Genomic DNA, 72,089 nt, shown 5'->3' with positions numbered 1-72,089 from the left:
GAAGTACCTAACAATCAATACACACAAGGGTCTGGACCAGTGTTTGAGGCTTCATCAGCCCCTGTAGTGTGGCAACGTACCATGGATCGGGTATTGGCAGGAATACCAAAAGTACAATGTCTTATCGACGATATAATCATCACCGGGAATTCAGACAGAGAACATTTGCAAGTTTTGGGACTGATTTTGCAGAGGCTAAAACAGCACAACCTTCGGGTAAACCCAGACAAATGTCTGTTTCTCAAAGAAAAGTTAACCTATTGCGCGCATCCAATCACTGCGGAAGGGTTACGTAAGACATCCGACAAAGTAAAGTTGATGGCCGAAGCAGATGTCCCACAACTTAGCTCCTTTCTCGTGTTGGTAAACTAGTATATTTTCCTTCCAAATTTGTCAACTCTTCTCCATCCGTTGCACCAGCTACTACAGAAAGGACACACATGGAATTGGACAAAGGCTTGCCAGAAGGCATTTACGTAGGTAAAAACATTGATTGCATTATGATGCCAACAGACCTCGATGACTTGCCAGTGATGCATCACCATATGGTCTAGGGAGTGTACTCTCTCATGTCATGGAAGATGGTGAGGAACGACCAATAGCCTTTGTGTCCAGTTCATTAACCTCATCAGAGAAAAATTACTCGCAGATAGATAAGGAGGCATTGGCTCTTATCTGGGGAGTAAAATAATTTCACCATTATGTTTTTGGCAGGACGTTTACCCCAGTCACGGACCACAAATCCCTGCAATCCATCCTCCACCTTCACAAAAGCATACCAGTGATGACAGCCACATGTCTGCAATGACATGCATTGTTTTTAGCTGGACATGACTATAACATTGAATACAAGAGTACGACTGATCACGGTAATGCGGATGCCCTGTCACGACTTCCACTTGAGATCATCCAGCCATCTGCAGAGGAGGATATCGATGCAGTTGATGTGTTTCACACGTCACAGACTAAATTACTTCCAGTCACAAGTGATGAGATCAGACGGGAAATGCAACATGACCTGGAGTTGTCTCAAGTGTTCGAGACTGTCACTCAGGGTTGGTCTCCAGAAGTGAAACAGATTCAACCTTTCTGCAACCGGAAGGATGAACTGTCAGCCGATTGTGGCTGTCTGTTGTGGGGCACACGCGTAATTGTACACCAATCATTGTGCAGTCGTGTGCTGGGACAGCGACATGAAGGATACATTGGGGTAGTAAAGATGAAGGCATTACCGTGTCGCTACATATGGTGGCCCTCAATTGAAAGGACATCGAACATATAGCTCAGTGCTGTGATGGGTGTCACAGCACCCATCAGAACATGCCACAGGTGTCACCTTTGCATTCAGGGGAGTGGCCCTCGGCCCCATGGCAGACGATACACGTGGATTATGCCAGGCCGTTTCTTGACACTGTTTCTGGTGGTGGTTGATGCACATTACAAATGGCCAGAAATTTATGTCATAAAGTCAACTGTCAACTTCATCACAACAGACCATCACCAAGCTGTGTGAGATTTTTTGCCAGAAGTGGCCCACCTGAACAGCTAGTATCTGATAATGGTCCTCAGTTGACATCGGATGAATTTATTCTCTTCATGAAACGAAATTGAATGAAACACATTTGGTCTGCTCCTTACCATCCAGCCACAAATGAGTTGGCTGAACATTTTGTCCAAACTTTCAAACAGGCTTTTCGATCTGCAAGGGAAGAAGAGGGCACCATTGAAGCAAAGTTAACCCATTTCCTGATATCCCACCGGAACGCTCCTCATGCAACAACCGGAGAGAGTCCTGCAAAGATGTTTCTTGGCAAAGCACTGTGTACTAGATTGGATGCGGTTAAACCTGATATCAGAAAAAGGTCAACGATGGACTTTTTCAATGGGCCGTTAGTGGAGGTAAAGGCAACATGCGTGAATTTCTTGTGGGACAGCCTGTTCTTGTGAGCGACCGTCAGGACCACAAGTGGGTAACTGGTGCTGTCAAGTCGAGATGGAGTCCCTGAAATTATGATGTTGCAGTTGGACCCTGCGTTTGGAAACGGCATGTGGACCAAATGCTGAATACCGGGCTGAGCTGTGAAACTCAACTTTTGCAATCAGCAGACCCTCCTGTAACAATTGAATTAGAGGTGGTCGGGGTCAAATGAGAGGATACCTGCATCAGCGGAAGCAGTTCCCACTGAGACCGATGCTGTTCCGGCATCAACAGATGCTGCATCTCAACCAACCGAGGTAGCTCTGGAGACAAGGCAGTGTCCGCAGAGACACCATAAGGCCCCAGAGAGATTGGATCTGTGAAGTGATTCAGTTTTGGGGCAGAATAATCCCCTCATAATCTCGAGCCAGGGTATGTTTCACCCCTGTGCTCAATCCACAAGATGGTACATTTCAGTTACCTGCCGTAAGGTGATGGATTGCAGTGTTCTGTTGTTTTGATGCTCTTGTAATGTCTTTGATTATTCTATTTTCTAGGGTTCATCAAATGAGTAAAATGTTCATTTATTGTCATGTGGGTTGACTTGTTGGTGTGGGATTAGATCTGGAAGGGAGTAAATGTGGTGTATTTACAGCCTTGCATGTTGATATGCAGTGTGGAATAAAGTAGTTTCTGGCCCGCCATTTCCCGTACCTGTCATGATAACGTCAAGCTCCACTTAATCCTATTGCATCCTTAATAATAACTGCACATTTATAAAACGTACTCCACACCACAAAATGCTCCACCTCACATGGTTGGAAAGCAGGACCAAAGATGTGGTTGGAATTTTGATGGTGTGGTGCCAACTTTTTCGTACTTTCACCTTTTACATCGTGAACTTCGTTCCATTTACTTGTCCAACCAATGGCAGTAGTGTTGGTGTGGTTTTTATCTGGTTTCTCATTTTGCCCGACACTGCTCTGGCTCTCGAGGACCTCCCCTCATGGGACAAGAGGACCATGGTGCATCAGCAGTGTGAGATATTGTAATAAGTTTCATGGATTAGTGTTGTCTTGTTTACCCTTGGAATCTCACCAGTCATAAATCCTTTTATTGTGCTATTTGAAGCTTTTTAACGATATACATCCAGATCCGGGAGGTCGGAACGTGGGAGAAGTGCGCCACGACCAGGAATGGCGATGCCTGCTCTGATCGTTGCTCATACTGAATGATTTCGCCTTTTGTAATAAACCTTGTTAATGGACTTCAAGGAGTGAGACTGATTTCTGGGAACGTTAGAACCAGTGTGCCAATTTTACGTCATGTCGGCGACATATGATTCACTTGACGATGCGGGTGTCATAAATGTCCAGTGCCCATGGGAATAAACTGCTCCCAAAAAGGGGTACGATGTTGAAAGTCCCGCAGTTAAAAGGAGTGAAAACCCACTGGAGATGGTGCTGTGACGCGGCACGTGGTACAGAGAGCAAAGTACTACTGGAGGAAAGGGCCATGAACAAGGTTTAACTCCAGTCCATGAGTTAGCAGCTTCTTCCCATGGGCACTGGACGTTTATGACCACCCATGTCATCAAGTGAGCCATATTACTTTGTGAGCGCAACGACATATTGGCCCACTGGTGATAGGTCGTCATAGTTATTCTTGCTTCTTATTGAACTCGTGACTGTATTTACGTGCACTCAAGCTGTACAGTTTATGAGACACTGCTCAGACTGGATGAAGCCATCAATCTTTAGTGGTGAGTAGAAGTCAATAACTGCTATTTCCTATTTTGGTGACCCCGACGTAATCTCTTATCATGTCTGTCGAAGCTATGTCTGACGACGATGTCCACCATGGTGCATCTGCTGAGTTACCAGCGCAGCAACCGTGCAGCAATCAGTATGGCAACCTGCGCATCACCCAGCATGGCAACCAGTACCCGCAGCTGTTCCTCATGTGCCGGCACATGCGTCACCTACAACCCCTCACTTGCAACCAGCACCAGCACCGACAGCTGTTGCTCAGGTGCCGGTGGCCAGGAAGATGCGGTCTGGCAGTCATGTCCATTAGCCAGCTCGTTTTTTTTTACAGTTGTTTGGGGACTGTTCATTCCTTTACACATTTCTGATCGATCACTTTCTTCTCTGTTGACAAATACTGGTTACCAGCGATCGAGGAGGGGCTACTTGTCATGCACTTTTCATCGGTGCCAACTTGTTCTTACTTTTACATCATGAACTTCGTGCCATTTACCTGTCCAACCAATGGCAGTAGTGCAGGCATGGTTGTTGTTTTTTTAGCTCACCTGGAACATAGTTCTGCGGAGTTTACGGGATGGTGCGTCTGTCTGTCCACCCGTTCACAAATACTTTCAACAACTTCTCTGAAACGACATGTACGATTTCGATGAAACTTTACCACAATCTTCATCACCATATATGTACCAAAGTTTGTTCATGGCATTAAAAAAATCGGGCATGAAGGGGGTCTATGGAGGTTGCCCCCCAATATCGGTACTTGCTTTCTTATCAGAAACCTGTGCAATTCTGCTGAAACTTGACCACCACCTTCATCTCCCGTGATGTACTAAAAATTGTTTCTCGACATTAAAAAACAACTTGGGGTCTAAAAGATTCTTCGGGGGGGGGGGGTAACCCCCGGGGGTAACCCCCCCCCACCCCGCCAAAATATGAACTTGCTTTCCTTTCTGAAACCACACACACAATTTCTATGAAACCTGACGACAACCTTTACCCGTGCTTCCCTGGTTATCTTTACCCGTGCTTCCCTGGTTATCTTATTCAGCCACGACCAGGTGAGCACCCAGGGGTATTGCCCCTATGTTTTTATTTTGTTTCCAACCAATCATTTTGCCCCACACCACTATCGAGCTCTTGGACCTCCCCCTCAGGGAACCGACATTGAGGAAGGCTTGAACGGAAGTGTGATGACGCTTCCCTGCCGAGCAGCTCGTGATTAACACCGTCGTCGTATCAATGAGTCAAGGACTTGAGTAAAACAAAAGTTATTGGGAGTTCACTGGAGTCAAACTGTATTTGCAGCCCTATCTTCAGTTTCCTCTCTTGACTCACGGAGCTTCGCACCATGTGTCGCGACGTGGCCCTATCTGTCACTCCTTTCAACCGTGGAACTGCGAGCGATAAACCCCTTTTGGTGAGCAGCTTCTTCCCAGGGGCACTGGCCATTTATGACACCAGAGTCACCGAGTGAATCATGTTTAGTGGACATGACGTCAAATTGGCCCACTGGTGATGCACCATTTCTTGCTTCTGGTTGAACCCGTGACTGTGTTCACCCGCACTCAAGCTCAACAGCTTACGGGACACTGCTCAGACTGGACGAAGTGATCAACCTTGAGCGGTGAGTAGAAGTCGATAACTCGATTTTCTGTGCACTTGTCGGCCAGTATAGAGAAGCATTGATACATGGATTCCAGAAGATATTCCATTCCAGCAGGTCCCTTTCACACCTGTCATGTTATGATCGATTCATCACCGGAATAGCCCTCACCTCATCAATCTTCCTTCATACACCTAATTAAAAGCTGGATCGTTGGAATATGTGTGATTAACTCCACATCAGAAGAAAACGATGTTGATCGCCCGGTGGACAACGCGTTCCATCGGTTTACCTGTTAAAGTGCCAAATGGGCAATTCAGCGACGGTGTTAGGTTTATTTATTACGAACAAATACAACCCGTCCCTCACTGGTGGGGATATATAGGGGGTGGGCAAGGAGGAGGAAGAGAGGAGAAGGATAAAGGAGGGAGAGAGAGGAGGAAGGGAAGGGGGAGAGGGGAAGGATGGAGGAGGTAGAGAGGAGGAAAGGGAGGGGGAAGTGAGAGATGGGAGGGAGGAGGGGTGGGGAGCAAAGAAGGGTGAGGAAGGGGGAGCTATGAAGGACAGAAGACCAAGGAAGGGGGTGGGGGTGGGAGCGAGCAGGACAGGTGAGGGAGGAGTGGGGATGGGGAGGGGTTTGGGAGGAGGGAAGTATGAGGGGAGCAGTTCTCAACTGGTGTTTGGTGGTGGGACTAGTGGAGAAGGGGTAGGGGGGGAGGGTATGAGATTGAACAAAATGGGGTATGTTAAAACAGCATATTAATGCAGCATGTGGAGAATGCTGGGAGATCTCCATGGGGAATGGAGAGGTGAGGGGGTTTCGGAGGAGGTACGCCTGTGGGGAGGTGGAGGGAAGGCAGTGTGATGGGAAGTGAAGGGAAGGCAGCACAAGGCCAAGGGAAGGGAAGGCAGCACAAGGCCAAGGGAAGGGAAGGCACACGATGGCAAGGGAAGGTAAGGCAGCATGAAAGGAAGAGAATGCGGTGTGAGGAGAAGGTAAGGGAAGGCAGTGTGAGGGGAAGGGAAGGCTGTGTGAGGGGTGGGGAAGGGAAGGCAGCATGAGGGGAGTGAAATGCAGCGCGAGGGGAAGGTAAGGCGGCGTGAAGGGGAAGGTAAGGCGGCGTGAAGGGGAAGGTAAGGCGGCGTGAGGGGAAGATAAGGCGGCGTGAGGGGAAGGTAAGGCGGTGTGAGGGGAAGGTAAGGCGGTGTGAGGGGAAGGGAAGGCAGTGAGGAGTGGGGAAGGCAGCATGAGGGGAGGGGGAAAGGCGATAAAATGTGTCCAAATAGCAACATTTTCTTTTTGACTACAGGGTTCTATATAAAACCAGCGGGAGCATTTAAAATCCATGCTATCAACCTGACAAAGGCCTGCATGCATGCAGCGACCTTTGCACCCCTCTGGTAGGCTCACTCCAAATCCGATTCGTACATGCTACCCCATGCGGAAGCAGTTTTAAATTTAAAGCTAAACCATCAGTCCCTAAGTGTCCCCTCAACAGAGGGGAAGGGGTGGGGGAACAGGAGTAGCGTAGAGGGGTGGGGCAGCAGGGGCGGGAGAGAGAGGGAAAGAGAGAGAGGGCGAGGGGTAAGGAAAGAGGGGGAGGGGAGACAAAAGAGGGGAGGGGGAAGGAAAGAGGGGGAGGGGAGAGGAAACGGGGTGAGAGGGGAGGGTTCGGAGAGATAGAGATAGAGATAGAGATAGAGATAGAGATAGAGATAGAGATAGAGATAGAGATAGAGATAGAGATAGAGATAGAGATAGAGATAGAGATAGAGATAGAGATAGAGATAGAGATAGAGATAGAGATAGAGAGAGAGAGAGAGAGAGAGAGAGGATTGGGCGATAGAGAGATGGGGTGGGAAGGAGAGGGGGGAGAGTGTGGAGGGGAAAATGAGCAGATTCCGGCAGATGTGACGCCCAGTTTAACGTCCATCCGAGAGATGGCACACACATTAATGAATCTCCCTGCCTGTCAAACACCGGGATGATAGTTTATAGCTGGATGAGGATTCAAACCCCGGCTAGACAGCTGAGAGCGAGCGTGTGTACCTCTCGGCGATCTTGCCGTGATGTTGTGATTCATTGCTTTGTAACTAAAAACATTTGTATTTACTCATTCTCATTGCAATCACCGAATTTATTTTGCCTTCCTTTCTCCGGAAATCTCCCCATGAGAGAACCGAGCTGCCATGTCGCCATCGAAGCTTGAAGAGCACTCGCCAATTGCCTTAACCACTCAAGCAAGCACTCAAACATAACGGTTGAATAAACTTTTAAAAACCAACCGTTTAATTCCTAAATGGATTTATCTATGCCGAAGTGATGGGTCATGTAATGAAAGTAGATCATACAAAAAGGGGAAACGTGGTGTAAAATAAAATTGTATATCTTCAGCGAGCGAACCACCGACCAACTCACTGCACGAGGCACCGCACAACCAATCACAGGTGAATGGACCCTGAACTGTGTTCAAGTCGATGGATATATTCAGACAGTGTGAATATTGTAGAGCGCTTGACTGGTGGCTAAAGCACTCAAGCAAGAACTCCAATGAAACGGTTAAGAAACGACTGGCTTGGCAAGCGATTCGCGATCACCTGTCGGTCATATAAACACCACGCACTTGTTGACTCCCAGAATGTCAAGCAATGTGCCCATTGGTCATGTGAACACTTTTTTTTAGTAGTCCGAAATACTGCTGAAGTCGAGAAAGAAGTTTAAATTTTGAAATCTGGCTCAGACTCAGAGATTCTGGAGGTTATGGAATGTGCGGAAATTAAATGAAGCCACAAACGCCAGCGTCTGGGCGTTTATAAGCATTGCAATGTTTCTGGCGATTCGTCATTATGACGATCAGGCAATCGATGATTTGTGAGGAAAGTGGGGAAAAAAAAACAACAACTTTATTGTTATGAAACCATTGCAGCCTGTGACAAGTTCAGGAATTGTTAACAGACCCAAAAAAATGGCAGCTTCAGACTCTTGTGAAATTATCTTCAAAAGAGGTGTTTAAATTAATCCAAACACCAAGTTTCCATTCATGCACCACCTTGGAGTTCCCTTAGTTGGCATGCAAAGGTTGAGGCCGCTCGGTTATATGGTTTTGGAGTTATGAAGGAGACGAATGGACTGACATTTATTATTATTATGATTATAGACTAGCAGGGGTAACCGAGCAGTGCCCGATGCTGTCTTAATCCTGGCATGAAACACTTCCCAACACCCACATAGGAATGGGGTTGGGGGATCATTTATTGCCTTTTACATTGGCTATGACAGCTTAGGGATTATAGAGAGGTTTTAACCCCCCCCCCCAAAAAAAAAAAATCAAAAAAACTTTTCCTTTAGAATTTTCAATTTTTTCTGGGGCCAAAAACGCTCCTCGGCATTCGTTGATGAACCTTTGAAAGTTTGACGAAGATCCGTTCAACCATTTCTGTTAAAAAAAAAATGGCGACACACACATTCCTCCCCTCCCCCCACCACCAGTAAAAAAAAAACCCATCGATTGGCATTGTTGACGGACGACGTATTCTTCGTGATGCCACCACCTCTCCTCTCACATTAAAGAAATGCTTCCTTGAAAGTTGCTTGTGGATTTATCGTCGGAACGTGCAAATGCTGCACATCACTTGATTTTACAAAAAGGGATCTCAATGTGTGGCAAAGCCTGTCGCAGATGGATCGAGTGGATTGTTCCGCAGCATTCGTGTCGCGGGTACGTACACTCGTATCATGGGGGACTTACGTTCGTGTGACGGAGACGTACGCTCATGTCTCCGTGACGTTTGAAGGACAATACAACCTGTTGATCATCAATAGGTTATCAGGCAGGTGAAGCATCTGAGCATGCTTTCTTACTCCTTTCGATAATCCATACTTTCCAAATTTCAGAATGCAACACCTTTCAGAAGATTTGTAAGTGCAGTATATTGGTTGGTCTGTTATGATGACGAAAATTGAAATTTCTCGTCATACGTCGTCGGTCTGTCTCGTTTGTTTGTAGCCCGACACGGCCCAGCACAGCTCGGCTCGGTATTTACTGAGTGCGATACTCGTAAAACGTTTCATATTTCATGGTCAAACTTTACCAGGGGATTCCGAAGGTCAAAAGTGAGGTCGTCAATGTTTTTTGAGTATATATGTCAAAGGTCAAGGTGACAGTGACGTCATTTTGCATAAAACAGATCCAACCAAAAGTGTTTGCACGATGTGACATCAAACTTCACACAAATGAGTTGGAAAACATCACATACAAATTCTGAGCAGATTTGATTATCTGATCGTTCTTAAAACGCAAGATTTCTGTAGGGGCTGGTAGATAGATGACGCATTTCCAAAATGGTTGCAACCTGTTGACCAAAACGTCATTTCCATGGCAGCGAAGTTGCCCATGTTAAAGTATAGGGTTTGTTTTTGTTTGTTTGCTGGTTTTTTTTGGGGTGGGGGGGGGGGACAAAAAGATGATAACTCGGAAATGATTCAAGATACAGGTATTAATTGCAACCATGTTAAAAAGTCAAGGTGACAGTGACGTCATTCGCATGGTTTTCACCAGCGCTGTGAGCCTGACGCATTCTTGTCCTGTCAATCGTCTACAGATCGCATTTTTATTCCGATATTTATAAAACTTAACCAACTGGTAGAGGTAGACGCAAACCTATTATTTTCATCCAATTTACTTGATATCGATGTATGTATGTATGTATGTATATAAACGGTGGATGGTGAACCCTCATCGAGGTGAAACCTTGGTCGACCCATGTATACCTAATTATGGATTACTTGAACGTGAGTACGTCTATTAATTACAGACTATTGCAACATCGCTTTTTAGACATGCAGACCTTTAGAGCCCTTACCTTTTTTGACATATTTAAAGGGTTTATACTCTCTTTCGACCCCCTGACCCAATTTAGATCATTTATACCTTTGAAGACTTTCATAGCCCTTGACTGTTTAGAGCAGGGTTTCTTAACCTTTTTAGTATTGTTTCCCCCTTTGAAATTGCCGAATAATGATATTTCCCCCCACCACATTATCAACATTAAATTAACTAGTATGTGCCCGTAAAAAAAAATAATAATAAATAATAATAATAATAAATAAATATTCAATCCGCGAGCAAGAAACAACAACCACACAGGCAGTTTCTTCGCTCTCGCGTGCCCGTACGTGCGTTGCCCGGAAGTTCGCATATCGCAGTTATGATTATTCGCAATTTAGTTTTAATGGCCAATTATTCAATTAGCTCCAACGTATTTTGCCTTTTCGCAATGTCGTCGCAAGGAAAAACAAAAAGAGAAAAGAAGAGAAAAAAAATTACTTCCTGGTTCGGAGCACACCAGCTCACTCTGATGTTACCGAAATTTATGCACCGTCTAATATGAAAACGATCATAACTTGGGGCATTGTGTTTATCTATAAATGTGCATAAGAAATCGAGAAATTATTAGAATACACGAAGTCATCACTCTCCGGAAGCCCGTACGTTGTAACCCGTAATGGGGAGCGCTGCTGAGGTTCCCTTCCCCCATCGGCCATGCCCACGCAACAACGTGTCTTGTCATTGGTTGGTAAATAAATGGCCATAACTTGGGAGGCACTTGTCCGATTAATATCAAACCTTGAAAAGGCACATCCTCAGGTCCCCAGCAATATATCTGGCAAGTTTCAATTAGATCGGACCAGTGGTTGTCGAGAAACAGCAGTCACAGACACACAGACAGACACAGACACAGACACAGACACACACACACACACAGATTGCTGGAATTATAGATAGATAAAAAAAACTAAAATTAATTTAAAAAAATTATTCCAATAAATATTTTCATAAAAATATTGATACACAATTTATTGCAAACTTTAACAGTTATATTATTTTAACATCAGCATTCCTAAAATCAGCATTAATTTTTATTCCGCTAATTTTTCAGCGCTTGGGAAGCATATTCGGACGACGTATTCAAAGCAATAAATAGTTTGAAAATTATTCAACCTGAAAAATAATCTCTCCCCCGAAATCCGAAATTTCCCCCAGGTTAAGAAGTACTGGTTTAGACCATTTGGACCCTTTAGACTCCCTCGACCCCTTACATTCATGACCTTAGGGACCACTTAGACCTCTAAGACCTTCGAGACCCGATTGATCCCTTGAGCCTTATAAGACCCCTTAGATATTTACGTCCTTTAGACTGCTTCAACCCCAACTACTATTGGAAAATATCATTGAGGTCTTTAGATTCCAAGGACCACTTCCACTCTTCAGACCTTTATATCACTTGGACACGTAGACCCCTTTAGACACATGCCACACAAACATCTATAGTCTTCTTGCAATGTAGACTATAGTAACTGTACTTTTTTCAGTAAGTAATGTGCAATGCAATCTCTCCCCACCTGGAGGCTGGGTAACTCCACAAGTTGGAACATAATTTGCATATTGGGTCACTGAATTGGTTAACCAATCAAAACCTGGAAGCGTATTGTTTATTTGGATTTTGCAAGTGTCAAAGCAATGCACAATATCTTACTTGTTTGTTAGTTGTGAAAATCGAAGATTTTTCAACGATATCGGTTAGTTGTGTGTGATATTCTGTCTGTTTGTATGTCAATCGCCGACAGGTCACAATTTTATACCAATCTTCACAAAATGTTAGAGCTGGTCATACGCTCGAAGCTTAATGATTTTGAGGTCAAAGGTCAGCAGGGGCCAAAGGTCAACAGGTACATTTTGGAAATCCTCAATTTTCATCAGATCGATTTGAAATTTGAATATTTTCATATTTGGTCATTCAATTAAACCAACAATTAATTTTAGGAAAGAGAGTGAGTGAGTGAGAGAGCACGAGCGCAGGTGGTACAGACGCATTCTCTTGGCAAGGGTTATGCTCGGTGGTTTGCAGTTGCCTTCCCAGCAAAAGTCAGGACAAGCAGGTGATAATCATCATAGCAGAGGAAAATTATTTTAAATGTTTTGAAACAATTACAAAAGATCCCAATAAAAGAACTTTAATAGTATTATGTACATTTGCTTCATCAATAAATTTAACACCATTGTCTTTCACAGAATACCGAATGACAGTCACTGCAAAAAAAATGTATAAAACAATATAAATAGGAGTGTATTATCAAACCATCCATGTTTTAAAAAAAATCACAATTCATCGTTACATCTAATACCTACCTCCACATTGTGCATTTCTAAAGTCATTTTTAAAATTGAAGCGAGGAAGCCACAAAGACGGCCATTTCTCAATGTGATCATGTCAATTTAATTACGGCAAACAAATCATTGCAAAGCTTCAAATCATGCAGCGGTGGAAATTCAGCACCGGAACACTCGAGCAACTCGAATGCCAAAATGCTACAAACTCTTTCCAAGTCGCTCGTTGCACAGTCATGCTTCAGTCTTCTCATCTTCATGCACACCACACTCGGCCTCCGTCATGCCGAGGCCTTGCAAGTCAAAACGCTCGGCAGGCAGCTCCAATGGAGGCAGGTCGCCCAGTTCCGGAAGATCCGTGAGCGGCGATAAGCTGTTCTGTTGATCGAAGCTTACGACAGGATGTTTGAGGGCTGAGACATGACCCACAGCAGGCAGCTGCTGCCACGAGCCCCCAGCCTCACTGGAAGAGTCTGTGAGCGTCCAAACCTCATGCCCATCGATAAAGTGGGTATCCGGGTCGAGATAGCGACCGCAGCCACCTCCAAAAGCCGAAGTGAAAGATGAAATATTGGCTTGACCATCTGAAGCTCTACTTTGTGGCCGAACCAAGCATATCTTGCGAAGATGGGCATTCTCAGCCTTCAGTTGCTGGTTTTCCTTTTGCAGGTGTTCGTTTTTAGCAAGCACTTGGCGCAGCATGCGCAACAGCTCTGCAATGCGACCCTCCTGCTCCTCCAGAAGTACTGATGGGGTCTTAGAAGTTTTGGTTCCAGATACAGGTGTCTGAAGGGCACCCTCCCCTCCATTCAGAAGGTATATCAGTGTGTCAGGCTCTCGATCAAATAAATTACCTGGCGTGATGCGCTGTGCTTGCTCGCCTGAAAGTATAAGAATATACAAGAATGCTTGAACACCAGTCGAGGACATTCATCCCGTTATGTTTGTACCGTATCCATGTGTCAAATTGATTAATTACCTCATCATGTGAACATTCCTGAGTTGATAGCTTATGTACAGAGCTGAAAGTCTCCCCCCCACCAAATGATCACAGACCACAGAAATTACGGAGCAATCCCAATGCTCGTCCATTATTGTATCCAGGAGCCAAGGAGACTGTTTAGGCAGCACCAACACTCTGTACAGAGTATGGTCCCAATGCATGTTCCCTCTGGTTATGTTAAAATGTGCCGCCCTTCACCTTAACGTTTAGTTTTTCCTCCTTTAGCCACCAATTATATCAAAGTTCTTTTGAGGTAACTTTCTTATTGACAGAAGCTAAAGTCCTAATTGAATAACTTCGATCTAAGAGGTCAGTCAAATTGAACTGATGGATGAAATCTCTGCTCGGTGAAGGTTCCTCCTCAAATGCATGAAAAAAAATTCTGCTTCATTCCCAATATCAAATATATTCGTTGACAACAAACTAGTTTTCAATTCGAGCATTGCAGTTAATTCGCTGAACCTACACAGATCACGTCCACAACCCCATAATTACCTCCACCACCACCGAAGGTGGACGGAGGTTATATTTTCACCCCTGTCTGTTTGTTTGTCTGTCTGTCTGTGAGCAGGATATCTCAAGTTGTGGACGGATTTGATGGACAGGTTGGGTGTGTGACAAGGGCGAATTGATTCGATTTTGGTGAAGATCCGGATAATAGAAATATTTGAGTGATTCTTCACAATTGAGAGATATAGCCAAAGACTATATCTACCACAATGTCTCAAAAAGCTGTGGATGCATTATGACAAAACTAGGTGGATGAGTTGGGTAGGTGACAAGAACAAGATGATTATATTTTGGTTCAGGTCCGGATGCAGATCCGGCCTACCAGTGGGATACAAACGTGAACTGTTAAGCCCAGCATGGCGGAGGCTTGCATTCTACAGAGTGCTATTCTCGTTTATTGGTCCTTTTCGGTTTGGTGGATTTTGGGCAGCTCTGTCTTTTCATATGGAGTACTTCAATTCATACAACAGCTGCCGTAACAGCATTCAGAGTCAAACCACAATGGCATTACATGAAGACCACACCGGGGGGGGGGGCATTGATGTGCCACCTGGGTTTTGCCTGACAAAGTAATTCTCCTGAGACAAGAGGTTCATTTCCAGGAGCTTACAATCCATAATCCCTGAAGAATACTGCCATCAGCTTAGTCACAATCTCTGGTACACTCGGTCAGTGTTTTCACCATTAGGCCACCACTATATCCAAGGTTAATAATAGCATTTCTTCTACTACCAGGGACAAACCAATTTGTTATGTTTAAGGTTTGCTCTCGCCAAAATATACTGAGAGATATTATTTAAATCTCTCAACGAAAAATGGTTCGCAGGAACAAGGTCATTAACGTGCTTATCCTTACGGGGCACGACTCCGGTTGTACCCTGCTTGGGAAGTTTAGCTTCACGTGCAGATTCGCTTTCATCCAGAGAAGCGGCTCCACCCTCCTTTCCCGCCACCTTCTGCTGCCTGCGCTGCAACTCTGCCCGCAACCTGGTCTCGCGCCGTGCACGGCACCACTTCTCCTGCACGATCCGTTGCTGAGTCACATGGCTCTCTCTCTGTAGACGCAGAGACAGCAGTGCCTGCCAGACCACACCATCAAATTGATCATTCAAACATCAATCGATACATAATTCTGGGCATTCACTGCACACGAATGAGAAAACACGAAGAGGAAAAATAATAATACTACCAATCATGTGAACCTATCCATTTTAGAAAACGCTTCACACACTAAAAGCAAGATGCAAAGTTATTTTCCAACATTCTACTAATGAAGTCAAAGACAGAAACAATGAATAACACAAGACAAAATATGCTGACAATTTTTCGCGCACAGTCAACGATGTTAAAAAAAAAACAAAGAAGTCTTTGGTATGATTCGGACGGGGTTCGAACCGCTGACCTCCCAGACTCAGAGTCAATGCTCTAACCATTAAACCTCCGGGTCTGGTAAAAAAAAAAAAACAGTCGTTTAGGCCATTTGAGAAGAAATAATTGTCGTGTTAACTTTTCATAGTCTGTGGATATCCAAACCGAGGGGTCATGGCTGTCCAGGTTTATGCAAGCTGCTCTTGTATCAATCCAATGATGGGGTGTTTCAGGATGGCAATGTCACAGTCTCGCAGGCCCAGTTGGAAGAACCACGTCTCTGCACACCAAATTGACTGAGCATCTCTGGGATGTGTTCCTCAAGAAACCCGTGGAAAAAAAAATCAGGACTCCAGCTACTCTCCCCTTTAACACAACTACCTACACTCAACCCTCATTGCAGATTGGTCACAAAAATTATCTCCTGCTATCGCCGTCGTGCCGTGGCTGCCATCAGATGCAACAGCAAGACTGAACTTGATTCGGTTATAGTCGTTAAACCAACCCGGTTAGTATCTGCCAATGTCAACACACGAAGAAGTTCAAAATCAGATCTGCCTGCCACCCTTCAACTCGTCTTCCATTTGCTTCACATTCAATGTCTCCGTGCAGAATCTTGCAGCAAAACATTTCAAAAAAGAGGAATAATAACTTGGATGATCAATAGTACAGGTGCACATGCGGTGCAAAACGACACACTCTTGTTTTATATATCACTATCATGACTTCGTATGTAGCCTGTGGCTGCTGAATGCATCATTGCTGGGAGTGTGGCTGTGCCACTGATGCAGTGTCCTCCGTTTCCAGTAAGGTGGTTCTCATTTTGCCGACCTCAGAAGGATGACAGGCTGAGTCAACCCACCTGATGTTTGAACGGCAGGAGAGGGGCTCAAACTCAAGACCCTAAGAACTTAAGCCGGCCACCCGAACCATTAGACCAACACCACACTTAATATAATTATACGTACAACTAGCAAAGGTACCCGGCATTGCTGGGTCCCTTCTCCCACACCTTCCCCTCTCACATCCTCTCACTCCACCCTCCTCTGGACTCACATCCCTTCTTCACAATTGGTAAGATATTACATAGCAGAGTACCCACCCTCTAGGTGGGTCGAGTTTGCACATTACTTGCTGGAAAAAAAGGATAGTCTGTGTTTTGCAAGAAGTTTGTGTGCTTCAAAGGTTCCAGATGATCTAAACTCTAAAGGGTACATTCCAATAGTCGTTCATGTCGAAGGGGTCGAAAGGATCTAATCTCGAGCATGCATAAAGGGTCGAAAACAAACATCTCATGAGAATATATTTTCCACAAATTACAGGCCCGTGGAAGAACGAGGCGATGGAGGAGAAAAAGAGAACGTATCGAGAGGAGGACAAGAAGCACGGGCGACAAAGAAACAGGAAAAATAGGAAGTGGGGGAAACATCAGCAGACCCGAACGAGGCCCATGAGGGCACGAGAACACGTGCGAAGACATTCGACATGCACAGATACATCACATCAACAGATCAAGGTAAACAATCAACAAAACTTTTAAATTTGAAAGACAATTACGAAATAGGTATCCTCGGCTATAAAAGACGGCCTCTCATAGCAGAGATGGTGCCCAGCTGCGAGGGAACCTGGAACCAGAAAAAAATGTCAAATGATAGAAATATATATATATATATATATATATATATATATATATATATATATATATATATATATATATATATATATATGGTTTTGAAAACATACCCCAGGGAGAGAGCATGCATGGACAAATAGGCGACCCGATGATGAGTTATTTCAATTATCTATGTGTAGCTAGACCTTTACCCCTTGTCTGAGGGTTTGGGGGGCATGCGCTGAGGTTAGTTTGTTTCCCTGGCGTGATGTCTCCTCCCCCCCCCACCCCCACCACCACTTCTGCTCCTTTCAATACCCCATCGGTCCACTCCCCCCTCTGCTTTTCTCAATCCACCAATAATCCCCTTCACCAAATCTCAATTCAATAACCCCTCTTTCATCCCATCGGTCTGTCAACCCGCAGGTTTATTCTCGTTCTTCGGTGCATCTCTCTTCCTCATCATTCAAATTTACTCATTCTGTTATTTACCACCAACAACCCATTGCTCGCAGTAAACAATTGATCCTCTGGACCGGCACCAAATTGCTTTCCCGTATTCTTCCTTCCCTGTACTTCCTCATTCTTCCTTCTTGCATTTCACACGTTCGTGGCACAAAGCACGACGCTTGATGCATTTGTGGTAAAATGCCGCTTCTCACAGGCACGTCCGTGGCACGAAATGCGATGCTTTTCCCGTAGATAATAAAGTGCGGCACTGCTGCTTCTCACAGGCACGTCCGTGGCACAAAGTGCGATGCTTTTCCCGTAGATAATAAAGTGCGGCACATCTCGCATGCATGATAGAGTGGGCACTGCACAAAGGACATTTTGTGTGTAGGGAGGGGCTTGAAGGTGCCTGCGGTGCCTTTCACGTGCGAGGGGAAGGGTGAGCGGCCGTGGTGAAAGTTCCCTCAGAAACAGTGGCATTTCCCACAAGCTGGATCATTGACACGCCCACATCGGATGTAGACCAATGAGAAATAGGCTCGTATGAGAGAGATGGAAAAAGCCAGATCTGTGAAGGAGGAAGAAGATAAAGAGGGTACGAAACAGAGTTGTCTCAAAGCTTGTCCAGTGAGCAATAAAAAAAAAAATCAAGAATGTGGCTTGGTTCGTGTGGAGAGTACGACACAAAGCTTAATCAGCTTAGGGGACGAAACCCACCAGAAACAGCGTTTGTGAACTTTGGAGTTGTTTTGCCATTGGCATACCGGGGATGCCAGGCCAGAGAGGGCTTGCCCACTTGTTCTGGACACCTCAGAAATGCAACTGCATGTCCCATCGCCACTCCACCGCTCATTTTCCTCATTTTTCGCCTCCCCCCATCCCAGTATATTTGGAATGGCACAGCCCTGTCCGGCTGTGTGAGTTGAGGGAAGGAGTTAACCCCACACTCCGTAACTTTCTTTTCTTCTCAGTTCTTCTTGTCTTCTTCTTCTCCCTGGATTGAACGATGGCCCTGTGTCTTTTGTGTAAATAAGATTGTATAAGAATACGTGTTGGGGTTACATCTGCTCTTCTGTGCATTTTGCCTGTAAATACTCATTTAAATTTAAATGATTGCTTGCTTGTGTGTGTAAATAAATAATTTTTGGCTGTTATTTCAAATATGTCTCAGTTGTCCTTTCCTTCATTGGTCCGACAGTGTCCAAGCATAGTTAGATGCAGGGGTTTCCTTATTTTTTGGAGTAGGAGGCTACCATTAAAAAGTAGCAGGTTACCATCAATGCGAGCGAAGCGAGCGCAGCTGTGTGGCCAGGGTCCAGGGCCCGCCTCGGGCCCTGGAAGCCGGGGGATCCTAGATGGCTGGAGATGCATTCTAGCATGATTTCTGACATGAAATAGTTCTCATATTATGAGGCTGTTGGGGTGGAAAACTCCACAAAAACAGGTGTTTTTTTTTTCTTTCATTCATTCTATGCATATTTCCCCTCTTCGATTTCATTTTACTTTGTTAAATATTGTTTATTATTATTTTATTGTGTTTTGTTTTGATTTAACAAACAGCTCAAACTAATAACTTTAGACTAGTTTATTGTTTGACAATGAATGATAAACGTGTATTTAACTTCACTCGTTTTCTGATAATTTCTTTATTCGATGTCATCTCGCTTCAATCAGTCAACCAATCAAACAGTCTAAGTGTGAATACTGCGTCACAGTCACAATCCCAATTTTGTTGAACTTCCACCTTACATTATCCACCAATATCGTGTTGTTATACCGTCAAGAAAAGCTCGCAAGTCTATGGTACATGCATGTACCTGCGGTACCAGTATTCAGTTGGCCAGTTCACAGCTGCTCATACTTGGCCTTCACTTCAGTGAATAAATGGCGATTTTCAGTGCAAATAACCACGAATAATAAGATGTACAAAAGCTGCTTTAAGCTGATAGGCTAATTACTTTATAAATTAAAAAGGCACAACGGGTGACCGTGTATTTTGGAGCCGCATCACTTGACAAAAGCTCAAAATGGACGAGGTGAAACACGTGTTTCGTGAAACAACAACAACGTCGCACTCGTGAGAGTGCAAGTTTAGACCAATTACTGATGGCCAGAAACTTACCTCCCATGTCTTTGGACTTCTTCGAAAATCCAAAGTCAAAGAGGGATTTTCGTTTTGATGCCATCATTTCGGCACCGAAACTGCGAGGCCTACAAAGTTTATTTTCTTGAGGTCATTGCTGTATGGTATCAGGGTATCACCCAACAGTCCAAAACGAGGCTAAAGCAGAGAACTCTCTATTGCAGGAGGCGTGTTTTAGCTGCTTGTGTTATTTTTAGGTCAGTGTTGTGCTTGACCTGGCGAGAGTACTAAGAGTAAAAGTAAGCCCGCTTTTATCGAAATACTAATGTGTTTTCATCTCGGATTTCAAAACAGGAGGTGTAGAGATTTCGTGTTGACAAAAAAAAATAACAATAATAATAAAAAAAGAAAAATCGGCACTGAAGAAGGCAGCGACCTTTGCCATTTTTTCTCTGAGTAGACGGCTGCGGGTCGCCGGTAACCGGCTTCTAAGGAAACCCTGTAGATGGGAAGTTTTACTCCACGTGATTTGCTCTCATTAGCCAGTGTACACTCACTGTATCGCTCGGCAGTGACCAGAGTGTGCGCTAAGGGCACGGAACTCGGTTAATTTAGTCATCTCCTTCAGTAAACAGAGTTTGACAAATAACACTGTTAGAGTTGATGAGGTTAATTAATATTCGTGTTTGTTTGGCAACCAGCCAGGATCGCAGAGTGATCTGTGGCTGGTGGCCTCAAGACCGGGCGTTCGGAAGGAACCCGAGGGGCTTTCCCTCATGGCGAACTCTGAACCCCGTGCCATAACAATTTCTATACATTGCTGCGCTATCTTTTCTATCAACAGATTATTCATACAACTCTGCTTCCAATAGGTCTCAACTTTTTAAATTACCATCGAGTGTTTATCAATGCAAGTGAAGGATCTTTATGACGTTATACTGTATTTTTTAAATGTATATGTTGACATTGATAAACTAGAACAGCAGTCGGTGGAGCGCATACCTCTGCAAGGCTGAACAGTTTACGTTTTGTAGCCCACTGATAGGTCGGATCTCAACCAAAATCTCATCGGCTTGTTCTTGTCAACTACACAACCCATCCACAAGTTGAAATATTGTTACGGAAATGGCCCTTATTGGACTACTAAATATAGGATTAGCTCAGATCCCCCATTAAATGGCTGTTTAGCGAGGTTGTTTGGTAAAATGGACGTTACATGCGTGTCGGGAGATATAAGAGGCTGTTTTATTGTTTGTGCAGTGGTGGTGGAACAAGAGCTCCCTCTTGACCCTTCCCCATCCCGGACGAGGCCCCGCCCAGTCGGCTGAGAGGGTGTGGCCAAAAAGAGGAAGTGAAGCTAAGGGGAGGAGTTTGTCGGCTTCGCTGAGAGAGGCGTGCTCGTGTGTCGAAGCGAGCGAACGAAAGAGAAACTGGAAGGAAAAGGGGTTCAGTTTTGGGGCGAACAGTCGCTGAGGAAGGCGTGCTCGCGTTTCGAAGCGAGCGAACGTAAGAGAGGCGGCCTGCACGTCGAGTCTGCCTTTTCGGGGCAGAGGGAGAGGCACGTCGAGTCGGCGATCGACTCTTATGAGGGGGTGATTCTGCCGTGAGAGAGACGGCAGCCGGCTTTGAGTGGCGAGCGTGGAAAAGGAAAGAAAAGGTGATTCTACACAGAAAGAAACTGAGAGGACAGAGTTGAGAAGTCAGGTTTCGAGGCGGGAAGGTAAGAGAGGAAACGACGGAGCCTCTGACGGTCCCTGCTCGCACCAACGGCTCGACATGTTTGCCAATCCGCTTGCCGGAGCCCGGCACCTCGATTTGGGCCTTGTCTGGTGCACAGGCCAGGCCTAGATTTGTATGCTGGACCTTGAGAGGGATCAGCTGAGGCCCATCGTCGACCTTATGCAGGGGCAGAGTGCACGGAGACCGCGTGCGGTGCGGAAAAGAGGGAGTGCGGCGCCGCCATCTTGCCACGCGGCGCGTTCGAGCTGGGGGCTCGAATCCGTGGACATCCGCTTGTTACAAGTGACATTCGTGCTTTATGACACTTTTCTCTCATCCATGAGACATCACCAAGTACTCTGTCTTGTCTTGCATGCATGCTCTCTGTCTGTCTATCTTTGTCTGCACGTTGTTTAAGGCATATCTCGGTAGGGACCCCCCTCAAAACCTGTAGTCCGTAGTTCCATGGTTAAGAACGGGTTAAAGATTGTTAATAAAAACATTGTCGTGAATGGTTTGCTTGTGTCGTGTTCCCCGATGTTCCCCAATAAATCTGGTTGGTTCGTATGAAGTTGCCGCTATGGATTCATTTGTGTCGCGTCGAGGAACGATCCGTTCGATTGGCATAAAAACCAAAATGGTTACAGACTGGCAGAAAACGCTCAGCATCTGACACAACCAGTCTGTAACCGGGGTTATATTTCCCCAACTGGTAAGGTACAAGGATTACGTTGGTATCGCGATTGAAGACGCGTGACCCGAGGCCTGTGCTGAGCCGGCCGGCGTTATAAACCCCGGAGACAGCGGTGGTGAGGGTGGCGCCAAGAGTCAAGCGAGAATCCCGCCACCCCGGATCCACAACAACATAATGCTATATTTCGTTTTTAAGCCTATCACTCAATGATAAAGAATAACTTCCAGAAATAAGAAAAAAAATGTCGTCTCCGGATCAGGATCGTAAAAAGGAAAAGCAAATAAATTTAGCCTCGTCGCACACCCAACCTGTCCACCAATTTTCATCCCAAATGTTTCCATAACTTGTTGAGATATCCTGCTCAAAGACAGACAGACAGAGGTAAAAACAGAACCTCCGTCCACCTTCTGTGGTGGAGGTAATGACTCTACTATGCAATAATGTGAACCTTCTTGCCAATTGCAGCACTGCTGATACGAAACACTCAAGGAAAAGTCACACACCCTCTGTGCAGCATTGATTGTTGTTCAACCAGGAAATCTAAAGAGGTTTCAACACCATGTTGACATGGATTCACATCATCGCCCCAACTGATGCTGCACAAAGCGTGATAATTACAACAACATCGAACTAAATGCCAGGCAAAGAAAGCAAAACTCCCAAAATCGCTTCAGGGTGCCGATATCTTTGCGATGACAAAATAAAATGTGCTTCGGGAATCTGTACGAAGTTATATTGGAACAATAATGCCACATGAAAATGTCACAATCACGATTCATACAAAATCATCACCAAGTACACATAATTAGATGTGAATTGATATGCCTCTACCCACATGAGGTCCGCTCACTCGAACTTTGACTTAAAACCTCAAGACCATTTCACCTCGATATCTAATCCGTTCATGTGTATCATGGTACATGTACTTAATTTCGTTCAAATCCCATAGCCAATGGCATCACATAAACAGTTTACATGTGACATCTGACCTTTGACCTTTTAGCAACAAATAACCTATCATGGACGGATGCACTGACGGAGGCATATACATACTTGTACTTCGTTTGATTGAAATCCCTTCAGCTGTTCTTGTGTATCCCATTTTTACCTGATATGACTTCTGACCTTTGACCTCTTGATCCCATAATCTAATCAGTGCATCTTCACCTCATTATATATGCTTGTACAAAGTTTGAATTTGATCCCTTCACAGCCATTCTTATGTTATTGCAGTAACAAAAACCTATCATGGACGCACGGATGAACGGACAACACGAAAACATAATGCCTCGGACGACTTCATCTGCTGAGGCATAACAATATCTTGATACTTCGATATTTTAACACATCGTTACATCCAAAATGCAGGTCACACACAGATGGCTACGTAGCTGACACTCGTTTGTTGGCGGTATGCACCTCTGCAGAACTAAACAGAAACTCATGGCAAGAAGTGAACTGGGTTCATGGAAAACCTCAAAATGGGTGCAAAAAAAAAAAAAAAACAAGTAAAAAGACAAGCGAAATAAATAAATAAATCATTAAATAATAATAATTTAAAATACTAGTACGTGCCCGTTAAAAAATAACAATAGTAATAAAAAAATTAATAAATAAATATTCAAACCGCAAGCAACAAACAACAACCACACAGGCCGTTTCTTCGCTCTCACGTGCCCGTACGTGCGTGGCCCGGAAGTTCGCATATTATTCGCAATTTAGTTTTAATACCCAATTATTCAATTAGCGCCAACGTATTTTACCTTTTCGCAATGTCATGGCAAGGAAAAACAAAAAGAGAAGAGAAGAGAAAAAAAAAAATTTACTTCCTGGTTCGGAGCATACCAGCACTCTGATGTTACCGAAATTTATGCACCGTCTAATATGAAAACGATCATAACTTGAGGCATTGTGTTTATCTATAAATGTGCATAAGAAATCGAGAAATTATTCGAATACACGAAGTCATCACTATCCGGAAGCCCGTACATTGTAACCCGTAATGGGGAACGTGGCTGAGCTTCCCTTCCCCATCGGCCACGCCCACGCAACAACGTGTCTTGTCATTGGTTTGGTAAATAAATGGCCATAACTTGGGAAGCACTTGTCCGATTAATATCAAACCTTGAAAAGGCACATCCTCAGGTCCCCAGCAATATACCTGGCAAGTTTCAATTAGATCGGACCAGTGGTTGTCGAGAAACAGCGGTCACAGACACACACACAGAGATTGCTGGAAATGTATATATAAATATATATATATATATATATATATATACATATATATATATACACACACACACATGTATATATATATATATATACTGAACTTCCTCCAATGGTTCAGCAGGGGGCACTTTTCACTTTAAACAGGAGAGTAAATAATAAAATAAATCACATCAAAGGTGAACTTCCTCCAATCGTCCACCAGGGGGAACTTTTCACTTTAAACAGGAGAGTAAATAGTATATATATATATATATATATATATATATATATATATATATATATATATATATATATATATATATATATATATATATATATATATATATATATATATATCTTGATGCTGCAACAAACAGCCCTCAGCGTTGTCTTGTTCTACATCGTACTTTAACTGCTCTTTTCTCTTGAACTGCATTGCGCTCAAACTGCACATGAACGCTCTGCAAACTACTCCATCAGGGCGTTTTTTTTTTAAATTGTCCCTGGACTGTCTCCAATCATGACCGCTTTCAACGTCTGACACAGATTGGCCATGGCGCACTGTGATCCAGCCGCTGGGATTAGTCCCCAGGGCGTGGGGGCTGGGCACTGGTCTCCGATGCCGCTATGGCGAGGATTCCGACAATTGCAGTGCGAGAATGACGGTTATTTGGTCGAAGAACTGGTGAAGTGAAGTGGTTTGAGAACGTGGTTTAGAAATGAAGCATGAGTGGATGTTCGAGTCCGGATGTCAGAAAATGAGGGTTTGAGGAAGGGTGTTTTGGAATGAGGTATGAATAATGAGTTGGAGAATGAGGGTGTGTTGTAGCCTGGTGTTGGCTCAGTGGTTAGGGTGGCGGCTTGGGATCCGAGGGTCCTGAGTTCAAGCCTCGTTGCCCGCTGAATTAATTCACCAGGGGGTTGACTCAGCTTGCCATCCTTCCGAGGTCGGCAAAATGAGTACCAGCTTGCTGGGATGACCCAGTCATTCAAGTATCCTGCGTCAGAGTGGTGACCTGTCCAGGATTGTGCCCAATAGCCAAGGAGACTGCTTCGGCAGCACCAACGCTCTGTACAGAGTATGGTCCCAATGGAATGGACTGGAATGAGGGTTTGGGAATGAGGAAGAGATCATTGAGGAAGGTTCTAACTCCAATCACAACGCATTTCTCTGTCCACTGATACGAGGGGATGGGTAACCAAACTAAACAGAATCACCGTGGAAATAACCAGGGTTCTTCTCAGTGTTGAATGTAACTCAGGGTCTTTCCAAAACCGCAACACACGAGTTGTCGTTCAATGTTTCAGTATTTTCACAGATTGGCTAACGATTGTGCATTCACAAATGTTTGCATTTTAAAAAAAAACAACAAACACAGTATTCCAAACAGCTGGCAGGTCAGAAGACTGCAAATGAAAATCAAAACGAACCTGATCAGTGTCTGTTAGCCTTGTTGCTTCCTCAAGATGTTCTGCAAATAAAACATTTGTTGTTGTGCGAGTTGAAACACTAATTCTTTCTGAGCACAAGTTGATGACAGCAATGGCAAATATACGAACCAACCTGGATATTAGCACATAATCATGGAACTGATATGATTCGGTTTCAGTATGACATCACAAAAAAGTGAATCAACAAAAGCAAGGATCAAATTGTGAGATCGTCAAATGTGTTTTAAAAAAAAACAAAACAATCTGCTTTCAGTGATTCTCTTCTGTTGGATAAGGAACAGCTCATGCACAGGGGAACACCATGTGATTAAACTCCCATTATATTCCTCTGGTCTTTTTGGTATCCACTCAAGGCTCGGGGAAGAGGACAATGAGGGTTAGGGGAGGACACACGGTGTGGACAAGATGGACACAGAAGAAAAAAAAGCAAACAGGAAGGAAAAACTGGAAATTTGGAAGATGTTGGGCTTGGGGGTTGGGGTTCGAAAGTATCATGGTTTTGGATGCGGGAGGGGGGAGGGTGATCTGAGTCTTGGTGGTAAGGTTGGGTGTGCAACAAGGACAAATCTGGTTCGGAAAACTTAGCTTTAATTTGATGAAACTGGCAGCTACAGATTCAACCAACACGTGGAAAACTAGAAAGGCACTCTTCGAGTCACAACGTTGACAGACTATTATATCCATCCATCCATTGGGATGTGCAGAGAGCACTCTGTGCAGAGCTTTGGTGCTGCCTAAGCAGTCTCCTTGGCTATTGGACACAATCCTGGACGGATCGTCACTCCGACACAGGATACCAGCATGCTGGCACTCATTTTGCCGACCTCGGAAGGATGACAGGCAGAGTCAACCCCACCTGGTATTAATTCAACAGCCGAGTGGGATTTGAATTCAGGATCCTCGGATCCCAAGCCCACCAACCTAACCATTAAGCCAACACCAGGCTACACATTATTACATAATCATCACATACTTGTACCAAGTTTGATTTCAATCCCCGAACCCAGATTCAAAGTGTTAAATCATTCTGGCTGCCAGACCACGCGTCCGATCAGGTTGAAATTTAAATCATATATTCCCCATCACTACTAGATCATAATTTTGAAGTAGTTCAAGAGATATGATTTTTTAAAGATTGTTCAATCCAATATGGCTGCCAGACCATGCAACCTATTAATTATTCATGAACATCTTGGTATCCCCAAGGCTTGGGGAATATGTGGGTGAAGTTTCCCCTCGATCTGTAAAGCCATTCTGGAGAAGATGATTTTTTTAAAGTTTATTCTTCAAAAAAATAATAGCTGCCAAACCATGTGACATATGACATCATAGGTTGAGAACTTTTTGTTCCTCATGGAACGGCAATCATACCTGTAAAATTTCCCCATGGAGCGGTTTCAGAGATAGAGGTCCAAAGTTTTGCCTTTTTTTTCTAACATGGCTGCACATCACATGATCTATGACATCATAATTAACAGAGAAAATTTCTCCATGAGTAGTCGCACATCGAGTGAAAATTTTGTGTCAATCAGATATGAGGTTAGAGAGAAAACAGAGAAAAATTAGCACGGATGTAAGGACGGACAACCCGAAAGCATGATGCCTTCGGCAACTTCGTCAATGGAGGCATAAAAATCCCCAAACATTAAAAAAAAACTTCCTTCTATCCCTACACTCGTTCGTTCCATGGGCAGAAAAAGGCTGCAGGTTGCAACGTCACTGGATTACCGGGGCACAGCTGTGCCGCTGAAGAAGTGCCCCCCTGTACGTTCGAGCAGGAATTTGTAATTTTCCAGGGAGCAGGCGTTAGCTCACCTACCCTGTGAAAGACGCTGTGGGATCTTCAATGTCCATCAAAGACCGGTACTCGCAGACCGATCCACCGGCCTAATGCCCATATCGACGAATCGCCTTGGATGCAAATCATCAGGGTGACGAGCTTATAGTTGGGCCAAGACTCAAACCTCGGTAAGACAGCTCAGAGGCGAGTGTACATACCTCAAAAGCCTAAGGCATCCCCACAAGCCCATCTCAGCAATACAATACAATTGAAATGCAAGAATGGTGTCAGCACTTACCTGCTGCTTTTTTATGACAAGCAATTGCATCGTCGTACTTTCCACCGGCAAGGAACTTTTCTGCTTTCCTTCCCTGCAAGTGGGCCTGTGAACACATTACCAAATGAAACCAGAAGTCAGACGTGCTTTTGCATGTGATAGGAAGTATGCAATGGACGTCACTTCCGCTGTGAGAACAAGGCTGCATAATGCTGCCACCATTACGGGAGACAAAGTGAAGCGTTTACAACGAGAAGTGGATACAGTACTGTATACGTGCTGGTGTGATTATACCAAAGAGAAAACGCTGTGCTTTCGTTCCGTCTTTGGGTGATCCAATCATGCAAACAGAGAAAATGATGGACTTATCGCATCCCAAGAAATGTAACAAATCAAGGAACTCAAACTTCGGAGTTATCAAGAAAAAGGCGGGAAAAGTGGCTCAACAACGGTTCACCCACTGACCTCGTTGATGAAGGCAAAACGGAAGTTTTTGTGTGTCGTGACCATTTCATTAGCGACGCCCCGTGACTCAATATGTATTCATGTGTTTTATCGTATTGATCTGCGCTGTGCTGCTGGAGAAATATCAATCATTTATTTCAAAAGGGAACTACGGTGGTAAACCGCCTCTCCCCACATGGGCTTCAGGAGGGTGTGTGACACACTCAGCAAGACTAAGAAGAAGACTTGTCAAAGGTGGAGGAGCTCATCATGAGCCAGTGGCTTATAACTGCAACTCAACTTCCTCCCCAGTCATCTTGCATTACTCGTCACTGGGCACAGGGCAAGTTGGGTGAAGTATGTGCGACAGAAGACGACGCATATTCTGACATCACTTTAAATAATTTGAGAATAGAAAGTCCTGTGGCGATGGAGCAATGGTGGCGACGGCAGGCTCGGCAGGATAGGAGCCATCAGCCAAAGTTCTGCACCCCTGCGGTTTGAGTGTGACAGTCGTGTCCACATTGGGCAGAGTGACAGTGGTACGAAGCATCGACTCGGATGTCGAAGCTGCCGTTTTCAAGGATAGCACAGCCTACCTCCATGGAGGATGCTCGTAGAAAAGGTGGGGTTAAAAAGAAAAGCTCACTCCATCTACAACCTGGCCAGCATACCACAGCTGGCAGGTACCCTCTCTCAGCGGTAGCAAGCAAACAAGAAATATTCTTATACTTGGAACATGGAATGTCAGAACAATGACAGACAATTTTCTATCCAACAGAGCAGAGATCAGAACAGATACGTTTGATTGAGAACTTGATAAGTATGGAATTGACATTGCAGCCGAACAAGAGACCAAGCTGGCAGATCACGCAGGATCAAGGAGAGAATGCACCTTTTTCTGGTCAGGAAAAAACTGCCAATGAAAGGAGGGAAGAAGGTGTTGGTTTTGCAATCAGGAACAGCATTATAAAGAAACTTTCAACTGTGCCAATCCCTATCTCAGACAGAATCATAACACTCAGGATACAGATAGCCAAAGATAGATATGCCACCATAATTTCGACCGATGCCCCGACAATGATCCATTGCGGAAACCAACATCGAAGCTTCTCACAAGCAGCTGGAAAACACCATCAGCAAGATCTCTAACGCTGACAAGATTGTCCTTATGTCGGATTTCAATCCCTGGATTGGTTTAGATGATAAGACCTGGAAGCACGTCAAAGGCTCGTTTGGAAAGGGGAAATAAAATGCCAATGATGCGAGATGACTGCAGCTTTCCAATGAAAAGAAATTGTCCATCACAAACGTACTTTCAAATGCCTGACACGTGCTACTTTTCCTGACTCCAGCCACGATCAAAAACTCACCATCTTCTCGATGACATCATTACCAGAAGGAGGGGTTTCACAGAAGTTTGTTCTCCCAGAGCCATGACGGGTGAAAACTGTTCTGGAGACCAGTTCCTCTTCCCTAGTAAATGCAAGCTGAACATCAATGTTGACAATGTTGAGATCAACAGCAACCCTACCCCCCACCCCCCCCCCCCCCCAGAAAAAAGCCCTCAACCTAAAGCAAGGCTCAACACCTCAAAACTGAAAGATCCAGAAGCCCAAGTAAAACTGGCTGCCAACATCAATACAGTACTGCCCTCTCTGGCCTACATTTGGATGGTGACATCAACAACCAGTGGGATCAGCTCAGCAAGCCACTGTGTCAAGTTGCTCTTGAAACTCGAGAAAACCCCCAAAGGAAGCATGCTCACTGGTTTGATGACAATGATGCTCCCATAAAGGGGCTGTCACACCTTGACGATTTAGCCAGCGTATGCCGACGTATGAAAAATTGATCTAAAACACTGGCACACGTCGAATACGTTTTGGGTAAGTTTTGTATACGTTAAGAGCACGCTGGCATACGTCGTAGTACGACGAGCTTGTCGACAAATTTTAACATGCTCAAAATTTTTCGACGTATGTCAGCGTATCACTCACATGTTCCGCATATGCTGGCCATAAGTTGTAGGCACGTTACGCGATTGTTGACACACGTTACTTGAAAGTTATTCATAAGTCGAAACATGTCGAGGTAATGTTTAGCTTACCCGAAACTTATTTCTAACCTATGAGTAACGTGTTGTAGGCATGTTATGCGATCGTTGACACACGTCGACACACGTTATTTGTAAGTTACTCATAAGTCGAAACACGTCGAGGTAATGTTTAGCGTTCCCGAAACGTATTTGTAACCTATGAGTAACGTGTTGTAGGCACGTTACGTGATCGTTGACACACGTCGACACACGTTACTTGTAAGTTACTCATAAGTCGAAACACGTCGAGGTAATGTTTAGCGTACCCGAAACCTATTTCTAACCTATGAGTAACGTATCTCCAACGCATAGTGGAGACGTAGTGGATGAGTTGGTTCGGTATGAGGTATGAATATGAGGTCTACGACAAAACGTAGTGGATGAGTTGGTTCGGTGACGTGAATAAGCGGATTATAATTTAGTTCAGGTCTGGATCCAGATACGGCCTGTCAGTGGATACACAACTAAAACTGTTCAGCCTTGTGGAGGTATGTGCTCTCCAGAGTGCCGTTCCACTTTACAATGGACCACAACATACAAAACTATCTCTATATCTCTCTATCTCTCTATCTCTCTATCTCTCTATCTCTCTACCCGCAAATGTGACTAATACACGATTATACTCAGTGTGACACAAAACGTCACCAATTCATTGGAGAATGTCACTAACAGAGAAAAAATACATGCTGAGAGAACTAGGAAGCCTTTCAAAAATCAAAGATGCCAACAACATAACGTTTGTGTGTAACAAGCGATAACCTTTGTGTGTAACAAGCGATAACGTTTGTGTGTAACAAGCGATAACGTTTGTGTGTAACAACCGCTAACCTTTGTGTGTAACAACCAATTACGTTTGTGTGTAACAACCGATAACGTTTGTGTACCAACTGATAAAGTATGTGTGTAATAACCGATAAAGGCCTTCTTTATCGGTTACCTTGACGTTTTACCAGTCACACCTTGACATTTTAGCCAGCTTATGCTGATTTTTGGAAAATTTGTGTAAAACGCTGGTACACGTCGAATATGTTATGGGTAAGTTTTGATAACATTAAGAGCACGCTGAAAAACACTGCCATACGTCGTTGTACGCTGGCTTTAAACGTACTTTTCGGTTGTCCTCAAATTTTCCATGCTTGAAATTTTAAGACTTATGCCAGCGTATGACTCACACGTTCCGCATAACGCTGGCCATAAGTTGTAGGCACGTTACGCGATCGTTGACACACGTTACTTGTAAGTTACTCATAAGCCGAAACACGTCGAGGTAATGTTTAGCGTACCCGAAACTTATTTCTAACCTATGAGTAACGTGTTGTACGCACGATATGTGAATGTTGGCACACGTCGACAAAAGTTACTTGTAAGGTACTCATAAGTCAAAACACGTCAAGGTAATGGTTAGCGTCAGTGTTCCAGACTCCATGGTTTTTTTTTTTGGTTTTTTTTTCCTTCGGTATGACGGTGATGTTGACACTTCGATTTGTAGTGCAGTTATAATATAATATAATTAAAAGACTGCCGCTCAACGATTTAAATCATAACCGCACTAGAAATCGAAGTGTCAACATCACAGTCATACCGAAGAAAAAAAAAACCAGGGAGTCTGAAACACTGACGCTAACCATTACCTTGAGTGTTTTGACTTATGAGTAACTTACAAGTAACTTCTATTGACGTGTGCCAACGTTGGCATATCGTGCGAACAACTTATTCCCATCGCATGCGGAACGTGTTTCATACGGCAAGTACGTCGTAAAATGTTTAACACGTTTATAATTACAAGACGTACTCCATTTAATACGACGTATGATAGCGTACTTTAGCGTTCTATTCACGCATACCAAACTTACCCATACCGTATTCGACGTGCGCCAGCGTTTTAGACGTATTTTTCAGAGGTCGGCATACACTGTCAAGATCGCCAAGGTGTGACTGCGATGTTGACACTTCCATTTCTCCGGCGGTTATGATTTGAATTGTTGTGCGGCAGCCTTTTAATAGGCTACGTCACGTCATCGTCGGCGATACGTGCAGCGCGCTATGCATAAGTTAGACTATCGTTGGACATAGGTTGTGAACGCCGACAACAGGCTAAGCATTCGTTGGTATAAGTTATCTATAAGACAACAAAATGTTCGGTGTCCGTTACTAATATGTTATTCATACGACCAACCCGTTATGAATACGTCCGAATCTTAAAAAAAAAACATCAAAAGTTCAACGTAAGCCAGTGTTTTACATACATTTTAACGTTTGTGTGTAATACCGATAACGTTTGTGTGTAATAACCGATAACGCTTGTGTGTAATAACCGATAACGTTTGTGTGTAATAACCGATAACGTTTCTGTGTAATAACCGATAACGTTTCTGTGTAATAACCGATAACGTTTGTGTGTAACAACTGATAATGTTTGTGAGTAATAACCGATAATGTTTGTGAGTAATAACCGATAATGTTTGTGAGTAATAACCGATAATGTTTGTGAGTAACAACCGAAAACGTTTGTGTGGAATAACCGATAACGTTTGTGTGTAATAACCGAGAATGTTTGTGTGTAATAACCGATAATGTTTGTGTGTAATAACCGATTATGTTTGTGTGTAATAACCGATAATGTTTGTGTGTAATAACCGATAATGTTTGTGTGTAATAACCGATAATGTTTGTGTGTAATAACCGATAATGTTTGTGTGTCATAACCGATGTTTGTGTGTAATAACCGATTATGTTTGTGTGTAACAACTGATAATGTTTGTGAGTAATAACCGATAATGTTTGTGAGTAATAACCGATAATGTTTGTGAGTAATAACCGATAATGTTTGTGAGTAATAACCAAAAACGTTTGTGTGTAATAACCGAGAATGTTTGTGTGTAATAACCGATGTTTGTGTGTAATAACCGATTATGTTTGTGTTTAACAACCGATAATGTTTGTGTGTAATAACCGATTATGTTTGTGTGTAATAACCGATGTTTGTGTGTAATAACCGATTATGTTTGTGTGTAACAACTGATAATGTTTGTGAGTAATAACCGATAATGTTTGTGAGTAATAACCAAAAACGTTTGTGTGGAATAACCGATAATGTTTGTGTGTAATAACCGAGAATGTTTGTGTGTAATAACCGATAATGTTTGTGTGTAATAACCGATTATGTTTGTGTGTAACAACCGATAATGTTTGTGTGTAATAACCGATTATGTTTGTGTGTAACAACCGATAATGTTTGTGTGTAATAACCGATTATGTTTGTGTGTAATAACCGATGTTTGTGTGTAATAACCGATTATGTTTGTGTGTAATAACCGATTATGTTTGTGTGTAATAACCGATAATGTTTGTGTGTAATAACCGATAATGTTTGTGTGTAATAACCGATAATGTTTGTGTGTAATAACCGATGTTTGTGTGTAATAACCGATTATGTTTGTGTGTAACAACTGATAATGTTTGTGAGTAATAACCGATAATGTTTGTGAGTAATAACCGATAATGTTTGTGAGTAATAACCGATAATGTTTGTGAGTAATAACCAAAAACGTTTGTGTGTAATAACCGAGAATGTTTGTGTGTAATAACCGATGTTTGTGTGTAATAACCGATTATGTTTGTGTTTAACAACCGATAATGTTTGTGTGTAATAACCGATTATGTTTGTGTGTAATAACCGATGTTTGTGTGTAATAACCGATTATGTTTGTGTGTAACAACTGATAATGTTTGTGAGTAATAACCGATAATGTTTGTGAGTAATAACCAAAAACGTTTGTGTGGAATAACCGATAATGTTTGTGTGTAATAACCGAGAATGTTTGTGTGTAATAACCGATAATGTTTGTGTGTAATAACCGATTATGTTTGTGTGTAACAACCGATAATGTTTGTGTGTAATAACCGATTATGTTTGTGTGTAACAACCGATAATGTTTGTGTGTAATAACCGATTATGTTTGTGTGTAATAACCGATGTTTGTGTGTAATAACCGATTATGTTTGTGTGTAATAACCGATTATGTTTGTGTGTAATAACCGATAATGTTTGTGTGTAATAACCGATAATGTTTGTGTGTAATAACCGATAATGTTTGTGTGTAATAACCGATTATGTTTGTGTGTAATAACCGATAATGTTTGTGTGTAATAACCGATAATGTTTGTGTGTAACAACCGATAATGTTTGTGTGTAATAACCGATTATGTTTGTGTGTAATAACCGATTATGTTTGTGTGTAATAACCGATAATGTTTGTGTGTAACAACCGATAATGTTTGTGTGTAACAACCGATAATGTTTGTGTGTAATAACCGATTATGTTTGTGTGTAATAACCGATTATGTTTGTGTGTAATAACCGATTATGTTTGTGTGTAATAACCGATAATGTTTGTGAGTAATAACCGATAATGTTTGTGTGTAACAACCGATAATGTTTGTGTGTAACAACCGATAATGTTTGTGTGTAATAACCGATAATGTTTGTGTGTAATAACCGATTATGTTTGTGTGTAATAACCGATAATGTTTGTGAGTAATAACCGATAATGTTTGTGTGTAACAACCGATAATGTTTGTGTGTAACAACCGATAATGTTTGTGAGTACCAACGGAGCTTCGCGGAGCAATCGGCTCATCGCACACACTCACCAAATTAAGCGGGCTGTCCATGGCCGGCCAAGTTCTTGAGGGGAACAGGTTCTCTCTCTCCCTTCACCCGATCATTGAATGTGTTTGTAGTTTTACCGAACACAACACGGAGCGGCTGAGGCGCTTCCCTGCGATGACGAGGCCCGACTCGGCACAATGACGTCAGCACGCATAACATTACATTCCGTATTTACAATCCAGCGTCCATCCGTTGAATGAGGAATTATTCATTATTATTTGTTAAATAATTGATCCTCATTTGTTCATTTGAATTCGAAAGGTTTATGTTGTGGGATTTTCTTGAAGCTTTCCCTTCAACCCGACACGACGCGTCTCCATTTGCGTCATCGCTTCTTCTCTGCTCATTGGATATCGTGAAGCGTGACGTCATGCCACGTGATGTAAACTGGCGGGGCGGTCAGGTTTGACGCTGTTTAGGTTTGCAGGTAAGAGCGAGTGATTGGCTTCTAATTAAGAGATAATCATAATAACAATTTTGTTTGCGTTATTGTTCAGCGTCGACAGGCCCGATTCAGTTTTACACGTTGTATTTTGAATCGACGAGGACGAGAGACAAACACGTGTCGGTATTCAAGTATTTTGTCACAACTTGTTGACATGAGATTGCATGAATAAACAAACACTCCACAAGGAAACCGAAATGGGCGAGTTCGAGTGTGGTGGTTACAAACCCCACAGTAGTAGTATTTCCCCCATGTAGTAACCCCCCACCCATCCCCATGTAGTAACCCCCATCCCCATGTAGTAACCCCCATCCCCATGTGGTAACCCCCCATTTCCATGTGGTAACCCCCCCCCCATCCCCATGTAGTAACCCCCATCCCCATGTAGTAACCCCCATCCCCATGTGGTAACCCCCATCCCCATGTGGTAACCCCCCATCCCCATGTAGTAACCCCCCATCCCCATGTAGTAACACCCCCATCCCCATGTAGTAACCCCCATCCCCATGGAGTAACCCCCATCCCCATGTAGTAACCCCCATCCCCATGTAGTAACCCTCCATCCCCATGCAGTAACCCCCATCCCCATGTAGTATCCCCCCATCCCCATGTCATAACCCCCCATCCCCATGTCATAACCCCCATCCCCATGTAGTAACCCCCCATCCCCATGTAGTAACCCCCCATCCCCATGTAGTAACCCCCATCCCCATGTAGTAACCTCCCATCCCCATGTAGTAACCTCCCATCCCCATGTAGTAACCCCCCATCCTCATGTAGTAACCCCCCATCCCCATGTAGTAAACCCCCCAATCCCCATGTCGTAACCCCTCCAATCCCCATGTCGTAACCCCCCATCCACATGTAGTAACCCCCAATCCCCATGTAGTAAACTCCCATCCCCATGTAGTAACCTCCCATTCCCATGTAGTAACCTCCCATCCCCACGTAGTTACCCCCCATCCCAAAGTAGTTACCCCCCCATCTCCATGTGGTAACCTCCCATCCCCATGTCGTAAACCCCCCCAATCCCCATGTCATAACCCCCCCAATCCCCATGTCGTAACCCCCCCATCCACATGTAGTAACCCCCCAATCCCCATGTAGTAAACTCCCATCCACATGTAGTAACCCCCCAATCCCCATGTAGTAAACTCCCATCCCCATGTAGTAACCTCCCATCCCCATGTAGTAACCTCCCATCCCCACGTAGTTACCCCCATCCCAAAGTAGTTACCCCCCCATCTCCATGTGGTAACCTCCCATCCCCATGTAGTAACCCCCCATCCCCATGTAGTAACCTTCCATCCCCATGTAGTAACCTCCCATCCCCATGTAGTAACCCCCATCCCCATGTAGTAACCCCCCATCCCCATGTAGTAACCTCCCATCCCCATGTAGTAACCTCCCATCCCCATGTAGTAACCTCCCATCCCCATGTAGTAACCTCCCATCCCCATGTAGTAACCTCCCATCCCCATGTAGTAACCTCCCATCCCCATGTAGTTACCCCCCCCATCCCAATGTGGTAACCTCCCATCCCCATGTAGTAACCCCCATCCCCATGTAGTAACCCCCATCCCCATGTAAACCACACACCAGGGGCTGAGCCAGGATTTTCGGTTTGGAGGAGGGAGAGCGAGGATTGAAAAATATAACTTTGCAGATCGAGAGGCACATTTTTCTGTGGCCGTTTCTTTTTGTTATGAATTTTAAGGACGATTCTAAATATACACAAAAGAACCTTTAAATACACTTGGTAAGAAGTACTTTTTATTTATATATTAAACCGTTTTTGATTAAGAATTAATAATTAAACTTTCATATTATGGGATAAGAATTTGGGATCTCTTGAACACCAAAACAATCCGGTTAAATTGCGTTTGGAACACAGTCTGCTGTCTTTCTTTAATGCATCGTTCATGATACGTAATATGGATCAAACAAACAAAAATAATATAATACCAACTAGAAAGAGCAATCAGAGATTTCAGACCCTCACCAGAACTTGTTTTGTGCGGTGTTTAGAATGGGATTAAAATGAATTCAATTCAAATCAAATGGAAGACCAAAGAGGTACAGTCCTGCGTTGCAGTCATCAGAAGGAATCCGTGCAAGTAAAAAGAAAAGATGAAGTCAACAGGAGGAACCACGATGGGATTTGCATTTCAGTTGCTGCAGCTCTACCCTCAAAGCAACCCATCCAGCCACAGCCAAGTTCGCCTTTTTCAAAAAAACAAACAAACAAAAAATCAAAAATAAACCAGATCGAAAAACTAAATAATTCTGGCTGCCAGACCATGTGTCCGATCAAGTCGAAATTTAAAACATGTATTGCCCATCACCACGAGATCATAATTGTGGCTTCATGTCGATTGATTAAGCAGTTACAGAGAAAACATTATTTAATATTTTTCTTCAATCCAATATGGCTGCCAAACCATGTGACCTATGACATCATATGTGTGAACCTTTTTTTCCTCATGGATAGGCGGTCATACCTGTAAAGTTTTGCCTTGATCTGTTAAGCCACTTCAGAGAAGAAGATTTTTGAAGATTCTTTTTTTTTTTTCAAACAATATGGCTGCCAAATCACGTGACAGAAGATGTCATCAAAGTTTTTTCTTTCGACCATTTTATCCCGAGATGACCCTCAAAAATGTTCATACTGATCAGATGTAGCGTTCTACATATGCAATTATGACATGATATGAAAAAAAATCACACATATTCCCCATGAGGAGTACTTGCCATGTGCCAAGTTTCAACTTTTTCCTTGGTGTGGTTTCAAAGATGGAGGTCCAAAGTTTTTTTTTTCCAACATGGCTGCCACACCTTGTGACCTATGATGCCATAATTGGGATGAAAACATTCGACATGAGTAGTCGCACTAGTGGTGAAAATTTTGTCTCAATCCGACAAGCGGTTGTGAGGAAAAAGACAAGAAAGTTCTGTGTGCGGCAAACAAACAGACAAACCAAATGCAATACCCTCTCCTTCGGTGAGGGTAACGACACGTCGAAACTCGTAGTTGTCATTACTAAATTATAACACACTGATAAGCTCTACCAGTTAGTGGGGCTTGCAAAATCAAATTGGAACAGTTTAACTATTTATTATCTCTTTATGACATGCACATCATGATCTTACATGCACATCATGGTCCGACATGCACATCATGATCCGACATGCACATCATGGTCCGACATGCACATCATGGTTCGACATGCACATCATGGTCTTGCATGCACATCATCATCCGACATGCACATCATAATCTGACATGCACATCATGGTCCTACATGCATATCATGGTCCCACATGCACTTCATGATCCGACATGCACATCATGGTCCTACATGCACATCATTGTCTTTTGGGGGGAAAAAGGTGTGAATACTGCTCTGAATTTTCGACCTTTTTGAAGAAGTATTTGTTGTTGAATCAGGAATATTAAAATAAAAATACCACAAAGAAACGAAACGCAAAATACTTTATTGATACCAATCTTTATCAACAATGTATAGTAACTGACAGACCCTGATTTTTGGCATAATGTATTGGTACACTTCAAAAAGGTAAACATAATTCAGCACTTAAAACTTTTTCTGAAATGTAATTGCTGCAGATTTTATGTTTAGATTTTTGTTGAAACACGATGTAATATTACGTACCTTATTTTTCACAGATTTTATGTTTATATTTTTTGAAACACGATGTAATATTTCCTACCTTATTTTTCACAGATTTTATATTTATATTTTTTGAAACATGATGTCACATTACCTGCCTTATTTTTCACAGATTTTATGTTTAATTTTCTTTGAAACATGATGTAATATTTCCTACCTTCTTTTTCATAGATTTTATGTTTGAATTTTTTGAAACACGATTTAATCTTTTCTTTCCTTATTACAGCGCGTGCGCTGTATACAATTGCACCAAGTTTGAAATGTCCCCGGTGTCAACCATGTCTCTGGTGTCCCCCCCCCCCTCCCCACGTGCCTCAAGACAGCCAATGACGGCCGTCCGGTAGATGGCAGTGCGTAACCGAGACGGAAATGGCGACAATTGACGGAAATACCTGAGTATTTCAATGGAAATTTGTGAAACTAATGTGTTGTATATGTGAAAACCATTGAATTTATTGCTTGACGGAAAAAAACCAAGAAACGCTCCCCTCTCATGTACGAACGAATGAAAGACGTCATTTCCGCCCACCATGGCATTTCGCGCCGAACGGCGAATGCTGAAAGCTAAGTTCTTATGCCATCATTCTTTCGCGGCCTCCTGCCACGCTGTATCAAACGATTTCATTCCTTCTGTTATATATAAAGGTGCTTATCACAATAATAACAAGATTTTTACATTTCAAATATTAAGTACGCTTTTTAATTGTTTTTCAACTGAAAAAACATAAATTGCATATTTTAACATTAGTGTACTCATTTGCTTTACCATACGCGTTGTATTGAAGGATTTCACTTGTTTTTCATAGATTTTACGTTTTGGTTTTTTGAAACAGGATGTAATTTTTCCTACCTTATTTTTCATGGATTTTATGTTTAGATTTTTTGAAACACGATGTAATATTTCCTACCTTATTTTTCACAGATTTTATGTTTATATTTTTTGAAACACGATGTAATATTTCCAACATTATTTTTCATAGATTTTATGTTTTGAGTGTTTTGAAACACGATGTAATATTACCTTCCTTATTTTTCATTGATTTTATGTATACATTTTTTGAAACACAATGTAATCTTTTCTTTCCTTATTTTTCATAGATTTTATGTTTAGATTTTTTGAAACACGATGTAATATTTCCTACCTTATATTTCATTGATTTTATGTTTTTAGTTTTTTGAAACACGATGCAATATTACCTTCCTTATTTTTCATAGATTTTATGCTTAATGTTTTTTGAAACGTTATGGAATATTACCTACCTTATTTGTCACAGATTTTATGTTTATATTTTTGAAACATGATGTAATATTTCCAACCTTATTTTTCATAGATTTTATGTTTTGAGTTTTTTGAAACACGATGTAATATTACCTACCTTATTTTTCATTGATTTTATGTTTAAATTTTTTGAAACACGATATATTACCAACCTTATTTTTCATTGATTTTATGTTTAAATTTTTTGAAACACGAGATAATATTACCTGCCTTATTTTTCAAAGATTTTATGTTTAGATTTTTTGAAACACAATGCAATATTTCCTACCTTATTTTTCATAGATTTTATGTTTTGAGTTTTTTGAAACACGATGTCATATTTCCTTCCTTTTTCATCGATTTTATGTTTAAATTTTTTGAAACACGATGTAATATTTCCTACCTTATTTTTCATAGATTTTATGTTTTAAGTTTTTTTGAAACACGATGTAATATTTCCTTCCTTATTTTTCATAGATTTTATGCTTAATGTTTTTTGAAACGTGATGGAATATTACCTTCCTTATTTGTCACAGATTTTATGTTTATATTTTTTGAAACACGATGTAATATTTCTGACCTTATTTTTCATTGATTTATGGTTAAATTTTTTTAAACACGATATAATATTATCTACCTTATTTTTCAATGATTTTATGTTGAAATTTTTTGAAACACGATGTGATATTTCCTACCTTATTTTTCATAGATTTTATGTTTAAATTTTTTGAAACATGATGTAATCTTTTCTTTCCTTATTTTTCATAGATTTTATGTTTTGAGTTTTTTGAAACATGATGTAATATTAACTACCTTATTTTTCATCGATTTTATGTTTAAATTTTTTGAAACACAATGTAATCTTTTCTTTCCTTATTATTCATAAATTTTATGTTTTGATTTTTTGAAACACGATGTAATATTTCCTACCTTATTTTTCAGAGATTTTATGTTTAGATTTTTTGAAACACGATGTAATATTTCCTACCTTATTTTTCATAGATTTTATATTTTGAGTTTTTTGAAACACGATGTAATATTTCCAACCTTATTTTTCATAGATTTTAAGTTTAAATTTTTTGAAACACGATGTAATCTTTTCTATCCTTATTTTTCATAGATTTTATGTTTAGATTTTTTGAAACACGATATAATATTAGCTACCTTATTTTCATAGATTTTATGTTTAAATTTTTTGAAACACGATGTAATCTTTTCTTTCCTTATTATTCATAGATTTTATGTTTAGGTTTTTTGAAACACGATGTAATATTTCCTACCTTATTTTTCATAGATTTTATGTTTAGATTTTTTGAAACACGATGGAATATTTCCTACCTTATTTTTCATAGATTTTATATTTTGAGTTTTTTGAAACACGATGTAATATTTCCGACCTTATTTTTCATCGATTTTATGTTAAAAATTTTTGAAACTCGATGTAATCTTTTCTTTCCTTATTTTTCATAGATTTTATGTTTAGATTTTTTGAAACACGATGTAATATTACCTACCTTCTTTTTCATAGATTTTATGTTTAATTTTTTTGAAACACGATGTAATATTACCTACCATATTATTCCACAGGTGAAATATTAGTCCTTGCAGTGGAAATTGTTTGAAAAATTCACTGCATGAGAGAGAAAGTTTCTTTTCCCACATTCCGAGACCGTATCTTCAGTTGTGTGCACCTCATTACATGTTCAACAGTAGGAGCAATATCCCTGGGCGCTCACCTGGTAGAAAAATGAAACTGAGGGTGAAAACAATGTGGGACGGAATCAGCAAAATGTGCACATCACGGGTGATGAAGGTTGTGGTCAAGTTTCATCAAAATTGTGTGTTGTTTTGGAGAAGAAAGCAAATAAATACATATTTTGGGGGCCACCCCCTCCCCGTAACACCAACCTTGGACCCCGATCTTTTTTTTTAAACGTTGTGATCAAACTGTGGTACATCATGGGTGATGAAGGTTGTGGTCAAGTTTCATCGAAATTGTGTGTGTGGTTTCGGAGAAGAAAGCAAGCACATATTTTGGAGGGAACACCCCCCCCCACCCCCCGTCGATTTCTTCTTTCTTTCTTTCTTTTTAATGCCATGAACAAACTTTGGTACATACAGGGTGATGAAGGTTGGTGGAAAGTTTCATCGAAATTGTGTGTGTAGTTTCAGAGAAGAAGTTACAAGTATTTGTGGATGGATGGATGGACGGATGACGTGCCAACCCATAAGCTCCCTGTAACATTCCAGGTGAGCTAAAAATGATCTCTTTTAATGGGAGGGAAGGGACTGAGGCAGGCTGTATGCTGAGTGTGCCCCCAGGGGTCTAGGAAGGGTGCACGCCAGTGTGTGCGCACGTCGCACGCGCACCATACACACACACGCACACACACTCACACCTCATCAACAAACAAGGACAGTGATGCACCCTAACAACCAACAGAAGAAACAGGAAAGATGATACATCCAACGAAATAGAAAAGGTGAAACACCTACAATACATGGATGATTTAAAGCTTTTCACACCAAATGACAAAAAATTGACAGAACAGCTAAACTAGTAAAACGGTTCTCTGAGTTCAAATTAAATTTGGACTAGATAAGTGTGCCAAGTGCACATTTGTAAAAGATAAACCACCAAAAACAGACAACACAAAAATTGACCTTGAAACAACAATGCAGCTGGGAGAAAATGAAGCATCATACAAATACCTCAGAGGATAAAGAGCCACCAAATATGTCACAAACAAATGAGCAAAACAATTGCCAAAGAATACCTACGTAGAACAAAGCTGATACTGAAAATGTACCTCTCCCCATGGACAAAATCAAAGCCATAAACCAACTCGCAGTACAAGAGTTCCAATACAGCTGTGGAATAGTAAACTGGCCCCAATCAGAAATCAATGTTCGACATCAAAACCAGAAAACTCCTCAACATCCACAAAATGTTCTACAAAAACCAGTACATCCCGAGAATGTACGTGCCGAGAAGAGAGGGAAGAAGCAGCCTGATGGAACTCAACCAGGTGAACAGAGCGACGAGTGTAGGACTAGCTGAGTATGTGAAATGCTCAGCAGATTATCGGATTCAATTTGTGAACAAACATGAACACAACAAACCTGAAAAAGGATCCCAACTCACCTTGCAAGGAACTTCCAAAAACATCTGCCAATGGAAGATACCGCACAGGAAAATGAAATTGCAATACAGCTCGAACAATTGCAAAAAAGAGAAAAGAAAAATACAGAGCGTTCAGTAAGTATTCACGTCCCTTGACTTTTATCATATTTTGTTGTGTTAAAGCCTGAATTTAAAATGGATTGAGTTTAAATTTTTTGTCACCGATCAACACAAAATACTCCATCATGACAAAGTGAAAAGATGTTTTTATAAATGTTTACAAATTAATCAAAAAATGGAAAGCTGAAATGTCTTCCATAAATAAGTATTCACCCCTTTGCTCTGACACTCCAAATTGAGCTCAGGTGTATCCAATTTCCTTTGATCATCCTTAAGATGTCTCTACAACTTGATGGGAGTCCACCTGTGGCCAATTCAATTGATTGGAAATTATTTATAAAGAAACACACTTTTCTATTTCAGATCATACAGTTGACAGTGCATGTCAGAGCAGAACCTCCACCATGAAGTCCAAGGAACTGTCCAGAGAACTCCCAGATAGAAATGTGAGGAGGTGTAGATCTGGGGAAGGGTATGAAACAATTTCTGGAGTGTTGAAAGTTCCCAAGAGCACAGTGAGCTCCATCATTAGGAAATGGAAATAATATGGAATGACCCAGACTCTTCCTAAAACTGGCCATCTGACCAAACTGAGCAACTGGGCAAGAAGGACCTTGGTCAGGGAGGTGACCAACAACCAAATGACCGCTCTGACAACTACAGAGTTATTTGGCTGAGATGGGAGAACCTGCTGGAAGGACAAAAATCTCTGCAGCACTTCACAAATCCAGGCTTTATGGGAGAGTGGCCAGACAGAAGCTACTCCTGAGAAAAAGGCACATGACAGCACACCCGGAGTTTGCAAAAAGGCACCTGAAAGATTCTGAGTACGAGGCAAAATATTCTGTGGTCTGATGGGTATTTTGTGTAGATCGGTGACAAAAAAATTAAATGTAATCCATTTTAAATTCAGGCTGTAACACCAAAATGTGACAGCAGTTGAGGGGTTTGAATACTTTCTCAAATCCCTGAAAGCCATCAACAGGAAAGAAATATCAACAACTGGGAGAACAACAAAAGAGCAGGAAAATGCAAAAATAATTGGACTGAGTTGGGATAGACAAAGAAGGCTCATTGGAATGGCTAATTGGAGGTCCCCTCAACTGAGATGGATAACAAATAATAATAAATGCCCAAGATCAAGGACAGACACCAATGGATTTCAAAAGATGGCGGAATGAGCAAGATGGACAAGTATAGGTTCTGCAAGACAAAAACAAAGTTCAGTGTCAGCTTTCTGCTTTTGAAGTCATCTGCTTTCGGGATATAAAAAGCTGTTATCAGAACCACTTTACACACAACGACACAACAAAGTATGCAAAGCGATTCCTTGGCATATCTGCAAAAATTTCAACATCCCAGTTCCAGAAAACTCATGGAAACACGAACCAGGGGCAATCGTTGAAAATAATGACGTCATGCTCACGTATAACCTCATGAGCCCATCGAGAATGAACATAGAAAACAAAGCCTTGCGACCAGACATCATTCTCAGGAACAAAAAGGAAAAGACAGCATTGCTGGTTGAGATATCAGAGCCTAGCGATTTTGGCTTAACTAATACAGAAATCAAGAAAATGACAAAATATCAGCACCTCAAAAATGAGATCAAGAGATCTTGGAAGCTGAGGAATGTCGAAATTGCATCTTTGATAATTGGAGCAACAGGAATAGTAAAGAATAGCCTCACTGATATTTTGAAAACCATCCCTGGGAATATCACTACAAATGAACTACAATTGGAGGCAGTCCGGGGTTCGGTGACGATCCCGAAAAGAACCCGTGGAACAAAACTCTGAGAGCAACAAAGTTGAACAACCTGGTCCCTGAACGATGATCCCTTACCAAAGCGAAGGTGGATACTTTGAGTCCTGGGAGGACTTTGTTCCACTTCCTGAAACCCGCAATTGGAGATAACAACCAACGACACACACACACACACACACACACACACACACACACACACACACACACACACACACACACACACACACACACACACACACACACACACACACACACACACACACACACACACACTGTGTGACATCCGCATTGCTCACCTGAGTTGTGGTTCCGTGCGTGCTGACACTACTGGTTATGACGTGCATGTATCGGGTAAGCGCTGCTGTCCATGAGAGTTGCTCCCCAGAAGGTTTTTCAGAGAGCAAGAAGTCCATGTGCAAGTATGTACTTATTGGTAGAAAATGAAGCCTTAATACAAAAGAAAACACAGGAATTAATTTTGTTTCTATGGGTTCAGTTTAATGCAGAAATTTGTGTGGCTTTGTCTCCCTTTGGATCGAATAATCCTCGATTAATGAGGCTCAAGATTGTAAACCTTATGATTGATTATTTTGTGCAAGTTACCATGTCACAGCTTTAACATCTGTATTGCAGATAGGATAGCCAGCTAATAAAATGTCTCCTCGATGCTGTCAGTTCTCCTTGCTGCTGACATAAGAGCTAAGAACTGACAGACACTCTTGTCGTAGCTGATTCCACCGGGAAGCTAATCTCAGATTGACCCATGACTTGTTGGCTGGATCGCACCTAATTCCGTCGATGCGAGAAGCTAAAGTTCGAGTCCATTTCACAAATTTGTTTGGGAGAAGATATCTTATGGAAATCCATAGTGTTGTCTGCCAAGAGAGAGCAGGATACATTCATGGTCCAATTGAAGGTTCTCTTTTTCAGAGCTTGGACCCTTTGGATGAAGACCTAGATGTGGCTGTCTTGTCTGTGCCACAAATATCTATGGGGTATGTCTCAACAGGCATTGTTAACCTCCGCCATCTTCGAAGATGGATGGAGGTTACTGTTTTCACCTCTTTCTGTTTGTTTGTTTGTTTGTTTGTTTGTGAACAGTATTACAGAAAAACTCCTCGACGGATTTCGACGAAATTTGGTGGGGGGGGGGGGGGTTAGGTATGGTCCAAGGATCATGCCATTAAATTTTGGACTTGGTCCCCCCCCCAAAAAAAAATTGTTAGAGAAAAAAATTATATATATTTTTTGCATTTCTACATGTTGTAAGTGATTTCCAACCCCCCTCCCCCCAAAAAATTGTTACCCCCCCCCAAAAAAGAATTTTTTTTGGCATTTCTACATGTTTTGTGATTTCCAACCCCCCCAAAAAAATTTGTTACCCCAAAAAAAATTGTTAGAGAAATGTTTTTTTTTTTTGCATCTCATGTTTTAAGTGATTTCCAACCCCCTTTAAGTGATTTCCAACCCCCCCCCAAAAAAAATGATTACTCCCCCCAAAAAGAAAAAAATATATTTTTTTGCATTTCTACAAGTTTTAAGTGATTTCCAACCCCCCCCAAAAAAATTGTTACCCCCCCCAAAAAAAATTGTTTTAGAATTTTTTTTTCTTGCATTTCTACATGTTTTAAGTGACTTCCAACCCCGCCCCCCAAAAAAATTGTTACCCCCCCAAAAAAAAGAATTTTTTTTTTGGCATTTCTACATGTTTTAAGTGATTTCCACCCCCCCCCCCCGAATCATATTTAATGAATAAGATATAAGGTTCACTTGAGTGACACAGCAGTATTGGCGGCAGAGGTTTTGCACTCTCCTGAGTGTTCCCCCTCGAGTTCATTTTGTGTTTGTACCATTCCTAAATTTACGGATTAGAGATCATTCGGCTATAGAAGACAATTATAAAGGGATGTCCTTGGTTTAGCCTTTTTCATGCTCACATCTGAACTTCAAGCTCATGATTCAAGTTCACCATGTTCAAATTCCATTTTCCAAATGTTTGTCTTTCATGTCCTTGGGTCCTCGTAATTAATTGTTCAGGTGCTCTACTATCTCTCAATGTCTTTATTCTCCACGTGATATGTGACTTGGTTCCTTAAAATGAGACTTTGTATACTCTGAAAGGACCATCAGGAAACCTCTCCGATCTACATTTTTTTTTTTTTTACAATCCTCTTAAGGAAGTGCAGTCATTCATACTCCTGGGTCTCACTATGAGCCACAATATTTCTTGGGAAAACCACATTTCAAAGTTGGCCTCTGAAGCCAGCCGCCGACCGGCCATCCTCCATCGTATAAAGTCCTTGGCACACCTGAACTCCTATTAGTTGACAAGGCTTTCATCTACAGCTTGATGGAGTACTGCTCCCCCCACTGGGTTGGCACCCCGCCTCACATCTTGCTCAGCTTGATGCCATGGAGACCAAGGCCTTCAAGATCATTAGAATCTCTCGTGAATGGAGCTGAGTGTATGGGTCTATCACATCGCCATTGCAGACAGGTCGGTGGTCTCTTTGTCTTCTCCTGCCTCCTTTCTGATCTTACACCTTCTTCTCTTTCTGTGGTTTGTACCTCGCCGCCCCCCCCCCCCCCCCGGTTTATGCAGTGCACACACGGTTCGCCATGAACTCGCTTCTCATTAAACTACATAAATCTAGGATCACGCTCACTTGCACTCATTCGTTCCTCTTTTCTTCCACATTCTCTTCAATCTCATTCTTCCCTCCATGTCTTCAAGACAGCTTTTGAGCACCATCTCAGAACGTCCCCAACCCAAAACCTTGATCTTTTCTGCCCTCGTTAACTCCTCTCCCCAATCTTAATCCCTCCTCCTTTCAAATTTCCAGTTTTCCCTCCTGAGAGTTTCCTTCTGTATCCATCTTGTTCACTCCCATGCATTCTCTCCTGCCACTCATTCTTCCCCTCACTCATGGTTTGTCCAAGTCTGCCTCTGTCTTGGCCTTCAACTCCACTGTTGGTGGTTCCCCCTTTTTCAAGTGTTCCTTTTGTTCTGTTGTGTCCTGTTGTGTCCTGATCCATTCAGTGTACTAATTCTCGCTCTTCCGCAAGCCTCGACTATGTACTTTATACAAAAAAAGAAAAAGTAAAGGGATGTGGATGTTGAGTTTGATTACATTAATCGCAAGAAAAGAGTCGATACATACACGACGACGAAGTTGATGGATTAAGTTGAAAGGTTCTGGTTACAGGACAAGCACGATGGACCAATTGTCCTTCTGAGTTTCTTGTCCTGTAACGTTTCAACTTTCATCCGTACAACAAAGCCTTCCATTCAACAGTTGACAAATGGGGGCCTCTGGTGTTTTGTATAAGAATTGCAGCCTTGTGTGAAGGAAGATTGCCTTTGCCTGATGCACAAAGACACAGCATTTTGAAGGCTATATAGTCCTTTGGAGGTCTTGCGAAATTGGCTCCTTTGTGCTCCATCACAATGTTATCGTCGAGAGGAGTACATCTTGGCCAGGATCAACTGACGTTCCTGGTGCCCTCAAAACGTGGCAAATATATCCCTAGTTGGTAATTCTTCTTTGATCTTCCCCTGCATACCAAACCTAGAACTTTCCCCTTTGGTTAACTAAAACTGACCAATACACTCGAGGGAATTGAAGAAAAAGAAACATCTTCCACGTGCTATCTGAGTTGCTGGTGAGAATTCAACAGGGCTATCTAACTTGGTACGTGTTCTGAGAGAAAGGACTTCAAAGTTCTGCTTCCAATATGGAATCAAATTTGTCTCTCCTTGTTTGAGGCTCAGTTTCATGTTGCAACTTTTTAAAATAATTTTTTCAGAACTGCCAGAATCAGAGGTGTATCTTTTTTATCTTTTTTTTTGCTGCTATCCTCCAGAAGTTTGGTTTTTTTCTATTCAAATTGGGGTCATGCTGTGCTTTTGATCGCCTGTGGGCTCGAACGCCATGAAAGCACGGCTGTCCTGATGCAGTGCCGGCAGGTGGTGCTGTATGTTCCGAAGGAGGTGGTGCATGTCATGCTCCTCATGGAGATTTGAAGCCGGCTGTCCATTCTGCATTTAGCTTGTGGACATAAAAGATCTCTCATTCTCGCTGAAAAAGTGGTAGAGCAAAAAGGGTAGAGCATCCCAGTCAAATTCCTGACTTGTGTATGTGCCATTGATGTCGATTTATTAGTTATTTGGTAAGAATGGCAGGAAGGCATCGAAATTGACGGCATGTGGAGTAAGCACAGGCATAATGGACAAAATCACTTTCGTTCCTTGTATATCCTTGTCATGTCAAATGATGTGCAGTTTTTGCTGGCATTTCAACGCGAGTTTAGCAGCGGAGGCTCTCCCACAGCGGAGTATGTAATGAAGGCAAGATTTACAGACATGCTTTGATTGCAAAATGTCACCAACCTTTTCGTTCTGTTGACCTGTGACAGTGCACCGCCTTTCATCAAAGTGATGTTTCACAGGCATTTACCTGGTTGTTATCCCTGACACGCGAAGCGAAAAGCGGAGTTTAGCAAATTGGTTCACTTTGTCTGTCTGTCTGTCTGTCTGTATGTCTGTCTACAAACTCCAATTTGTAATCGAGGAACAACTTGGTTTCAATTGATTGTTATATTTTGAATGCGAATCAGAACATGAATCAGAAAACGAACCTGGAGGTCAGCAACACTTTGGCTCTGACTTTGACCGTGCATCATAGAGGAGTGAGATAATCGTTTTAATGCCTGTCTGCCTTCCTGGCAGTCAAACCAAATTGAAAATAATTCCAAAAAAGGAACTTACTGTTTCGAAGGCCTTCACAAAGGACACAAACACCAGGCACAAATAACTAACGTAACATGTTAAATAGGGTGGTGGTGTGAAAGATGCTGCATCAATGGCTGTAAACTTCTCGAATATTTCCTCCCCCCCCCAACCTTCATAATGCGTAATTTTATTTTCATTCAATTATCCGCTTGAACACTGTGGAGCACAAATCGCCTTTTTGGTACTCTCAAAATCCTTCCGTTTAGCTGGACTTGGACAGAATATGACGGTATTTTACATCATCTCAACCAATCAGATTTGCTGCTCGCAGATCTCTTCATCGGAGCATTAACCATCTTTTGCTCTGACGAAGGGATTAACAACTGAAAGGTCAGCTTCTCCTTGCTTCCCATAGTGGTTCGCGTCCCTCAGTCAACTTCCTGTTATTTTAATCGATTGTTCTATCAACCTTTACCTGCCAACGTACATGTACATCTTTACAGCTTCTACTCGTACAATCAAAGGAATTACAAAAGCTTTCACTCAGATGAGACAAGTGTGTCTGGAGCTGGTAAATACCTTGAAAAGCAATTCATCGTTTTGTTTGCAATTTGCATGCAAGGTTAGTTGTGACTACTGTATAAACAAAAGTCCAGGTTAAATTTGACGTGCCCTTTTGGAGTCTGCAGGTAGTTGCATAATACCTCAAATAACTACCCGCATTTAATTTAATTACCGAGACACCATTTCTTTATGGGTAGCGAACAAGTCGCACTCACTGGCCTTGCACTCAGATGGTTCGTCTACCCCTCCGACTCTGCACGCACAGGTGACCTTGTGGTGCTGTATCCAGAAGTGAGCAACGTGGCGTGAACTGTGATTCAAACGTGCAGCGATACCAGAAAGAAAGTCTCGACTACCTGGGCTGCACCGGAGATTATTACGGCGATGCAAATCCCGTACGTACCAACAACATTTCCAAGTTTCCGAAGTGCCCCTTTTTTGGAACAGCACCTGTGCAGATATCACAATGATTCCTTCACTGTGCAGGTTTTTCCTTTTTTTGAATCGATTAAAGTTTTTTTTTTTTAGCAATCTCTTCTCGTTTATCTTTACACCCCATATTTTCCAGTAAATTTATTACAAACTCTATAAGTGTGGGCGTTAAACATACTACAGTATCTTCGGAAAAGATTTGGCCATTTTTAACCACTACCCTAATCAAATTGAATTACTGTGTTTTTTTTTTTTGCCCCTGCTTTTGGAAAAAAGGCAGGGGGATATTGTAATCTTGTCTCTGTCTGTCTGTCTGTGTCCGTCACACTATCTCCTCCTCAATGGTTGTGCAGAAATTCACCAAACTTGGGAGTGGTGATCACCAAGCAAGAGCAGTTTCAGGGGGCCATAACGCAATCACGGCACATTTTAATATTTTCTTTTTTAATTAAACTTTGTGTACGCAATCAACATTGAGGGATGCATGAAATACGTTGCGATTTTTTGGGGGACTTTACTCCTGGTGCATGCCTCAAGAAGTGGGGACTCTGGGTCACAGGGGTCAAAACAGAAAGAAAAAAAAACAACTAAAACTTGACTTTGGATCATTCCTGTTGGAACTTTTTGCCATCTTTCAACTTTGCTTTTTTAGGGTTTATTGCTCGATTTTATTTTGTATAATTAGCATTCTTCATTTCCTCCTCTTCCCTTTTATAAGTGGTGGGGTCGAATGGCACCAATCTTCTGCCCTTCCTTAACCACGATATTCCTCCACCCACCTCTGGCCTCAGCCAACTCTCTCCACTCTCCAACCACTCCTACCTAACAGATATCCATCCTCACACAATCCTCCCATCTCAACCACGGGCTAACTCTTTTCCTCGTACCTTGCTCCTTCAATCTATTCGCTCTTTTTGCCATCCTCTCTTCCCCCATCCACACCAAGTGTCCAGCCCATCTCAGCCGGCATTTCACCAATCTCTCCGTCAAGCTCATCTCCACACCAATCTCCTCCCTCAGTTCATCCATCCTCCTTCTATCCACCCTCTTCACTCCTATAATCCTCCTGATCCAGTTGTTCTCGCAAACCTGCAGCCTCTGTTGTTGTCTCTGTCAGTGGCACCGTCTCTAGACCGTTAAGGTAGGCCAGTGTGACACACGACATCAGAACCTTCCCTTTGAATTTTCTTGATATCTTTGTCTGCCATTACTCTATCCACCCTCCTCCACGCATTCGCACCCTCCCGAGTCCTCCTCCGTGCCCCTGTCTCGGATTTACCATCCCCAGTCACTGTTTCACCCAGATACTCGAACCTATTTCCATACCTGATCTCCTTCCCCTCAAACCTGGTATTCATATAATTTCGCTGCTGCATGACCCACATCACCTCAGTATTCTCCATACCATCATCTCCATGTAATACTCATCTTCAGCCCATGCTTCCAAAATGCCTCCTTCCACTCCCCCTGTACTTCCTGCATCTCCTGCCCACTCTCCACCATGACAGCCAGATCGTCCGCATACTACCCCTCAAGCTCACCTTCCTGCTTATCAGCTCCATTATAATGAACGGAGGTAAACTTCCGAATTTTCTTTTTCTACAACCTTCAAAATCTTTATTTTATTTCCTTTGATTTGTAAACCTGAACAACGAACACAAATTGCTTTTTCCAAAACCCTTCCGTTTATTTGTATTTGGACAAAATATTGTGGACTTTTACGTCATCACGACCGATCAAATTTTCCACTCACAGGCCCCACCCATGTCCTTGTTTCTCAAGATCGCACAGGGTAAGTTGTTCCATGAACTTTCTAGTTTAATGTCTTTTTTTTTTTTTGAAGAATAAACTACCAAAATTTTTTTTTTATTGTTTAAATGATTGATGTTTCCTTTTCCAGTAAACTTTAACCTTTTTTAAAAAAAATTATTCTTGTGAATGATAATCGTACACTTTGACATCATTTTCAAAACCAGTATTTTGAAAACGTCACTATCTTATGAGTCCATTTAGGTGAAGTATTCAGGTAGACGACTGTAACAGCTTGGTGAAGGAGGGAGCAATGTTATGACCAGAATCTAATTTACATCTTGTGAAATATGATCAAAGCAGTCATTCTGATGTCCTGGAGGACACTGCACCTACATATCCACCACTCCACTGTAACCACGTTGGAGCTCCACAAGAGGACACCATTGGGCTGCTTATCGTAAAGAGACATGTGAAACATATCAGCTTTGCTTGATGTTATGCCTTCCACTGCATAAGTGCAACAGTCAATCTTAAAGCATTGGAACTATGATGGAAAAAGTGTAGGATTGGAAATGGAACTATTATGATTATTTCCCCATTACTTGCCATTGGTTATAAAGTGGTTGTATCTGTATGGGTTGGTAAGTAGCTCAGAGGTGTGTGTGCTCGCCTTTGATCGGTCTCGCCAGGGTTTGAATCCCGACCGAGCGATAAATTGTCACCCCGGTGTATTGCATGCAGAATGAGGCATCATTGTGTATGACGTCCAACAGAAGGGCGTTAGGTCAGAAGATCCTTCTGCCAGGAAATGTAAAATTATATAATGGGACATCTATTTATTCGTTAGACAATGGGCTGATTTTTTTTTCCCTTCCCTTTCCCTCCCCCTTAATCTGTTCCATGCGTACTCACTCTTTCCCTTCTCTCCAACGATCTCCCTCTAAACTTCCTTTGTCTTCCTTCTGCCACTATTCCCAGACTCCCCTACCTTCCTTTTTCTTTCCTATCCACCCCATTCCTTTATTTTCTCAATTGAACACACCTCCTTCCAGAGTCAGACAAAGATAGATCCCCTTGCATGGTGGCTATTTTTATGGCTGTGAAAACAAGAAAAAAAACCCCAAAATGTGACAGGGTAAGTGTATGTTATGGATGATCGAGAACTGTAAACTCATGCTTTGGATGAAAGACAATGGTCAGGTCAGGTCAGGTATGGGAGCATGCGCCGGAACGGTGCGTTGCTGCGTCCGCTTTCTGCCGGTACTACAGGGGCCTCCGTCTGGCCATCCCCCAGGCAGATGCCAGGCCCATCCCCATCTCCTTGAGACAACGGTAGTGCAAACAAAATCCAGTTTTCTCGTCATTAAACACAATTCTGAGTAAGGCTATGAATAAGATCTTTCCAGTGGTCATCCAATTCAAAAATTAACTTTGTACCCGGCCCGATATCTGACTCGAAGTGAGTGCACCAGTTTGGGATCCATTCAGCATTGTAGTCTCGACCTTATCAAATGTTAATAAGATACGGGTTAGTTCTCACAATTCACTCCCAACGCTCGGCCCTTGCGAGAATACTATTGTCATTTTTAGGATTGAAGAAGATTTCTCTATCCCTTGTCTTTGGGTGACCAACCTCTCTATCCTCTTTCTTCCGGAAAGAAAAATCTTTTATGACCACAGACGTCCAATTATCATCGGTATGACAGGGATGAATCGATGAGATTTTGGTGAAGATCCGGATCCTGATGCTACAATTTTTCAAGTGATTGTTCAGCATTGAGAGGTAGGATCAAAACGATACCGAGCGCAATATTTCTTAAAGTTGTGGACAGTTTATGGCTAGACTTGGTGGATAAGTTGGTTCGGTTAAAAGAACAACCCGATTAAATTTTAGTTAAGATGCCAATGCAGATCCGGCCTGTCATTGGGATACGTAACATAAAATGTTCAGATTGGCGGAGGTATGCGCTCTACCCAGTTTATACCCATTCTAGTTTATCATATCAATTTGTGCTATTATCGGACTGCCGTTGTGCAAGTTGTTAATTATTTAAATGGTGGACCTTGAAGGTCGATAACTCTACTTCTTAAAGTCAACCCCCCCCCCTCCCAACATGAAGTGTCCCTCTTAGGTCATTATGACGATTGCACAGGGCTTCCAGCTCATGCAAAACCTCAATTCGTTGTAAACATCAGGCCCTTTTCTGGTGACAACCGTTGTGTTGTTGATAAGGAAATTAAAAAATTGAGATAAGAGTGGATATGGGAAATAAAATGTATAGCCTTCGATAAAACGCATGGAAAACTTACCAAATGTTGGTTTTCGAGGAACGACAAGTGAATGCTACTTTAGAACCACATCTTCACCATTCCCTTTGGTCGCTTTCACGACACTGCCCTATATTTTCACAAGCAGACACCGTGCATTTGACAACCTGATGCAGGACCTGTCCAGTGCAAATAGCTATTATTAGTCTAATGTTCTTGAAATTTCATAACAACATTTGCCCGTTCACCATATCTGATATTCAATCTCAGCTGTTGCAAGATATGTCTGTAATTGTGCTTTTTTCACTGACCCCGTGGGACCTCACATGTTCTTCTTATTAATTATTATATTTGATGATATTAAATGAAGAAACCAAGATGCCTCATCTGTTGGACTCGCACTTCATTCAGTAATTCCGTCTGCTGGTTGCATCGATGCCGGAGCATGGATGTGCCGCTGATGTAGATCCACATTGAATTGCCTTGCTTGAGAAACACCAGGATGAGGACCCAGAGTTATGATTTCCGGTAATGCTGAAGTAGACAAAGCACACTTAAGAACTACCTCTGACTGGCAAATGATGAGAAGATGCTATTATGCCTGTCCTGTTGTACTTTTTCCACAATATGCAAATGGTCTTCAGTTTGTTTAACCTCTCCCACCACTTTTCTCTTTCTTAAAGCACTTTGCTCAATAATCCTTTCTCTCAAAACCCAATTACCAGTCGGTCTTTCAGTATATTGTAATGCCTTAAGCTTTTATTATGTAAAACCTCTTCACCAGTGAGATGAGCAGGAAACAAAGGCATTGTTTGTTGGAGGCTGTTGAAGAACCTCAAGTCTAATTCTTGCTTAACCACTCACCAATTTTTTTTTCAGGTCTTTCCATCTGATTAATTGAACAACGTCGTCAATCACCAATCGCTTTGGTAACTTTTGGCATTGTGAGCATCAATCGGTCTGAGCCTCAATGGTTAGAACCATCCATCCTCCTGTGCTTCTTCACCAAGGAGCTGAACCTCCTGACTTTGTTTGTTCTCGAAGTATTTTAGTTTTTATCACCTCTCAAAGGAACTCGATCAGATGCTGTTCTAAAGTTCCAAGCTTGTTGGACTCACATAACCGACTGTTTTGCAATAAAGACCCTAATTTCCTTTTCTAATTCTTTTCGGATTATCGGTGCTGTATACTTGAACCGTAACCTGAGCAACGAGAGATGTTTGCATCGCAAAGGCTCATGGGAGAGCCTCATTGAAGAAAGGAAGCCCACAAACTAAAATATATAGAGCTATCCATTTGGCATTTCCCACAGCCTTCACTGCCTTAATAATAATGCTGTTGATATATGTATATGTGTGTGTGTTTGGTACTATGTAAAAGTTTTGGTTATTTTCACTTTTGTGGTGCTATTCCCTGTGAAACATTTGTGGGAAGTTAGAAGTGTGCAATATAATAAATATCGATACCATTCCTTTCGTGCCGTAAATGCACATAGCGCTGCCGAGGCAATTTCATTGGCAAGGAGTATCGTCCTGGACGGGTCGCCACTCTGACGCAGGTTAATGGTTATTACCTCGGTACACTGGTACTCGTTTCGCCGACCTCAGAAGGGCGACAGGCTCAATCAATCCCACCTGGTGTGAATTCAACGGTTAACAGGGGCTCGACCTCAGGGCCCTAAGGTCCCAAGCCAGCCACCTTAACCGCGAAGCCAACACTAGGCCAGTGTACAATGTAGGTAGATAATAATGCAAACTTCTGTGAAAGTCAATTTAATATCACAGTTCCCTTTTTGGTGGATGAGTTGGTTAGGTTGCAAGAACAACCCCATTAAATTTTGGTTAAGATGTAAATGCAGGTCCGGCCTATCAGTGGGATATTAAACGTAAAATGTTCAGCCTGGTGGAGGTATGCGCTCTATCAAGTGCCATTCTAGGATATCGTACGAATCTGTACTGTTATCGTACTGCTGTTGTGCAAGTTATTAATGATGAAAATAATGGACCTACCAGGTGGCTCCACTACTTGGTCACCCCTCTCCCCCACCCCCCTTCCACCCTTGCACATGTTGTGTCCCTCTGAGGTCAGTATGAGGTTTGCACAGAGCTTCCAGCTCATACAAAACCTCAATTAGTTGCTCAACATCAGGCCCTTTTCTGGTGACAGCCATTGTTGACAATGAAAATAAAAAATTGACATGAGTCGATATGGGAAATAAAATGTATACCTTTCGATCAAACGTATGGAAAACCTACCAAATGTTGGTTTTTAAGGAACGACAAGTGAACGCTACTTTAGAACCACATCTTCACCACTCCCTGTGCTGAATGCTGGCATCCATCGCTTTCACGCAACTTCCTTTTTTCTTATATCTATACGAATAAATGTCAATGTGTGTCATTGAGTCTCCTCTATAACTCCAAAGCCATGAAATCTAGCAGCCTGAAACTTTGTATGTGTACCAATGGAATGCCAAGGAAGTGCAGGAGTGAAAATTTGATGTTTGGGTTGATTAAACCACCCCTTTTGAAGATAACTAATGGCCTTATTTAATTATATCCTTGACCATGTGATCCTCTGCTACCTCGCTCAATATGAGGTCTTAAGGTGTATCCTGGGGTCTGAAGCCGCCATGTTTTTTTGGCCTGCTCACCCATGCCTTGTTTTGGAACAGGCCGCAACAATTTCTTAACGATAGTTTTTGTTTTTTTTCACTCTCCTCACTCATATTATCGAATACTCGATCATCATACCTATGAATGACTGGATACATTGCAATGCTTATAAACGCCAGGAGACACCAGCGTTCGTGGCTTTATATCATTTCCGCACATGTGATAACATTGACAATCTCTTAAACTAAGCCGAATTACAAAATTTAAGCCCCATAATTGAATTTAGCAACAGTTCTGACTCCTAAAAAATGTGTTCATGTGTCTAATTCAGACAGAGTTTGGACATTTGGACAGAGCTATCGATTGCCAAGCCAGCCGTCCGTGTCAACCATTTCATTGGAGTGCTTGCTTGAGCGCTTAAGCTGCTTGCCGTGTGCCCAACTGTCGACGGTGCAGTTCGTGTCCCGATTGGGATGTACATTCGGCAGTTGCTGCAAGGTTGAGGAACATATATGGGTATACATGTGACCCTTGTATAATGTGTGTTCTGATAACGTGTTTTTGCTACAGCACAGATTTAATTAAACAACAACAACCACCACCACCACCGCACTCTGTCATTCTGAGCGAGTCGTTCGTGATGAGCCCAATCCCGACTGCATGAGAAATTCCAAGGTGCGGAGGGAGATGGAGAATGTCCTGATATGTTACAAGGTCGTCGATGAAAAACAGAAAATGAAGGCAGCCACTCACGTCTTCATTTTGAAGTTCTTCAAAAATATCCCAAGCGAATCAGCCTCCATTTCATCTTCTCAGCCTTCAACCTCAACTAGACAGCCTGCCACAACTGAATAAGCCTGCCACAAGCAATATGTACTGTATCCAACCCCAATCGTGGTCACTTATTTGACATTGGAGCAATACCCCTGGGCGCTCACCTGTTAGAGGCTGGATAAGATAACCAGGGTGCCACTGGGAGGCATGGATGACCCACAAAATATGTAACTGAGAGGAAAGTAAATACTTTTAAATTTTTTTTTTTTTACGCCATCAACAAACTTTGGTACATCACGGGTGATGAAGGTTGTGGTCAAGTTTCAGAATGGCATGTGTAGTTTCTGAGAAGAAAACAAATACCTATATTGGGGGGCAATCCAATAGACCCCCCTTTGGGCCGATTTTATTTCATTTATTTTAAATTTTTGATGCCATGAACAAACTTTGGTGCATTCACAGTGATTAACGTTGTGGTAAAGTTTCATAGAAATCACGTGTAGTTTCATACAAGAAAGCAAATACCTATTTTGGGGGGCAACGCCGGAGACCCCCCTTTGGGCCGATTTAATTTAATTTATTTTAAATTTTTGATATCATGAACAAATTTTGGAACATACACAGTGATGAACGTTGTGGTAAAGTTTCAAAGAAATCGTATGTGTAGTTTCAGAGAACAAGTTGCAAGTATCTGAGGATGGACGGACTGACAGACGGCCGACGCGCCATCCAATAAACTCCCTTGAACTGCACTTCAGGTGAGCTGAAAACTAATTCATTTTCATGTTTTTCTTTGTTGTATGTTTTATTTATGCATTGTTCACTGCTTTTTTTTGCCCCTCATCGCTCACCCACCCCTCCATGCTCCCCCTTGCTTCCTCGTTCCCCCACCCTTCCTCGCTCCCCCTTGCTTCCTCGTCCCCGCACCCCTCCTCGCTCCCCCTTGCTTCCTCATTCCCCACCCCTCCTCAGTCTCACGACCTCCTTACTCCTCCACCCCTATCTCCCCCCTCTTTTTTCTCCCCACCACTGAATATACCCATCATCCAGACAATGGATATTTCCGGACGGAACCTCCCCTTACACTGATTTAACTTGCCCTTCCCTCACGCTGCCTTCCCTTGACGTATCTGGACAGAGGTTATGTCCAGACGGTGGTTATCTCCGGATGAATCCTCCCCTCACACTGCCTTCCCTTGCCCTCCCCTCATGCTGCCTTCCCTTGCCCTCCCCTCATGCTGCCTTCCGTTGCCCTCCCCTCATGCTGCCTTCCGTTGTCCTCCCCTCACGCTGCCTTCCATTGCCCTCCCCTCACGCTGCCTTCCGTTGCCCTCCCCTCAGGCTGCATTCCGTTGCCCTCACCTCGCGCTGCCTTCCGTTGCCCTCCCCTCGCGCTGCCTTCCGTTGCCCTCCCCTCGCGCTGCCTTCCGTTGCCCTCCCCTCGCGCTGCCTTCCGTTGCCCTCCCCTCGCGCTGCCTTCCGTTGCCCTCCCCTCGCGCTGCCTTCCGTTGCCCTCCCCTCGCGCTGCCTTCCGTTGCCCTCCCCTCGCGCTGCCTTCCGTTGCCCTCCCCTCGCGCTGCCTTCCGTTGCCCTCCCCTCGCGCTGCCTTCTGTTGCCCTCCCCTCGCGCTGCCTTCCGTTGCCCTCCCCTCGCGCTGCCTTCCGTTGCCCTCCCCTCGCGCTGCCTTCCGTTGCCCTCCCCTCGCGCTGCCTTCCGTTGCCCTCCCCTCACGCTGCCTTCCGTTGCCCTCCCCTCGCGCTGCCTTCCGTTGCCCTCCCCTCGCGCTGCCTTCCGTTGCCCTCCCCTCGCGCTGCCTTCCGTTGCCCTCCCCTCGCGCTGCCTTCCGTTGCCCTCCCCTCGCGCTGCCTTCCATTGCCCTCCCCTCGCGCTGCCTTCCCTTGCCTTTCCCTTACGCTGCCTTGCCTTATCCTCCCCTCATGCTACCTTCCCTTTCTGCACTCCTCCTCTCTCCCCCCTCCTTCCTCACTCTCCCACCCCTTCTCGCTCCCCCTCCTTCCTCGCTCCCCCACCCCACCTTGATCTCCCTCCCTCTTTACCCCCCCTCCCTCCTCGCTCCCCCTCCTTCTTACTCCACACCCTCTCCCCCCCCCCCTTTAATATACACGTCAGCAAAGTGATGGGTTGTATTTGATCATATAAAATATATTATGACATTGATAAAGTTGTATTTTTCCTTTCCATGTATTATTATGTAATTGTAATATCCACTCACCGCAAAGTAAACATTCAGGAAACAGCTTGTGGATTTTTGTACAGTAAATAATTGATTATTTAATTAATCAACACCATTTACATTCATGTGAATTACAAGAAATTAAGATAAAAGTGACAAATTGGTGAACATGTGAAATTCGTTTTCATTTGTTTGTTCCCTTGTTTGAAATTATATGAGTGGGTTCAGAATGGCACCAAGGAAGCAACTTTCAACAGAACAGTGTGTGAAGATCCAAATTCTGCGAGAATAAGGACACACTTTGAAGAAAATATCAAAAAAGCTGAAGATCCACAAAAGTGTGAGGTACACGTTGCAATGCCTGAAAGAAACTGGGTTGGTGCAAGACAAGGCGAGCAAGACCCAGAAGAACATGCCCAAGGCAAAACGAGCACTTGAGGGTACTCAACGTACATGACAGAAGAAAACCAAGTCAGCAGCTGATAAATTATATCAGCACATGCCTGAACATGAACATCTTGTCCAGCATTATATGCAGCAGCATGATTGCAGCAGGTGTTCATGACAGAGTTGCAGCAAAGAAACCACTGCTGAGACCACAGACTAAGATGAAAAGACTGAAGTTTTCAAGGCAACACCAAGATTGGGTGACTTACCAATGGAATTGGGTTCTCTGGTCTGTGAAATGAAAAATGAAATGGAGTTTGTTTGTACCTTTTAGATCTTCGAGTTTCCAGTTTGTACACTGAAGACCTGCAGAAAACTATGGCATGCAATGTTTACAGTCTACTGTTAAACACAGGGAGACTCTGTTGCTGTGCGTGGTTATAAAAACTTGTTCAAATCAACGGGACGTCAACAAAAGAGCAGAATTAATGAACAAAATTACAAGCAGATACTGAAGCGTCTCCTTGTGGAAATAGTTTAATCAGAAAAAGATTCCTTTTCCAGCAAGATAATGATCAAGAACACACTTCTAATCCAGTAAAACAGAATTTGGAAAACAAAGTTACAGCTGGTGTGCTCCTCGTGTTAGAATGGCTAAGCCCGAGTCCGGTCGGACATGAGTCCCATCAAGGCCACATGAGATTACCTGGAAACGGAGAACAAAACGAGGAACTCAACTCACCCTCCACAACTGTGGAATGTACTACAGGATATTTGGAACAATATTCCTGTAAGAGTCCTTCAGTCTAACACTGGAAGCACGGGTAAAAGAGTGATGGCACTCAAGAAAGAAAGTAATGGCGGACACACAAAGTGTTGACTGATCTATAAAATGACACTGTTCTTGTTATATTCTAAAGAAGTTTGTTTCATGCTCATTTATAAAGGCTGTTAATTTGCAATAATACAGGTTGTTGAAAAAGAGATTGATACAACTTTGACTTCCTGCCATTTTGTTGTTTTGTGTCTTAAACCGTTTTCCTTTTTAGGGTTTGGTGGTGTTATCGTGTTGTTTGTTCCCTGGGATTTCTAGCTCCGTATTTCAACTATGCTATTGACAGTGAAGTAGAAGACAAAAGTGGTGGCTCTGTGGTATGACACCTGCTAGAAAATGTTGTTGTTGATGGCACCGTTCAAGTGGAAATGAGCTTCGTCACTGAACCAGATCATGTTGATCGAGTTTGAGTACCACTCCATCCTGTCACTGAGCCAACTGCACATATCAAGTCTCCTTCTCATGTCATCTTGACTCGGTTCATGCCTAATAGAGATGATGTTTGGGAAAAGCTTCAGTTCCTTCGTGAGGATATGCCAGACTGATGTTGCTTTGATGCCTAGCTCCTGGGAGCACCAGTGGTGGGACTTCTTGGAACTGTCCACTGCAGAATCCTACACGGCGTCGATGCTGGCTCTTGGTTACTGATGCTGCCCTGCCATTGTTGCCCTTGCTCTGGTTGTGCACTGTAACCTTGTTCTCAAAATTTTTCACAATACGTTGAATGGCACAATTTGTGGGTCCATCATGTGTTGAGGTCATATTCCCGGCAGGACCTCCGGCGGGTGTCCACGTTTGATTTATTCTCATGCCATAGAGTCACCACTTTTGTCTTCTGCTTCACTGTCAATGGCATAGTTGAGCTACGGCGCTAGAAATCCCAGGGAACAAATACCACGATAACACCACCAAACCCTAAAAAGGAAAATGGTTTAAGACACAAAACAAAGAAATGGCAGGAAGTCAAAGTTGTGTCAATCTTTTTGAAACAACCTGTTAATACATTTTTTTTGTATACATTGTCTAGGCTCGTATGAGAGCTAACACATGCACAGCAAGAGGGGCATGAGACAACAGGGATGGAAAGGGAAGGACAAAACAATGGGGAACAGAGACATTAGGAGATTTGTGGAAGAGAGAGGGATGGGGCACAGAACATGGAGTATACAAGATGGACATTACAGGGACTTTCAGGAAGGAAAGCAGGGAATTTGAAGGAGGTGGATTTGGGGTGGATTAACGGAGGTAAGAAAAGACCAAGGTTTTGGATGGGAGAAGATAAGAGGTGGTGGTGAACAGCTGTTTTGAAGGGCTGGAGGGAAGGACGGGATTGAAACGGAGCCACCGATCCGGATTTCAGGCTTATTTGCCCTCACCAGAATGCCATACCAATAAATATCCAACCAATGATGACCACATTTGTCATTTATACATCAGACGCACCTCCTAACTGTTATGGTGAGCATCACCCCAGATTATGTCTCGCATGGTAAAACCGCATGATCCGCACAGAACAACCATCCATCTGCCACCCAGACAATTGTTCCTGCTAATACAAACCATTCAACCAGAAGGCACGTGATGTGATTGTCAGGAAAATCGAAACGTGGAGTGTGATGAGCACTTCGCTGATCCCCATTGGACACAATCCGACACCAAATTGTCGCCTCCAACAGAGGCCTCGGCCCGGTGACTCTGTCACCAGGGCTAATGCCTCTGCCTGATGGAAGATCACCAAAGTTATTTTCATGCCAACCGACCACCTTCAGGCACCTATCCCTCTCTACATCACTTCTTCAGTCCCCAACCTACCCCCTCTCTCGATATTCCCCATAAAACTTTGCTTTTGCAATTTCCATTCGGTATTTCTCACAGCATTTCATTCTGGTTTCCCATTTGATGATCCATAGATCAGTCGTTTCACTTTCACTTTTCAACATGTTTCACTTTGGCATGTAACATTCATGTTTCACAATTAAGAAACACCATTGAATGACTCACCATTATTTTAAATGAAGAAGAAGAAGAAGAAGAAGAAGAAGATATAGTCCCACCAGCGAAGTGACTCTGCATTGCCCTGCAATGCCGGCCCCGTTTGTCAGTACTGTTTGATAGGGCATCATATTACTGTTATATGGATAAAATGGAAATGTTGAAAGAAAAATAATGAAATATAGGAAGTGTTTTTTGAATCCAATTGATATAAGAAACAGAACTGAATGAGACTCACCATCTTTATCAGTGAAGAAGATGAAGGTGAAAGAGTTTTTGTTTTAATGCAAATTGAAACCGGCCCATCGATGCACAACTTACTGAACGATATAAAACTGCAGATTGCCGATTTGCCAAGCATTTGATTGATAAAAAATATGGTGAACAGAGTCTTCAAGAGTCTTTGGGGTCTTCTGGGGTCATTGGCGTCTTCCAGGTCTTCTTGGGGGTGTTTGGGGTCTTGGGGGGGTCTTCAGGGTTGTCGGGGTATCTGGGGTCTTAAGAGTCCTCATTGTCTTAGAGGGTCTTCAAAGGTCGAAGTGGTCTCAGCATTCGAAAGAGGGAGGGACGGATGGACGCTGAGACCGACCTCTTTATGTCGATATGTATATGTATATGTGTATATACTTATATATTTATATATATATATATATATATATATATATATATATATATATATATATATATATATACATATATATATATATATTGTTGTAGATTTCCGCCACTCCGGCGCGCGGGCGACCGCCTTTAGCTCAATTGTGGCCGCGCGCGCCCACCGAACATGGCAATCAAGTCGCAGCTTCCGGATCAACGCCGAAACCCAGCTATGGGTGTTTTTAACACACCATAAACCAGCCAACCCTTCTGTCCACGCGCTACAGGGTCGATCGCCGAATTGTCGATGTACCTAATTATTCACGCGGACAGAAATGCCGGGAGTTTTTACCTCGACAGAGCCTGCATGAAAACGAGCCGCTTAAGCAGCTCGTTCCGTTTGCGATTGCCGAGCGGTTTTATATCGCCAAGTCCCGTCGGACCAGATGTACGTTTTATCGGCTTATAATCAGCCAGCTAACATTCCAAACGCATCATGGCAGTCAATGGCAGAAAGTGACACAACGAACAGGTTAACATTCAAAAATGGGGACATTTATTTCAAATGCACATATGCAATGAATGGGGGAATGGGGACAAGACACGAGCAAAATCCTACAGCCGATGTCTATTTATTATGTACATGCACTTAATCAGTTCTACTTCGGGACAAGGCACCACAGACTTTCATGCAAAACCCAAGAAAGAAAGAAAGAAAGAACCGGGCTCATGAGCCTTTATAATTTTCTCGGAGCCGGGATGACCGAAGGGGCTCCGAGAGACTGAGCGGGCTACCTGGCCACCCTCTTGGTGACTCGGTGGGTCCTGCTTCAGCGACCCTCGGCGTCTTTGCCCGGACCCCCTTGCTCCGACTGGCTCCCTTGGTTGTCCGGCCTCCACTGCAGCCTGGTCTAGCCGACGACGAGCTCGAGGTGTGAACGGGCCTCGACTCCGGCCTCCTGGTTGCGCCGGCGAACCTTCCAGTGAACCAACTGCCCAAACTCCGAACTCTCCAGCTCCAACTCAACTTCTCTCTCAACTCCAATTGGCTTCTTGGCGTTCCAGCACGGCTCTTTATCGGGTCCGGGGGGTGCTCGCTCTTTCACCTTCGACCCTTCACCCCTGGCTGGCTCTGCCCCTCTCGCCGTTTTGATCCGATCTTGCCGTCAAACGCGGCCGTGTTTGAGATCATCGTCAGAACGCGGCTGTGATGGAGATCACCGTAAAAACGCAGCCGTGGGTTGTCGTTGTTGTCATTGTCGTTGTTGTTATTGTCGTTGTTGTTATTGTCGTTGTAGTTGTTAAAATAAAAAATAGAGACAATAACGGCTAACTGAAGATGCACAGCCCGGCACACGAATAAATCCCGTTATATATTGGTGGGGAAATCTAACCTGGAACACACACTTATCGACAAAACTGATCTTCGCGGAATCTGAATGGTGATCTGTGAATTTCCACAACCGTAACAATATATATTTATATATATACAGATATACATATACATATATATATATATATATATATACATATATACATATATATATATATATACATATATACATATATATATATATATATATATATATATATATATATATATATATATATATATATATATATATATATATATATATATATATATATATATATATATATATATATATATATATATATATATATATATATATATATATATATATATATATATATATATATATATATATATATATATATATATATATGTATATATATATATATATATATATATATATATATATATATATATATATATATATATATATGCATATATATATATATATATACATATATATGCATATATATATATATATACATATATATATATATATATATATATATATATGCATATATACGTATATATATATATATATATATATACATATATATATATGCATATATATATATATATATATATATATATATATATATATATATATATATATATATATATATATATATATATATATATATATATATATATATATATATATATATATGCATATATATATATATGTATATATATATATGCATATATATATATATATGTATATATATATATGCATATATATATATATATATATATATGTATATATATATATATATATATATATATATATATATGCATATATATATATATATATATATGCATATATATATATATATATATATGCATATATATATATATATATATATATATATATATGCATATATATATATATATATATATATATATATATGCATATATATATATATATATATATATATATATATATATATATATATATATATATATATATATATATATGCATATATATATATATATATATGCATATATATATATATATATATATATATGCATATATATATATATATATGTATATATATATATATATATATGCATATATTGTTGTGGTATACCCAAATTCGCAAACCACCATTAAGGTCCTCAGGTAGAGGTATCTCGGTAAGTATATGTGCAGTTAGGCCCAAACCCTTTGTCTAGTGGGAATACATGTCATTTATGTGTGCTGCGACTCTTCAGGATAGCCGTTTTTCTTTTACTTTATCTTTATTTTGGACCAATCGCCATTGTTACCACCACCAGTCACAACATCAACCACCAACCACAACGCCGCTCTCCACCACAACCGCCACGACCTTCCCCGTCACACCTCGGCAACCGTCGCATCGCCACCGTTCTTGCGCCGCTTGTGGGTACCGGTGTTGGACTCGTGCAGGGCGCGCGCCGAACAGCGTGTACAAAACCACGGATTTTCCACTTCAAAAACGGATCAAAAACGACACACGCCCACTTTTGTTCCGTCCAATCGGTGAGCGAGGGGCGATTTGGCCCCGCCCCCAGGGCGTTGGAGGGCGATCGATATATGCAAATTTATGGATCAAAAAGCATTCACGCCCACTTTTTCTCGGGCCAATGGGGAGCGAGGTGAAAGGTCGAAGGGAGGGGGTCAAAGATGAGAGAGCGAAGCCACGGGGCTTATATAAGCGACCGTGTTCGTCAGTCGAGGGGATAAGAGTTAAGACTTCGCGGGCGGTGGAGTTGGGAAGAAGAAGCCAGAAGGAGTTGGTCGTCATCGTGTGCGTTGGAGTCGGAGCAAAAGGGGACGGAGCTGTGGAGAGGCGGCGAGGGCAGACGAGGGGGTGCCCGCGTCGCCGTGCGCAGGGAGCTGCACACCAGGGAGGGGGCCGACGGCGCAACCTTGGCCGAGGTGGAGATCGCTCGTCGGCGGGGACTCGAGGCAGAGTGGAAATCCCCAGACCCCGAGCATCAGCAACCCCCTCCTGTTTCCCCCCGCGCTGAGATAGTGCGACCAAGGGGGCCCCCTTTCCCACCCCCTACCAGACACTGCCCGCGAGGCCCGCGGAGTTGGAGGCACCATCGCCGCCTCCGCGTCTCATCACCAGACGGGGTAGGCCCGACCCGGTCTCGGCCTCAGGCCCACCTCATCTTTGAGGGTGTTCTTTTTCTTGGTTTTGGGTATGTGTTGTCGGCGCCGTCTGTGAAGTAAAATTGTATAAGTGTTGCCGTGTGTTCGCGTAATCGGTATTAGATCTGCATTGTCGCATTTGCTTTTTGTGTAAAATTGCATTGTGTTTCTCTTCTTTTATATGTGCTTTTGGTGGAATTGAATATGTGTGCTTTCCGTTCGTCGCAAATAAATGTGCTTTGTGTTGAACTGTTTCCCGCTTCGCTTCGTCATTTCCTTCATTGAATCCTCATCTTGCTTCACGTAAAGGGTTGTTAGTGGGCTGAATACGCCCGATAATTAATCGAACCGTTTGAGGCCGACGATAACACCGCTCGGTTATCCCGATAGTACGGAACGGGTCGCTTAAGTGGCCCGTGTCCGAAGTCGACCTGCGGAGAGGTGCGATCGCCCGGTCTACCCTCCGTGTGGGTACTTAGGTAGGTCGAATTTGGCGAGCAACCCTATCCCACGCGGGGGCTGATTGGCTCGATCGCGGTGAGACCGAAAGGTCCACCCGTGACTGGTTCCCGGCGTTAGTCCGAGAGGGTCACGACTGGATTGTCCGTCCGGTGGGCGACGTGCCGCGATTCGAGTTACGTGGCCGTCAGCATGCCGGCGGGCGCGAATCCGCAACAATATATATTGTTGTGGCCATGGGTACTGAGTGTATTATGTGGGGGTTAATCCTCATTGGAAGAACCGGTCCTGGGACCACCGCTCACAATTAACTTCGTGGTACGGTGGGTAGCTTTACAACCACAAACGCCAATCAGTTAACCATGAGTTCCAGTGTCCACCGTTTAATTTTCAATTTAACTTGAGGTCACGTGGCTTCCTGAACGGGGAGCGCGCCCTCGGCGATGCAACAATCTTATCTCGATGTGATCTTAAGTAGGGCGGCCGAGCGTTTTCCGCTGGTGTATGATGACTATGACAAGTTAATTAGTTTGGTAATTACCTCCCAGTCTATGCAGGCTCAGACAATGCTGGATCAATGGAAGGAAAGGACAAGCACGGGCAGGTTGAAACGTCAACAAGGAATTTATGAATAAGGAAAAAAAAAACTCAAGAACTTTTTATTTCTTGTGGTGAAAATAGTTGAATTCAAATCAATCAAAATAATCTCAAGCAAATGAAGAATTAATCAGGCATTGAAAGAAAATGAGAAAAAGAGCAGATGCTTATCACTATGCCTTACTTAACAATTAAACATGAGCAAGGGTACCCAGCAGATAATTTGGGGAGAAAGAAATCTGGTCTCTGCTTACCAAGGCAGAAGTCACCGTGCATCAAATAAAATATCCCAAAATGTGTGAGCGTGCCTTGGTCTGCTGCCAGAGCCCTGCCTCGCCGTGCACCCACTGGAAAACAGGCTCGAACACCATCGATGTCATGTCGTCACCCCCAGGAGCCAGGGACGCCGATAATCAGGGACGAGATGAACCAGCAGAAACGGTCCAACTGTCAGGAGCAACTGTCAGGAATTGTCACCAACTCAACAACTGTCACCGACTCACCAACTGTCAGGAATTGTCGCCAACTGGCTGGAAAGTGGTCCTCCCGTCCTTTTTATAGGTGACCAGTGTGGTTGGAGCCTCAAGCAGACTTCAGCCAAATCCACCTTGCCTATTGGCGCATCGTTGCACGTCACTTCCAACCGTCAATCTCACGATCATTCCTTCCTTGTTCAGCCCGACACGAACAAGAACCACCCAGCAGCCATAGAGCTGCCAAATGGGGCGTCAAACGTCAATGGAAAAAGGTGGACGTCAATGTCGGTGAAAGAAAGGTGGGTATCGAACGTTAATGAAAGAGAGGTGGGTGAGGTAAATGATCCACAGCCGTATTTGACCGTCAGAATAACTGTTTAGGAAAAGCCTGTGGTGTGCTTAATCAAATGTCCTGTAAGTCCAAAATGTAAATAAATCGTCCACCTCCAAGCCATTGTGTCCCGATGGAAAGGGGGTAGAACCTCCGTTGGGCTAACGGCTTTCTCTTGCATGCATGAACTTGTGGTAAAGAGAAAAAGGCCATCCCATAATAAAGGGAATCTGTTCTATACCCCTTCTCCAACGCATCAAAGTTAGAATCCCATCAGACATGGGGATTGGTCTATCCTGGACATGCATTTATGGAAATAACTGTCTGAGGACCTGAATGGTGTATGCATTAGTCGGATCCGATTCTGAAATCCTAAATATATATATATATATATATATATATATATATATATATATATATATATATATATATATATATATATATATATATATATTTCTTCAAATATGGAATTTCAGCAAAAAATTAACAAAATGCAATTCAAAGATATAACAATCCAAAGAGAACACAAAATGTTAACCAACGCTTTTCACTGCTCCAACCAACATGGAGGACTCCAAACACGAGGCTGATGGAGGTTTAAAAAAATGTATTTATATGTATAAATGTTAAAGTGATGGGTCGATAATGAAAACACCTCCCATAAAAAGTTAAATAAAGCGATGTTGTGCAATTTCATTTTCAGACGACATTTTCAGCTGGTGAGGCACCACCTGAGAGACCGCCCGCCATCAGGAAACTCGGGAGATGTGAGATGTGTGCGTTGTTTTTTTTTTTTATTCTACTTATCGATGTCGAAATTATTGGTCGTATCATGGAAGAACAAAAAGGGGAACGTCGTGGAAAATAAAATTTCACATTTTCAGTGAGCCATCCACCGCATGATTCACCGCAGAACAACACGTGGCCAAAAACGCATACGAGTGCCCTTAAACTTTCTTAAAGTTGATCAACATACAGTATTCAGTGACAGTGTCAATATTGTGGACTGCTTGCCAAGTGGCTTAAGCACTCCAACAAAACAGTTCATTAGACACGGCTCGCTTGGCACGCGATATAACAATCTCCGAATCGTCATATTAAATATATACCTCCCGGACTCTGGAGACACCCGAATTGGACAAATTAACACTTTTTTTAGGAGTCGGAACTTCTTGTAAGTTTGATTGTGGAGCTTAAATTTTGTAATTCTGCTTAGTTTAAGAGATTCTCGAGGTTATGGAATGTGCGAAAATGAAATAAAGCCACGAACGCTGCCGTCTCTGGGCTTTTATAAGCATTGGAATATACCCAGCGATTTGTCGCTATGATGAACAGGCATTCGATAATATGAATCAGGAAAGTGGAAAATTAAAAAAAACTTTATCGTTAATAAATCGTTGCGGCCTGTTCAAAGTCAAGGCATGGTTGAACGGACCAGAAAACGTGGTGGCTTCAGACCCCAGAAAAGTTACCTAAAGGCGCTGTCACACCTTGACGATTTTGCCAGCAATGGCAATGTATAAAAATGTATGTAAAACGTTCGCGTACGCTGAAATTTTGATTTTTTTTTAAAGTTTTGGTCGTATTCATAACGTGTTGGTCGTATGAATAACATATTAGTAACGGGCACAGAACGTTTCGTTGTCTTATAGATAACTTATACCAACAAATGCTTAGCCTGTTGTCGGCGTTCACAACCTATGCTCAACGATAGTCTAACTTAGGCGTAGCGCGCTGCACGTATCGCCGACGAACGTGGCATAGCCTGTTAAAAACCTGCTGCGCGCCGATTTAAATCATAACCGACTGAGAATTGGAAGTGTCAACCACGCAGGCACACCTTGACGATTTAGCCAGCGGATGCCGACATGAAAAATTTGTCAAAAACGCTGGCACACGTCGAATACGGTATGGGTAAGTTGTGTATTCGTTAAGAGCATGCTGAAAAACGATGAAGTACGCTGTCGTATTTCGTGGTACGTCTAGTACGTCGTGAAATTTCAAGCATGCTGAAATTTTTACGACGTACTTGCCTTCTTGCTCACACGTTCCACTACGCTGGGAATAAGTTTTAGGCACGATATGCAATCGTTGACACACGTCAACACAAGTTTCTTGTAAGTTACTCATAAGTCGAAACACGTCGAGGTAATGTTGAGCATACCCGAAACCTATTTTCTCCGTCAAGGCACATTTTCTTTTTTTTCTCCTTGGCATGTGAAGGCACGTGACGAAATATCTGAAGTTGTGTTTTTTTTTTTTTTTTTTTTTTTTTTTTTTTAGTCCATCACGAATTTTAAAATATATTCGGACATTTGTTTTTAAGTTTCGACGTCGACGTGACAATATCCTCAAACAGAAAATATT

At 42.6% G+C, this 72,089-nt stretch overlaps 1 protein-coding gene and 1 long non-coding RNA gene across 6 annotated transcripts; one reads left to right on the top strand and one right to left on the bottom strand.

The window, feature by feature from the left end:
- Positions 1 to 12,283: 12,283 nt before the first annotated feature.
- On the bottom strand, positions 12,284 to 35,116 carry NRBF2 (nuclear receptor binding factor 2). Of its 3 annotated transcripts, none has more exons than XM_085871081.1 (5): positions 34,802 to 35,116; positions 27,631 to 27,715; positions 25,532 to 25,572; positions 14,844 to 15,045; positions 12,284 to 13,334 (listed from the first exon to the last, which is right to left on the bottom strand). In XM_085871081.1, the coding sequence occupies exons 1-5, from the start codon at positions 34,820 to 34,822 to the stop codon at positions 12,688 to 12,690; spliced, it is 996 nt and encodes a 331-aa protein (XP_085727207.1). In that variant the 5' UTR covers positions 34,823 to 35,116; the 3' UTR covers positions 12,284 to 12,687. The 3 variants fall into 3 exon arrangements, with proteins under 3 accessions (XP_085727207.1, XP_085727198.1, XP_085727216.1); XM_085871072.1 differs by having other exon boundaries at positions 14,823 to 15,045; positions 34,802 to 35,114; XM_085871090.1 differs by lacking the exon at positions 25,532 to 25,572 and having other exon boundaries at positions 14,823 to 15,045; positions 34,802 to 35,059.
- Positions 35,117 to 64,400, top strand: LOC147033796 (uncharacterized). Of its 3 annotated transcripts, XR_015055426.1 has the most exons (6): positions 35,122 to 35,247; positions 42,382 to 42,465; positions 46,157 to 46,221; positions 50,788 to 50,917; positions 59,031 to 59,121; positions 60,786 to 64,400. It is a non-coding gene; the product is annotated as an uncharacterized LOC147033796 (long non-coding RNA). The 3 variants fall into 3 exon arrangements; XR_015055423.1 differs by lacking the exon at positions 46,157 to 46,221 and having other exon boundaries at positions 35,117 to 35,247; XR_015055427.1 differs by lacking the exon at positions 46,157 to 46,221 and having other exon boundaries at positions 60,777 to 64,400.
- The last annotated feature ends 7,689 nt before the right edge of the window (positions 64,401 to 72,089 follow it).

Source organism: Eptatretus burgeri, chromosome 1 (assembly GCF_056783735.1).
Source record: "Eptatretus burgeri isolate ZD-2024b chromosome 1, Ebu_testis_v1, whole genome shotgun sequence".
In the NCBI taxonomy this organism is placed as follows: domain Eukaryota; kingdom Metazoa; phylum Chordata; class Myxini; order Myxiniformes; family Myxinidae; genus Eptatretus; species Eptatretus burgeri.
Note: the sequence above shows the minus strand (reverse complement) of the source record. Positions and strands in the feature narration are given on the sequence as shown.

What these genes read in the sequence shown, in the direction of transcription:
- NRBF2 (XM_085871072.1), bottom strand. Translation starts at nt 34,822, where the DNA reads ATGGACAGCCCGCTTAATTTG. An exon ending in TGGACAGCCCGCTTAATTTG is followed by an intron (nt 27,716 to 34,801) that starts GTGAGTGTGTGC and finishes ATGTGTTCACAG; the next exon opens with GCCCACTTGCAGGGAAGGAA. An exon ending in TACAACCGGAGTCGTGCCCC is followed by an intron (nt 13,335 to 14,822) that starts GTAAGGATAAGC and finishes TTATACTTTCAG; the next exon opens with GCGAGCAAGCACAGCGCATC.